This window comes from Diadema antillarum, unplaced genomic scaffold (genome assembly GCF_040938485.1).
Source record: "Diadema antillarum isolate AM-2024a unplaced genomic scaffold, OU_Dant_1.0 seq00000158_RagTag, whole genome shotgun sequence".
In the NCBI taxonomy this organism is placed as follows: Eukaryota; Metazoa; Echinodermata; class Echinoidea; order Diadematoida; family Diadematidae; genus Diadema; species Diadema antillarum.
In genome coordinates this window covers 355459-427547 of record NW_027271230.1, presented here as the reverse complement: position 1 = coordinate 427547, position 72089 = coordinate 355459, and the positions used below count along the sequence as shown (strand labels likewise).

At 38.4% G+C, this 72089-nt stretch overlaps 1 protein-coding gene across 1 annotated transcript; it reads right to left on the bottom strand.

The window, feature by feature from the left end:
* Positions 1-35137: 35137 nt before the first annotated feature.
* On the bottom strand, positions 35138-56452 carry LOC139727888 (homeobox protein EMX1-like). The gene is made up of 3 exons (XM_071638860.1): positions 55673-56452; positions 46670-46851; positions 35138-35278 (listed from the first exon to the last, which is right to left on the bottom strand). Exons 1-3 carry the CDS (start codon positions 56241-56243, stop codon positions 35138-35140), a joined length of 894 nt encoding a protein of 297 aa, XP_071494961.1. The 5' UTR covers positions 56244-56452.
* Positions 56453-72089: the final 15637 nt, after the last annotated feature.

Below are 72089 nucleotides of genomic sequence, written 5' to 3'. Positions count from 1 at the left end.
ACACTGGCTGCCGGATAAAGCTCGGTAGAATAGTGGATATGATGTCTGTCCTGCTATCATGAGATCGTTGGTTCGATCCAACCCGAGTATCTTTTTCATGATTTTTATAATGTTTACGACTAGAACACCGAATAATCGGTGATTATTTACGTCGATGAAGGGCGATTTGTCAATCAGTAGTCTGTTTTGTTACAAATGATATCTCAGAGCAGAGGTAATATATCAAGTCGATCCATCTAAATTATGAACTTCGTGCTTATACATCACTTGTTAAGAAACAAAATTGTCTTGTGTGACCCATTTCCTACTTTTACCATTGATTACTGTTACTAACTCGTGTGAAGCAGCGCTCGTTTGATAATTGATGATGGTAGTTCTCTGAATCAGCAACAATGTCTGTTATTTTCAATTTGAAAGGTTCAGTTCTTTCAATCACCGCTGCAGTTTAGTCTTGTATTGCTTATCAAGAGGCAATTGATACATCTGATGTTGTTTTTTGTTTCTCTTTCATATCTATAAGGATCCATAATTTCAGCGGAAACACTTATGGACACGCTATAATCACCAATTCACAATAACGAAATGCGATATAGAGGGAAGGATGATAAATTCACTTCGAGACGTATCCAGCAAGTTTTAATTCGAAGTTTCTGTCACCTAGGCATTCTAAGGCACTGACAACAACTCCACAAGACTAATGACATCCTCGCTTGGCAATTTTGGCTAAATTGAGGAAAATGCAAGCTGTTGAAGTTAGATTAATGTCACTTTCTAAAACGAAATGAAATAATCAAAATGATGAAGGCGTATCATACGATTAATGTCAATGCCGTAGTTTCTTGTCTGAAGTGTGTGTATGTGGGGGGGGGGGGGAGACTGGGTGCCTACAGCCGCTGACTTGCCTGGGTTTGAATTTATGAGTGGATTCATGGATGCAAGTATGTGGGTTATTGTATAAATATATGAGTTTTGTATATCCCTAAACTTTACGCAATACTTCATGGCATTTTTTTTTCTAAAGAAAGATTTTTACGGCTTCTTTTGTACTGTTTTCACACACACACAAACAAACAAACGAACAAACAAGCAAACACAAACATTAGCTTTTGAAGTTAAGAGTAGCGTAAGGCAAGCGATACGAGCAATACTCAAACATCTTTTATCGTCACTGAATTTCAATGTGGGTTTCAAGTATGTTAGTTACATCAGTTTTTACGACATAGCTTGACGCATAAAAATGTAGGCCTATTAGAAGTAGTGTTAACTTTGATTGAATGAACTTACACTACACTTAGTCAATGTAGCATATCGAGGTGTGAGGAGTCGTTTTGATATTGCGACTTGAGAAAAGGTTGAAGGATGAGGTAAGAATCAATTTATTTGTTTAATCCCTCATCCTTTGGATCACCGTCATTGGTAATAAACATAATTCATCGGGTTAACCAAGTAATAGTGTTAAACCTCGATGAGCTCTGTCACGCATCTCGTGCTTCACATGCATTGGTATTGACCCTTCAACTCCTCCTCTTCCTTCGCCCCCTTTACCCTGTCCTCCTTAATCTCTTCCTCTTTGTTATTCCCGTCATTCTTATCTTTTCCAATAAGAGAGCTACCTCGTGAGTGAGTGAGTGAGTGAGTGTGTGTGTGTGTGTGTGTGTGTGTGTGTGAGTGCGTCTATGCACTATTTTTTTTTCTTCCGTGTGTTGCTTTCTTTTCTTTTTCTTTAAAGCAATCTACCCTAGGTTTATTGGTTCAAGAATGAGTTACTGTCATGAAGGAGACTGCAAAATCAATTACATGCCCTGCTTTTCATCAGCTTCCTCCATTTCCAACAACTTCGTTTTGGTATAGTTATACAATAAAATTATATATATATATATATATATATATATATATATATATACAATTGTACTTCCGTTCATAGTATTTTCCTTTATATTTTGATTTTTGATGTATTGATTTATCTATTTTGTAAATGTTATTCTTTAATTTGCATTTTGTTGGAAATGAAATGAGTACAATAAAATGAAATGAAATGTAGATAGTTATCAAACCAGCGTCATATTATTATGTGATGACGATTAGAATGATGAAACTGAAAATGTTACTGATAATGATAAAATGTCATATTTCTTATCACAATATTTAGTTTATTATCATCTCATCACTATGCCCTAAGTGTTATATAATCCTCGAAAAAGTGAAGGGATAACCTCTAATCCCTACCCCACCCCGATGCGCATTTTCGTCATTTTCATCACACAGTGGCTTGAAGAAGCGTCAGTGCCGCTACCACTTCATGGTTCAAATGCGGAAAATTTCCACTGATATTATCCGTGATATGCAAATAAAAGCCACAAGGTGTATTTTTACGCACGCAACGACACAGATTGGCATGATATTGGCAGCGTGAATTAATTGAAAATATTTTTCCAGTGTAAATACCGTATATGAGACACACATGACCATGTAAAGACAGACAAAATGATGTGAAATCTTCTCTCCTTCGGTCATGTTGGTTGCCATGTGAAATGCACGGAGTTACAATCGAAGGCCTACAAGACGTTGAAAAGAGTCATGCAGACCTAAATATATTTCCCTATTTTTTCTTTTACTTACACACATAACACTTTCTTTTGATTTCCTCCTCCTCTCTCTCGCATAGGCCTATACACACACACATACACACACAAACACTCTTTCTATTAATTCCCCAGCCTCGCACACACACACACACTCACACACGCACACACACACACATATATATGTATATGTATATATACATACATACACATACATGCTCTCTCTCTTACTCAGTAAGTTCTCTTGAAAAATTCAGCTGTTCTACATACCATTTTCTACGTCATGCTGGTCATTCTGTGTGGACTCCAAACCTAACGACACGCTGTAAAACAGGAGAAGAGATGTTAAGTTTATAGAGCCATTTCGTTGCAAGATATATTATTGACCAACGAATGATGAATAGAAAAGATGTCCCCCACACATTAGGTTGAGGTTGAGGGTAACTTAACGTGAAAATGTTGCCATAAAGACTTGCTGGCAAGCTGTACTATATTATGCTTGTCATTTTTGGACACAGAGAACAAAAAAAATCAATGTTCAACTGTCTTTGAAAATGCTTAAAGTGAACTTGCCTTAATCACAATATAAGTCGCTGGTGAGGGATAACAGCATAGGCAGACTTAAAGATTAGTCCCTTCCCAACGCGCACCATTGGAGAATGGGTTCTTGGCATTAATACCATCTGACTAACTGCAAAAATGTCAATCCAATTTTTAGATCACAATTTCAGTTTTACTAAGCTAGACCCCAAATCCGATGTGATTTATGCACACCATGCAATACAAGGATAAGATGGAGGTATACGCAGGTAACAGGAGAAGGTGGAAGTACAGTGCGAGGATTGTCGATGCGTCAATAAAAGTAAGAACACTATTCTTTAACCTCAAGTACTCTTCAGTTAGTCACATCAGTCTTTCTCTAAACTGTGCCTATCTGTGCTCGCATTTACAGTTTGATTTACGGCATGATATCCAAGGGTTGGCGTTGACATGATATTATGAACATTTATGAGTTATGAAGTTGAATCCCAATGACATAAATAACGACGATTGTTTATATGAAGGTACACATACTGCCCTGCTTTGATGGCAGTATATTAAACGGTTTAATGGAGGCAGGTCTTTTTTAATGGACCCTGTCCCCGAGCTTGCTTTATACTTCGTGAATTCATTCACTCTGGTTCAAGATTAAACAGAACATTGATTTCTCCTCCTTTTGTACTGAAAATTTGGGATTTTCACAGCTGGGATAATTTCAAATGTTACTTCCTTGGCAGGGGAAATGGTCCACTTAACGGTGGTGTCGAATTCGGTACCGTTTTAAGAGTTTAGCACAAAAAAAGCAAAACAAAGCAAAACAAAACAAAACAAAATGATCCAAACAAATAAATCAACAAACAACAACAATGCAAAAAAGAACAGTCAAATCCCCAAAACAGCTTAGTACTTATTTACGAAATCATCCTGTTATGAACAAAGAAACCATGATTGACTGAAATACAACTATAGATTTATTTTAGCATAATCATGTAAATGGTTACCGCAAGCATTAATGTGCCACGTACTGCATGTTAGCAGGTTACTTATACCAATGATTAAAATGCATGACGTCAAACCTCTTTTGCCACTGTAATAAACCACATTTTCAAGATAACGATTTGATTTTTTTTTACTATGATCAAAACTTAGTAAAAAAAAAACATTTAAAGTGAATAATAAACTTCCATTCACAACCTCCCCCTTATACAAAACCATGAGCGTTACAATTTATTCATTGTACTTATGTAATTGTACTGTGCTTATTTCATAGTTTCATTTAGACCTGTAGATCAAATCTGATGGGTTGTGGGAGGAGAAAGAGGTAAGCATGAGGAAAAAAGGGTTAAAAGAAATTGCAGTGGTTGTGGTGATCATGTTGGTTAAGATAGCAACACGATTGATTTAAAGTGAGTAAGAAGGAGCCGTAGGAAACGGTTGGTGTAGAAATGAGTAGTAGAAGTTCCATGTATGCGGTATTGCAGATACAGGCAAATTTTACCTGTTTAGAATTGATAGCTTCAGTAGTAGTAATGGTTATAACAGTGGTTATGAATTCTTTCGAAATTTTGTCAGTGACTGCAGTTAAGGGGACACTAGTGGAGTATGTAAACAAATATCAGCAGTAACGAAGATCACGTTATAGTTGTAATATATACAATGGTATCAAAATCGAGCATTCACAAAAGCGCTGTTATCTGTGGTTGTATAAAGACATAAATAGCAGGAACTGTAGAAGCAAATAGGATTATTGGTAGCTTCAATAGTAATAATAACGCTATTAACAGATGAAATTCTACAAAGGGATATAAAATTAGTGTTCTTTGCAGACAGTAAGTCTCCACAGTGGTCGCTAGTAAGGGTTTGAATGAAGTTCGTTTATCAACATTAGTATTGTGAGTGATATCGCAATGGTGAAACAACAATTCTGATTCAATATTTGTAATAAAAGTCACAACGTCTTTCGGATTTCAGTTCACAGCATTTTCCTTGATTAGTATATTGTATTGATTTTGTGTTTTTTTTTTTCAAATGTCTTATTGTAATAGCATTTTTGTTGGAATGGAATAGAAAATGAAAGTTTAAAAAAATATTATTACCAGATTTTCAAGTGGCAGTGACAGTAGAGGTAGGAAAGAAAGTAAGGTCATGTCACGATCACGACAATTTTGACTGAGTCAGTAGTGTACTATCATGAAGCCGAAGTTCCTGTAGAAATAGTGATACATGTACTGGTAAAGTTGTAGAACTAGTAGCAGCAACAGTGGTAGTACCCGTGAAAGCTGTAAAAGTATAGATGCATTATGAATAGCAATAGAGTTTTAGAAAAAAAATGATAATCTCCATTGAGTTAGAGACTCAAATTCGATGAAGTGCTAAGACTTCGCAAATAAAGGATACAATTGAAATCATGTACTTGAGTACAATGAAGTCATAACTAGTTTTCAATTTAAAAAAATAGAGCATTATTTCATTCATAATACAACCGATGTCGCCTCCATCACCCGCGGATAAAACTCACAGAATCTCTCCAGGTCTTTTATTCTCGATTGACACAAAGGAAAGAAGCAAAAAGACAAAGACAAAAAAAATGGCAGAAATTGAGGCAAAAAAATAGAGGGGGGGGGGGGATGAGAGGGGAATGAGTGAGAGAGTAAGAATAGGGGTAAAAGTGAACGGGAGCGCCCTAACCCAGGGCCCCTTGGTCATTGGCGTGCATCGCAGGGTCGTATAAACAGGTCAAATTGATCGTGGCGGCCCAAGCATGCTAATAATGTACGAAGGTGGCACACCTGAGCTTTGCTTGGAAGATGCATGACGGCAAAAGAAAGTATACATCTATCATAATGGACTTGTCCAAAAAAAGTAGGAAGAAATACGGTTGATAGGCCCTCACACGTTGTGCGACGAGGCCCGAGCGAGGTCTGAGAAACCACTAAAAACGCCATCAACAACAGATAATTTACAAATCATTTTGACAAGTGCCGTAAACAGTAGGCTTTATTACAGCAACAAGCCCGCGGTAATGGCGGATCTACAGCTCGAAGAAATGGAGACATGGGGACTGAGGCAGAAGGGGAAGTGAGGAGTAAAGACAAAAAGAAAAGCAGACGATATGACAGAGCAAGAACTTGACATTAAACCCCTCCCCCTCCCCTTTCCCGCACACACACAGTCACACACACACACACACACACACACACACACACACACACACACACACACACACACACACACACATACACATATACAGAAGAAGAGGTAAAAGATAAAGCGTGAAAGAATAGTTTGATGGGATTATACAGCTTTCCAAATGAATTCCGTCATGTTTGTTGGGTGGGGCAGGAGGCGAATGGGATGGGTTTTCGAAGACACCCAGACTCTTTGGCAGCTTTATTGGCCGAGCCCGCGGTCATGCCGGGTCGCGTTTACGGCGTGATTTGGAAATAGATTGCTCCGATAACACCGATTACACCGTATTTCATTGTCCGACATTGAGTGTTTTGCGGTGACGTGTAATATCACGTGACCTCTACCCTCCCCGTGCAAGAGACCCTTTCACGTGAAAGCTTTATTTGTGTGAATTTTGTTTTATATCCCGCCCTCGAAATGTTACTTATTTAGATCTACAAGAGCTTATAAATTGGCCGTTGCTCATACGGGTTTCAAAATGCAATTACCGCCACTAAAGTTGCAATTTACAAGTAATTACTCTATTGTGAAGATATTTTTTGCGAGCAATTCTAGCATCAAGGTAGCAATGAAAAACAATTAAAATATAGCTGTCATCGCATTTTGTCCGATAAAGTATTACCGAGATTAATCCAAATCAGTGGCTAAATCTATCCAGTTGCCTTCGTGTGGTCATTTGTAATCACAGTAATACAATGTTCATAGTTGTTTGCTACCCTGTTCTTGCCTCGACTTCATTTTTGTTTTGTTTTGTTTTTGTTTTTGTTTTTTTGCTTGATCATCCCGAATGGGATATTGACACTGATTGACAATGCAATCAAATAGTAATTAGGTGATTATAACGCTGATCACATAGATGGCATATGCTCTACGCAACCGGAATGAATCCAAAGAAGGGGATGCGGGATGGTGCGGGTTTTTACAGCCTGATAGAACAACGGTCCAAAAGACCAAATAGATCAATGGTCCGAGAGATCGACGGTCCTTTATAGCTTGAGTGTCCGATAGACAAAATGTCCCTCATTGTTTGAGTGTCCGATAGAACAGTGTCCGATAGACCGACAGCCCTTTAGTGTCTGACAGACCAAGGGTCTTGATAGACTGTGGTTACGATAGACCATGGTTCCGATAAACCGAGGGTACGATAGACCAAGGGTCTGATAGACCAAGGGTATGATTGGCTGAGGGACCATTAAACCGAAGGTTCGATAAACAGAGGGTCCGATAGCTCGAGATCCGGTAGACGGAGTGTGCAGTTATTGTGTTTAAACAGAGTGTAGACATGCAATATGCTGTCTTTTCTCTCTAGATCGATGGCGATATGAGATTACGGGTACCGGTAAGACCAATCGTAATGGTCCAGTAAACCAAGGGTACAACAGAGTAAGGGTCTTTCAGACCGAGGGTCCGATAGCTCGAGATCCTATCTGCCAAGAGTACGATAGGCTGAGAGTACGATAGACCTAGGGTACGACAGACCAAGGGTAGGATAATCGAAGGTCCGTTAGACAAAGGGTACGACAGACTGAGGGTCTTTCAGACAGAGGATTCGTTAGACCCAGGGTCCGACAGCTTGAGATCCGGTAGACCGAGTATCCAATAGACGACCGAGGATTATTTTTCAGATTGGAGACCTATAATTATGGTGCCTTTTCTATGATTGCGCAAAGAAGATTATATCCAAGGGAGGAGGAATTTAAATTGCTCCCCCCCCCAAAGAGAGAGAGAGAGAGAGAGAGAGAGAGAGAGAGAGAGAGAAAAAAAAAAAATCTTTATACCCATGCGAAGAGCGGGGGGGATCGGGCACAAGCAGTGTCCCCTAACACAAGTCCCGGAAGATTTGCTCTCAAGCGCAAATCTGTACTCCGCTCTTTAATAGAACTTTGGTCAACTTAAATCCATTAGTCATATAGCCTTATGGTCTTGCTATCAATATGCTAATGTTATGAATTGTTTTGTATCCTGCCAGTTGCATGTGAACCAAAAGACAAAGGTATATTTACATTATTGATTTTTTTCACTTTCAAAATACCCTATAATGTACCGAAATACTAGTAGTTCTTTCAATGATTTTTACACAAAATATACACATTGAACCCTTCTAAAAAGAATGCTGCAAAAACATACATCGTTCCGTTAAAATGTTTAGGCAAAAAAACCCGACTTGAATCGAAGTGCCCATCATGCCAGGAGAATACCTATTACACACCTCCCTATTGCAAAAAATCCTTGGGATGGGAGCCAACATAGAGGTGTGTGTGTGTGTGTGTGTGTGTTACCCGGAGCTGCGAACACAAGTCCGATTTACCCACAGCCAAGTTTGAGCAGCACCTCGCAGGCAAGTCCCACGCAGGTACTTCACAGTCCATGTATGCAGCCAGCGCGACCAAGATAATGACATTATGTCATTTCTGTTGGTCTTCTGCCATTCCTTCAGATGAATTTCTGAGATGTCAGCCCCCACGCGTCTGGCACGGAGGTCACCAGAATACCCGCACGAAGAACATAAGTAGCACACATCCAGCAAGTAAGACACATGCACAACTCGCCCAAGTCCTTGTCCGCCCTCAGAAATTGTTCGGTATATGCTGGAATATCCTCACACGCAACAAGCCCGCGTAGCTTGCCCGGATAGGTGTGACAAGGCCTAAACATGGTTACGGTTAAAAGGGATTGCGTGCGCACCTCCGGGCGACTACGAGTGAGATACGTGCTAGGTACTGTTATGTGCAGGTCATCTGCGGGGACCTCCGGGTAGTAAAAATTGTTCTTCGCAAGTCGCACGCAAGGCTTACCCGGAAAGGTGTGACACGGCCTGTAAGGCCTGTAAGGCCGTGTCACACCTTTCCGAGTAAGCTACGCGGGCTTGTTGCGAGTAGGGATTTTTCAGCACGCAGGAAAATTTTCTGCGGGCGGACAGGAATGTTTGTGAGTTTCGCACTTGTGTCTTATTTGCTAGACGTGAGCTACTTACCTTCTATTTGCGTGTATTCCGTTTGACCTGCGTGAGAACTTTGAAACCGATCCGTTTTCTGTTACGAGCGACTTACGGGTAATGCGAAGTACCAGCGTTGGAGCTGTCTGCAAGGTGCTGGCGGTAAGGGTCTCCTACTGGTGTTCTGCGTGTACCCCCGCGACTCACACGGAACGTATTTTGAACATGCTCAAGGCCTTGTCATACCGTATCTGGGGAAGTTTGACTTGCGGGGAAGCAAGTTTGCTACCCGGAGCTCTCCGCAGTTGGTCAGCACCTGACAGTACCTACCGCGTATCTCGCCCGTATTTGCCCGGAGGTGCGCACGCAAGTCCGATTTACCCGCAGCCAAGTTTAGAGCATGACCAAAACTTTTTCCAGGTGAGTCGCGGGGATTGCCCACAGAGGTACACGCAGAACGCCAGTAGGAGGCCCTTAGCGGCAGCACCTCGCAGGCAACTCCCACGCAGGTACTTCACAGTCCCCGTATGCGGCCAAATTAGTGACATTCTGTGGGTTTTTAGTTCAGTTACCAATATGTGCAGATTGTCCAAAATGTGCAGGCAAATCCACTTTTAACCGCACATTTTGGTAACAGTTGATCCCGTCAGGTATAGGTGCACTATCGGCACATTTTGGTAAATTACCAAAATGTGCAGTTACCAAAATGTGCCGTACCTTAGTTACAGCACATTTTGGTAACTTGCACATTTTGGTAATTTACCAAAATGTGCCGATTTACCAAAATGTGCCGTAACAGACCCTCGGTCATCAGGACCCTCTATTTACTGGACCATATGAATATCGTGTCTTTTTCGAACTATAGCACCCTCCGTCTAAAGGGATTCCCCCATGAAGGCGCTTAAAGAGGTTTTAAAAAAAAATATGCTTGTAGGTGATAGTTTCTCTTTTTCAATAACATCTTGAAACAACATTTAATTGTAACACGCATATTACAATGAAGACGACCCTGCCAGCACAAGGTTGCTGGGTGAAACTTGATTGAAGAATAGCGTAGATTTTGTCCAAAGTTAAAAGCGATAGAGGAAGCCAAGAAAAGCTACCTAAGAAGTTCGAATTAAACTGCTATGATCCTTATGTGTTTGAAGTTGTAAATTCATGCAGCGACGATAATCATTATATTTCTGAGTTATTCCTTCCGGAATACCTCATCTTGCGATGCCTTCGCTCAATCCGTGATATTATTATATCCATATGCATATATATATATATATATATATATATATATATATATATGTGTGTGTGTGTGTGTGTGTGTGTGTGTGTGTGTGTGTAATTATAACATCATAACGATTATGATGGTTATGATGGTTATGATGTTATGTTGTTATGATTCATGTTTGCAAAAACTTATCATTGTCCTAGTATACACTACAGTGACGAAGGCCCGAGGCAGGCTGAAAATTTTGCAAAATAAAAAACCTTCTTGTTGGATCCATGGCGTATTTGAGACTCGTTCTTCTTATAATTACAACATTGAAAGTCCAACACGTGGAAAGTTCCAAGATGAACATTATATATATATATATATATATATATATATATATATATATATATATGCACTGAGTAGCTGATGGATTGCTTTAGGTTTCTAATAGCTTGACACCCAGCTTCAAACCAGATCAAACAGCTTCACTTCACAGAGTGGACAAAATGCAGAAGAGCAATCTTGAATGTAATCCGATATTTTAGTATGCTTGTCTTCCCACAGTCTTGTGAATTGTATCGACGAATTCAGAGCGTTACGTATGTTTGTTGCGAGTATACATATCTTCGCTTGTTAACTCTGCTACTCTTTTGAAGATCAATTACAAAAAGGCTGTTTTTTTGTGTCCATGTATCATAAATATTTTTGGTTCTGCACAGCTAGTCTGAACATAAAATCTGGAATTTCCCGATGTTACTCACATGTTGCTCTCCTTCAAACTACATCTACGCGTACTTGTGCCCTTATACGATATTTTATAAGATAACAAGGCTTAACCATATCATATAATTTCACAAAACATCAGTAAGTATGCGTGTCTGAGTAACTTTTGCCTGCCGGGTACAAAATTAGATTTTGTAGATAGATAATTGGATCAGCAAATAGAACTGACATTTTCGCTTGAATCTCTGAGATCATACTAAGTCTGAATGGAGTCTGATTGAATAGTAGCATATCTTTTTCTTTTTTTAAGGGGAGAGTCAATATGACCAAAGAAGTTTAAAAAATACTACCTATAGATAAAATCTGAAATTATACTTGTTTACAATATCAATATTACAATGCATTATACATAATGTAAGCGTCAAATGATATCAGGATTATATCGTGCATGAATACATATTATTCTACATTATACAATATGTATTCTGCAGACTGCTCGCATGAGTTTGAATGGACGATGTGCTGGTGGAGTAATTTTTATTCGTTTACCTTTCTAGGCAGGCTATTGGCGCCTCTTTTGATTCTGACTCCAAGAATATGCATGATTATGTAGTTTGTTGTTTTGATTGATTATGGATATTTTTCCGAATGAAACGGCATCAAGTTCAAGTTCAAGTTCAATATTTTTCATTTCCATCAAATAAACAAACAGAATTATATACAATATATAAGAAGAACATATTTGTAATAATTGCAAAAAAACGTAAATTAACAAAATGCATGTGATAATGAGTAACAAAATGTTGATTCTAAGTTGATGCTAATGACAATAGGTGTTATAACCAACGCCCCCACTGTACCCCACATGTTCAGAATTCCAGTGGCAGTTGAAAGCCTATTCATCATACCTATGCTACGTTTCTTCTGTATCACTACTGGCACTGTATATACAGCTACGAGAATATACCTAAGAAGAGCGTTGACTATTATGAACGTATACGCTTGTTACATTAGCGAGTGAATCAAGTACAGAAATGATGAACTTTCTGTACTTTTTGTCAACTTTCGATTGTCGACAACATTTTCGAAACTCCTAGACATAAATCAGCAGTGGAAGTGATGTGTCGTGATTGATTTGTATTACGGACAAGTGAGGCGGAATTTGCTTGACCTATTGCCATTTGTTTCCTAAATCTGACCTGGCCAGAAAGAGGTAGTCTGGCCCATGTCTTTATGTAATACTTTTGTCGGATGGTTTGTGATTATCAAGGTCAGCTGCAGTACTATCCGATCAGTTCAACTGGATCGACTAAAATACTATCAGATCAGATGCATTGTTTGTATTTTGATACAAGAGGTTGCTAAAAATCGAGTTCGTCATTTTGTTATCAAGTCAGTGATTAACTCATCATGAATACATGAATGTCTGATTCCGATGTTGATTAATTGTAAGGCAAAAAGAAAAATGATAACAAATACCAGAACAGATATGGATTGGAAACAGTTTCGCTCTAGACTAGGGATATGCCTGCAAAGTGTGTTCGAATGTAAAACCATGAAAAAAGAAGGCAGTGAGACAAAGAGAAATCTGGACTGAGTGTCATGAGGGTAAAAGGCACAAGGACCATTCGCCAAATACACAGATAGATTCTGTGTCCTCAACACAAACACGACATGTGAGTTCCTCCGACCTGTATTTTGAAGCCACTATCCGATATATTGAACTGCGCCGAAAAACCTTGCTCGGCATTACATCCTGCTCCACATATTTACATTTCGATTGAGTTTCCAATAAAAGCCAGTTGATCCTCAAATTACGAGCGTAATTCCCTTCTTGATTTTATCCTTTATTTTGGATAAATTGAGGATGAAATGAACATTTGCCGTTTTTAATCTGACATTTCGTTTCGGGCTCCCGCAATGGGAGTGTGGTCGCCAAGTGCGTGCTGGAGAATATCTGTCATAGGATTCAAACAATTGACCTTTTGCAAGACATTAAGGACCTTCAAGCCCGAAAATATTGGTCACACAGGCGATGGTGGGTAAACTGATCAATTAAGAGTAGGACAAATTCAGTACGCTGTAGTAGTAAATGTGAAACGATGGGTTTAAAATCGACATGAAATAATCCGAATTGATATTTCTTTGGCACCCTTCCAGCTTGTGTGAAAACTTCAGGGCTTTAGAGTCTATAATATCGACAAACCATTCGATTTCCATGAGAACACAAGATAATGAATTTGTTCATGCCAGAGAGAGAGGGGGAGAGAGAGAGAGAGGATGGGGTCAGAGCGGATCACGTATATGGTCTAAGCATATTGCCCTTTCTTCATGATCAGATTTTTAACACTGTTCCACTGTCCAGTTTTAATGAAACTGAAATCTTTGACAATATACACACATATTTGTTTTATATCAACAGATTTGGCATTGGAAAGTTGTGTGACTATTTTCTCTCATGCACAGGGGAAAAAATATGCAAATTACATTTACCGGAAGTCCTTATTGCTGAAGTGAGTTACTGAATAAGCGAGGGGCAGGCGAGAATGTATGAAGGGGGGGGGGGGGGGGCAAGGGAGAGGAAAAGCAGGGAGGCATAGAGAGAATGGACGACTAAAGGCAGGAATCGAGTCCGAACAAGAAGGTGGGGGGGGGGGGGGGGAGAAAGAAGGAAGGGGAGGGGAGGGAGAGGGGGTAGGGAGTTGGGGGATGGAAAGGGCAAAGAGATGGAAGACATGAATCTAACAAAATGCATGTACGTGATCCCTATGTCATATACATTTCCTCGCGGTCACACCGCCCATCTGCACCTTGTAGAGGGGGCTGTGTGAGGGTGCCGTTGGCCCGTTACCACATTCATATCTTAGTCCCGCACTGGAAAGATTGATTGTCAACAATTTTCAGATTAGTGCTTTACGCTTCCTTCATCCCGAACCCCTTCCTTAGAGAAACACATATACATGTATTCACATTGCACATACAGTATACACGAAGGTAATCGATACATGTTTTTCTTTTTTTTCCCGCTGATTTATTCCTATTTTTATTAGAAATACTCCATGGAGTTTGTTAGTTGTCCCATGGAGCTACAATTGACATCTTCTCACATTGTCGTATCTTTTTAACAAATCAATCCCGACACCATTACATTTATGCAACATCGACCCAATGTTTCCCTTTCACCATGCTGCTCTATCAAACCGTACGCTACGCTAAGTCAAAGGAGACCTCCGGATGATTTTCAGACTTTTACATTTGAACAACTATACATTAGTTATACCGAGTACAGAGTTTCAGAATTTATAGTGATTGGGTTGAGGAATAAGAATGTTTTCAAAATTTACAACAAATTGCAATGAACAAGGATGATGACATGGCAGCCTCACCATAAGAATGCATGAGTTGGGGCTCAAGGAAGCAAAACAAAAGAAGACGGTATGCATACATTCTACACAGGTGAACTTGTTAAGCAAGTGGTATTGTGATAGAATTACACTGCTACATTTCTGAAATATGTGAGGCTCCTATGTCATCAACACTGTTCAGTGTAATTTGTTTGAGATTTTTCAAAATATTGTTTCTCTGCTCAAGGACCACAATAAATTCCACAAATCTACACGTGGATTTATGTAGTACATGATGTAAAATCACTTGAAATTGAAATTGAATTGAAATTGAAAATCATGGAAATCGTCTGGAATGCCCCTTTAACCTGCTCAACTGTTGTCTGATCGTCTATATATATTTCCTCTCAGTAAATTTTAAAACCACGTAAGTGGGATAATAATCTGTTTTTTTTTAATCCTTTTTTTTCCTAATAAGACAAATCAAATACAAAAGCACAGATACAAATGTTTACAATTTCTCATTATCCGCAGTGCTGTCATGAAACATTTTATTGATAATAAAAAATTTGCCTCTTGTACTCTGGATGTCATGATAGCAGGCTTCGTAGCCAGACTATCCATTTCCTTGCTGTCTAGGTCCTATCATGGAGGTTCACCTCCCTGGTCCTATCTACGATGTAGCCTCACCCAGTCCGCCACTCCTCCAAGCCGTTACCCCCTTCGACATCGACAACCCAAATGGCCCCATCCTTCATTAAACCACATTGGGAATAAATCACCCCCATTTTAAATCATCCGCATTTCCACATTCTATCTCCTCTCTTTCTCCTTCTCTTTCCGTCTCTCCCCTCTCTCTTTCTCTCTCTCTCTCTCTCTCTCTCCACCCCCTCCCTCTCTCTTGATTTCTAAATGTGTAGTTGGCTTTAGGAAGGTGTGTATTTCTGCGACGAGCTTCCGGTCGTTTCGGGGACGTACTTGTCGGAGCGATGAATTCTGTTTGAATCCGTTCTGTTCAAATCAGTGTTAAAAGTGGTGTATCATGAAACGACTGGTATGGGAGGGTCCATTGCAGAAAACATCATCATGTGGCCATCGTACTCCCCCCCCCCCTCTCTCTCTCTCTCTCTCTCTCTCCCTCTTCTTATTGGAAAATGTAATTGGGATGATTGAGGTGATTCCAAGGTTTTGAGGGTACTGCAAGATGTGTTTTTATAAACATCCTCAACACCTACGTTGATACCATACGAAATTCTCACACAATTATTATGTTATGACAGAATTCTTTTGTTGTGCTACTTTTATCTTTGTTGAAAATTAATGTAATTTTATTGAAAATGGATTGCTAAAGGAAATTCAGCCAACTTACAACCAATCAAAATAATCTTTCCAAAATGTTCTAATTCTTTTGAAGAAAACGAATACTCTCGTCATCACTGAAGATGAACCCGATGGTCACTGCATTTCAATTTCAACTTTGACCGCTTGATCTCAAATTGTAGACTGTAGTATTGATGAACACGGCAAATTTTGGGAACTTTAAATTGTCTTGAACCTATCTTGACATCTGAAGAATTAGGAAATCAACGGGAAAATCCCACTTGGACACATGCACAAGCTTTTAACAAACACATGGAAAGAATATACCTGGATATTTGTCTAGTCGACCTGGGGAGATTCCTGGTGATTTGCCAGTGTCGTTTGAACTATAAAACGGCAATATTGCAATTTTCATTTCACCACATTCGTTTCTGATACAATTTATAGATTAAAAAGAGAAACGAACAATTCATTTCAACAACTACTTTCATGCAGCTCTTTTTAAGTAAATACTTTATTCCTGGGGAGCGGGGGGAAATAGACGTTAGCTATAGAAGAGTGTGTACACGGCATGACATTGGACGAACGTCCCACGACTGTATGATCTGTGAATATATCTGTTATCTGAGACCATTTTCGGAATCTGAAGGATGATGTTTTCCTCACATTAAATACACGCTATCCATCAAATACCTTTCTGGGTTCATCTCTCTTTCTTTAGTTCCGTCTTTCTCTTTCTTTGTTCTTCTCCTGCTTGGATTATTATGTTGTCTGCGCGTTCCATCTGTGACATGTCAAACGCGCAAATTATCGCTACAGTTACCTGCCCTGTACTCTGAAGGGGGAGAGTCAATAAACATTCGAGCGGGAAATGGGCGGGCGCTCTCCCATTGACTTACGGCCTGAGAGAGAAGCGAGCGAGCTCTCTGGCAGCACACCACTACTCTTAAACCAAGTTCTTCGTATTGCACGGCCAGCGCATGATACTTTTTACAAATTGATATTAATGGCTGAACCAGATTGTTTATCTCGGCGTTGATATCTTGATTTCATCTACGATAAACATTCGGCGATTCCGCGTTAATGATGGGTCATATATCTCTCGGAAGGGCACATTATTTTGTAACACCATCTCACTCAATTAAAGCGACGGGCATTTCGCGACGGGCCAGCCACGAGGGCTGGCGGGCTAAGTGGGCAATTTGTTACGATATTGTCTCGCTTAGCTTAGGCGCGCTAAGGACGCTCTGTTTATCTCCGGACGTTCGTTTATATTTCTTTTCTTGGCGATCATCATTAGCCCATGCATAGATAGTGAGTCGCGGCTCATTCCACGCCATTATCGTAAAATTAGCGCGACGACGATTGCCAAGTTTAGGTGCCATCATCGTAAAATTGATATACTTTCTTCAAACTTGTACTTAAAGCGAAAGGGGCGCAATGTGAGGTGTTTTACCCTGTTTCATTTTCTCCTCACGGAAGGTCGATGTAAAGAGGTACAAGAGCATGTTCTGTTCTTCAAAAGACTAGACAATACAGTACATAAAACGAAATGTACTTTCACCTTTTTCTTATATTCCTTTCGTCAGTCTGTTAAAAACGCGTAGTTTATCACGCGCATGGTATTAGAAAATTGAAACAAGCATTCGGTTTCGCGACAACCGAACGTGATCGCGGCTACACCTGTACCGGCACTCGAATGCTTAGCTCACAGTCACCTCCACTTCTGCAGTTACAGAGCGGGCTCCCTCTACGCCCTACGATTAGATAGCAAGAAAAAGAACACGAACAAAAAACTTTGTCATTATTCCTTTGTAGATACGTTCCGCAAATCGATATTTGACTGAAATAACTGAAACTGTTCAAACTGCGAATTGGTGTACTCCGGAATTATTTAATGTTTAATCATCTATATGCGTTCATCTTCCATGGTGAATCGACCAAAGATTATTCATGGCAGAACGTAGGTTTCCTACCTAAGATACGATTCTATTTTAATATATACAGCCGGAGATCGACGACAAGTCAGAATGGGTAAAGTCATTGTCTGGTGAGAAATGAGAACGATGAACTCAGATATGTGCGTCAAACATAGGGACGAATCATTATGATAATCCACTGTCAAATAAAAATTAAGATTTCGGACACGATTGTAAAAGATCGGAATTGAGACTCAGTATAGGCCTACCGCCTTACAATCAATCTTGTTAACAAGACGCACAATATAACATAATTCATCGCTCCATCTGGTTGTCAATTGGAGCATAAATGTGTTGGGAAAATAGAAAATAGGAGAATCAGGTTACTATGCACTTCAAGTATCAGCAAATATTTTCCTGGATTATTTTAACAAGTGATGAGGAAATACAAAGCCCGCATAGCATGATAATCGATGACATAGTTGAAATAAGTGTGGCCTTTTCGACTCAATATTCGATCTGTCTGAGGAGATATCATCGCAAATGGATATGTGATGTAGAAGAAGGTTTTGCACCATTAATTAAAGGATTATTAGAGTCTTTTCATAATTTTCTCAAGAGCTTGGTGCACCTAATTTAAAGCGCCAATGCTTGACCGTATTGGTTTCATGACAATAAAATCATTTGTTGCATCATGCAAATAACAAAATAAATAAACATTCAATTTAAGGTCAGAACGGTTTATCAATTTCACAAAAAATATTCTAAAAAACGAACAGTGGGAGATGTGCACATGTATTCATTTTGTAACCAAATAACCTTGAATAGGATTCAGTTCCATCTATTCACATATTCTGTGGTGGAGAAAAGGCTGTTTTTTTTTTAATCTTCCTATAGGAATGCACAGAACTCATCTAAATTGCCAAAAGCGAGAAGCGTTCCCTCTCAAACAATGCTAAGGAAGCATTCTCCACTGATGAAAGTATTTTCAACGTATTACCAGAAAATCTTTGCTCGTGAATACTATAAGATGTCATAAAACAGGTTTAGAGATTCATTACGAGTGGTCACAAATACTGTGTTCAGCACCTTTGGGTGCACACTTAAATATTAGTGTATAGGCCTATAAGATTTGATTATCATTAACCTCTTTTCTGCCATTGAATTTGGACAGTGTATAGAACGCTATGGGGTTTTGTCTACCAATGACAATGGTGATGTGAAAATCATAACAAAGAAAACATTATTGTATGAAAATTGTATGAAATAACACATTTAATCATATCACAGATCATGTTATATATGCTAGTACATGTAATACATCTCTATTCAAATCATTTTTTTTTCTACTAATTGACAAAATGCTCCCTTTCATCAGACATAAACACCGATTATTCAGTGTTTATCTCCGTTGATATATTTTTGCTTATATCCATAAGCTGAACTGAACTGAATTGAACTGAAGGATAGGATGAATGTATATAAGAACGTGCTTCCGGTTCAAAACCCTGTATCCATATCAGCCTGTGACAATGATATCATGTGCTCATGTTACTTTTAGCACAGCACATTGTACAATATAATGCATGGCAGACAACGCTATTCGCCACATCGTCTCGCGGTCTCAGTTGCTAAGCCTCCAGGAGCACATTGGTCGGGCTCGAGCCGGCAGTAGCTGCGGGGGTACAAGTTTTCTTTGCCGACGCGCCGTGACCCACTCTCTCCTTCCCTATAGGTAGGTTACACCATGTAAACTAACTTGTAGTTGTGGTAGATGTAATATAGCAGACGAGAGGCATTGTCATATACAAGTAACTCGCTAATTTAGTTCTACAAAAACAATAGTATTGCATGCGTATCTATCCCAACATGCACCTTCTTATGCTATATACAGCGTTCAATGGCATCCGGGAAGCGCCCAAAACATACCATGAAACAAATTGATAAACACACAAAACGAATAACTAATATAATGTGCAGACAACGATATCTCGGCTTCACTACAGAGCTGTCAATTCTGAAAGAAGATTAATGAAACTGGTTTCATGAAACTTTGCTTACCTGGACGAGAAAATGAGTTTGCTACGTCCTCCTGCTTGCTGCCACAGCAATAATATCATGAGGAAATGCGGGGAAAGTACTGGTTCAGCATATACAGTAAGTTTGGTTTAACATGAACATTTGATAGTATATAGTACACTTAACAGCAAGTATATTTTGTAGAGCACAGTGCCAAAGTAGATATGGCTTAATATATGATTCATACCGGGTGTTTTAGTCCCAAAGGCAAAATAATCTATCCACGATGTCCCTCTCGATCCACGTATTACCGATTATATCGGTATCAGACAATGCTATGGTAATGATAATGACAAGTTTCAATGGAAATGGCTCAAGATAAAGACTGAAGAGACTGCCCTACAAAGCACACAAATTATCATTAGTAATCCTTAAACGTTACTATTATTCGATATCGTACATGTAGTTATTTTAGGCGCCTTAATCTTGCACTTCAGTAAGCACAGTATTGAAGAGAGTAATGCTTTCTCAATAACGTCATTCCTGACAAGCAGCTATAGAAAGATATTACCAGTTCTAACGACACCAAATTCAAGATTCTGTTTCATAAGAAAATATATGGGATCATTCATCACCATTCTATTGTGGTAAAAGCCTTCATGGCTGTAATCATTTTTATGTCTAGATTCTCGTTCCTAGAAGATAAAGATCATTGTTCAGATAGATGTAAACCCATATGATAACCAATATGTTAAACTCTAAGATTTGCGAAAGAGTAGAAACGCATTAGTTGTTATCAATGAACGCGTCATGGTTAAACAGGAAAACAAAAAAAGAGAAACAGTCAGTCTCTAACATGTCATTATGATTACTGTACGTTACAACAGCACCTTTTCACAAATTATTGTTTAAGTCACCGTGAATTTCCACAGATAGAGAGATAAAGAAAATTAAGAAGCATAAACCCAGGACATAATACTCTTCAGACGACAGGCTAGCCTTGTAATTACTGTTGTGAACATATGCATTAATCACGCCGACCTATTTACAGACTGACAATGGATTATCGCCAGAGCTTAAGAGCGCCAAAAAGTGCGAGTAAACCTTCCGAGTCCTACTCCATCGCTTTGGCAAATGGCAGACTACATTGTTCAAAATCGACACGTTAAGTTACACTCTATACCACGTACAATTCTCTAGGAGCATTGCTCAGCGTCATTTTGTCATCATATTTGTACGTCAGTTCTATATTGCAGAGTCAAACATTTGGACTATTTTGTCACGGAGAATGGCTGGCGCATAAGTGAATTTGTAAAAGCGCGGAAAAAGACTCTGTTTAATCAGGTCGAGCTTTTATTGTGATGATCCAAGGGGTGCGAGATATGTAGCATGGCAACGCCGCTCAATTGAACGTTGGCTGTAGAGCGTCAGTTTGAGCAGCTGAAGGGAACGCTGTACAGACGTCAAACCGGGTCGTCAACTTTATTCTTTTCCAACTGCCGATTAATACGATATTAACTTGGAAACTTTAAACTCATTGTCGATACTCTTTGCTCAAAGGGAGAACGGGCGGAAGGAAAACTTGTCGAAAGAATGGGAACGTGCCTAAACCCGCGAAGGGCCCTGTTTGTTTTTGACTGTTAACCACATTGACTTTTTTATGTATCAGCATAAAGGCGTCGTGGTTTGAAGGTGCGCAAAGCAGGGAGAGAAAGGCGACAAAAGAGGGCGATGGGCAGTTAGAGACGAAAAGAAATGTGGGAGAGAATGTGAGAGAGAGGAAAAAAGTGTTGTGTATTGTGTGAGGGCAGATGCTTATTGAGACATTCTAATGTACTTCGTAAATGCAAGTTCACCTTGACAAGAATACGGAATGGTATCGATAACGTTAAGGTAATTGTACAAATAGCGATGCAAGTTTGCAGAATCTCACTACATCTATCGCAGATATAAACCTGGTGTAATCCTGCGAAGAGTCAATCCAAAGTAGACATTGGAATATACTTCAGAAAGGAAACGTGAAAAAGAAAGGTTCTCTGTCAATGTAGTCATTTACAAGACGGAAGTTTGTTCAGTGATTATTGTTGATTGATGATTACTAATATTATCTTTTCCCCGGGAAAATTTTTCAAAAACTGTGAGTGTAAGCTACGTTTATTTCAGAAGATTCCCAAACAAAATCAAAGAAATGCATGAAAACATGACCCTTTTCTTCACGTCATGCAGACTAGATAAGTAGCAGTAAAGGCAATCAGCGTGGTCTCAAAGTTCTCAAACTCTATAGGCGTAAAAATAAGCTGGTACTTTATGAACCGGTAGTGATGAAGAGAAGAAATTTACGAGAGAAACACAAAGGGAAACGCAGACGGGGAAAAGGATGAGAGAGTACGTACATGTACTGTATGTATGTGTGTATGTGTGCGCGCGCGGGCGTGTGTGTGTGTGCGTGTCTGTCTTTATATTTGTCTGTCTGTCTGTCAGTCTGTCTATTGTGTGTATAAGAGTATACCTTATTGATGGACCCTAATAAGACACAGAAACTTTAACGGATATCACCTAAATATCATACGTTATACAGACTGTAGAGAAGCTGTGGTTGTTTATAGAATTTTACAAACATCCGTTTAGTCTCGCATCTCGGTCAGAATTTTGTTAGTGATATAAATAAGTTAAAGTTTTAAACCATGATCACAAACATTTTTTTAGAATCACTCAACCTTTGATATAGCATTTGCAAATCTTACGTAATGAAGTGGACTTTGTAATACATTTAAAAGCTAGAGGGATATAGATACATTCATATTGATACCCGGTAATTTTAGTTCGATACATACATACATACATACATACATACATACATACATGCACATGCATAATATATTGTATAAATATGTGTGTATATGCATAAAGTGTATATATATATATATATATATATATATATATATATATATACCTACACACGCACATACATAGATACAAAATAGAGAGACAGTTGTATTGAGAACAGCAGGAGAGAACTCTGGAAATGAATGTTAACACAGTTTAGGCCTGAAGCTGCGCTGCGTCATTATTAGCGCTATTTAGAATGGAGTTTGAGCTGAAAGTGGGTTTTATTTTGTGCTGGTCACGAAGTGTCAACAGCAAGCTGCTCCGCCTGTTTAGGACCCCCGATTGTTGTACTTGATGGGTGTGTGTAGAAAGACGCGTGTAATAAACGAAGTGATAGGCTCTGAAATCTAAAGAACGTCTTGTCGTGGCACAATTGGGCCACTGCATGCCTCCGGAACACATTGCGACTTTGCTTTTGCCTTTTCAATTTTCCCTTCGTCTCTCCTCTTGCCCTCTCCCTTAAGATTTTCCTTTTCTGCAAATCATGGCCCAATTTACTTTCAAAGGACTGCTTATTGTTCGCCCCGTCATTTGATATCAAAAAGTTACTTATTGTGACACATAACTGCGTTTGATTCAACACACACGCGTCTACCTCCTACTCCAGCTTGTCAATCACATTTTCGAATTGTCCCGTGATTCTTTTCTTTTTTCCCCTCGATTTCAATAGATCAGACTGCTTTTCATACCAGCCAAACTCGCCTGACTTGCCGATTTTAAGATCAATTTATTCTAAAGTATAACTGTTTGCTGTGCCCTTTCTTCACCGCTGAATAATTACCAGATTAAATACACCAAGCTTGCTTTCAGCTTGTGTTAGACCAACATGAGTCCAGTCGATACTTTGGTTCCATTTTAGACAGAGAGTACGTAGTAGATAGCGAGCAGGTCAAATGAGATAAAGTCCACAAAAACCTCAAGTGTCTCCGGATCGCCCGTAGTGCAGAACTTAATTTCGTGTTTTTATTCTTTGAACTTCTAACCACTTAAGAACTCCCCAATGGTTTGTTCCTCTCAAAGATAAAATAAAAAGCGAACAGTTTCCCATCCCAGTTCTTGTCGAATGCCAGCCAAAATATCGAACAGAAAGGGGGAAGTTTTTAGTCGCCAATGTCATATTTTACCTTCGGTTATTTCAGGGTTATGAGAGAGTATTGCCTTTTTTTTCTTGTTAAAGACTGCAACTCTTGAGAAGAAGAGCTTACAAGCACTTTTTTCTTTCAACTATTCAAATCCCGCCAGGAGCGTAACATTAGCTAATCCCCTTCCCGTTCATTTAAGCTCTGCATGGACTTTTTAGTCCAACATTTTGAACAATCATCAAATCGGGAAACCACTTAGTCTAGCCCATTCTCCTGGTTGAAAGAGTGATTATTTTAATTTTGCCTGCTGTGCAACTCTATTTTTTTTTCCTTGCAACCCCCTTTTGACACCCATCCCCTATGCCTACGCTCCAACTTCCTCTCGCTAGTCTATCATCATGCACCTTTCTCATTTTATTTCTACTTGTTATTGCAGGCTCGCAGGCATTCATTAGAGAAAACTCGAGAAGGCTATTAAAGTCAATTTTAGAAAGTCGATCCGTCATTTCGGATTCGCAAACAAAAGTCGCAGAGGAACCCACTCCAGTTCGAACAATAACCATGGGGCAAGTTATTACTGAATAGTGCTCGAATGCATGTTCCAGCCACGCCTTCAAGACTTACCGCTAAATGACTTACGTTGAAGACGACAAAGCCGGGGGGGGGGGGGGGGGGGGGAGGGAGGTAGGTAGAATGAGCAGGAGGAGGGGATGAGGAGTAGGGGTATCAAAAATGTTTTACTCTATTGCATTTAAATCAGATGTGTGTCGTGATTCAGGTGGTGGTCGAAATATAGTTGTTTCCCATTGGTAAAGTTCAAAACACACCTTGTCTTCTGTGAAGAAATGGGGAATATCTTTATCCACACCTGAATTGTAACACTGCTCTCAGCTCAAAGGAGTGCAAAAAAAAAAAAAAGAAGTGGTTGTAGAGACCCAAACTGAATATGAGTGTGCAAATTCTTATCAAAAGCGACTTTAACCAACGTATAATCGTGATGTGGAAGCAGAAAAGTAAGATGATATCTTTTTACAACGGATTTGACTTTCACTTACATGGATGTCACAAGAGGTAACATCAAAGACGCCAGCCATGCCACAAATTGCTAGTCCAAATCGGTCATTGCCCGTGTCCGAGTACTCCCATGAACTGTTCAAGTTAGACATCGCACACGTGACACCTTTCGACAATGCATTCGGTGAATCCAGATCCCAAGGTGTAAACGCTAAATCCAGATCCTAAGGCGTAAACACTTAATCAAACTTGACACTATAAGCACAAAAGTGATGAGAATACGTTATCAGCTAAAATCCACTGAGTAAAGAGCTGAGTGTCTGACAATTTCACAGCACTAGGATTTAAGGCAGTACTGTAGCTTTCAAAGGGCTCTAAATGCAGCGACCCTGCAAGGTACCTTCTCTGATTTGAACAGCCTTCCACATTATTCATGGATACCACCTGTAGCTAGTATCCGGTATCTGAATAGCATTTGGTATGTCAGGCTTTATATCGACATTTAACTGGCATTTAAAGGTGTGTACAGGTGTGCAAACGCATTCCCGTGGAGACTATGTGCAATGGTACTATTATTAAAATGAAGTTATGTCCTATCAGGGAGATGATATTGCTAATTTATGCGTAGGATTTCATAGCATGACAATTGTATGATTTTCGTTCCAGTGTCTTTGACGTGCTATGCTTCAAGCCGCTCTTCCACAGAATTTGGATATGGTGAATAAAAAAAGTGGTTCTTAGTGTGAACAATTTTCAAGCAGTATTTACGGAGAAAATGTTGTATGGAACTTGGTGGGAATATTTTTCGAAAGAAAATCCTTTTTGGATTAAGTACTTGGCTCAGGTTTGTTTCTGCTTAGTAGCAGCTTACAGTGAAAGAAGTTCATTTTTTTACTGATTTTTCTTTGCGTGTCCTGTTCTTTGCACACTAATACTAGAAGATAATTGCTTCCGAAAATGTTGGAAAGAAGAGCGGACTGACGGGTTTGTTGTGATTTAGGAATGATGCATACTTAGATAAAAGTGCTCTCTTTTGTCAAAGCAATAAATATTGATTAACACCCGCGATGGAGCACATAACATCACCACGGCAGGCTGGCAGGGGGCAAAGATACAATGAAGAGATTCTGATTTCTTCTCCTTCTCTTGTAAGGGGGTATCTCACTGAGCGGCGAACGTTTGCGAACGTAGCGAATTTGGGAATTCGCCAGGGTTCGTAAACGGTTGCAAAACGTTCGTTAACATTCGCAAGAAAGTTCGCAAACGGTTTTTATTGTCGCAAACAGTTTTTCATGTCGCAAAGAAATTTTGAACATGTTCAAAATTTCTTTGCGAACCTTTGCGAATTTGTATTTTCGCTAACAGTTGCAAACATTCGCAAACATTCGCAAAATACTCGTAAGAATTCGCAAACGGTCGTAATACGGTGTCGCTAACATTTTTATATGATTCGCCACTGCTAGCGAACAAGTAACCACATGGTTCCTATATAAAAGCTTCTGAAACAGACAAGGTTTCACTCTAAGAAAGTTCTTGAAGCTCTTGACATCTCCATCATGATTGTAATTGCTTCAAAAGCTTTTCATATTGACTAAAGTCTGTCCTCTGCAACAAGCACTCTCTGACTCTCTTTCTTTTCTTCTTCCTTTCTTGTTTTTCTTTATTTTATTTCTCTTATGCTGCACAATACATAGCTGTAGCAGCAGCCTGACAAAGCAGCTCTTCAAGGATAGCAACACCTTGAGCCTCTTCTTGGCAGAAATTTATTTCCATATCCTGGAAATCCATCTTGAACGGTTGTCACTAGAGATCTGAATTCAGTGGAAGGTTTTATGTCGTTTTATGGGTATTACTATACACAATCGCCTTGTACTTTTCTAGGTCCAAGAACATTCGCAAAATTGTCGCAAAGGATTTGCAAACAGTTGCTAATATTTGCAAAACTGTCGCTAACATTTGCAAAATTAACGCTTCCCTGGCCTAACAGATAGCGTACGTTCGAACAAGCAGGATAGTAGAAGTGTTTGCAATATCTGGACATGTAATAAAATGTGAAATCTTAAAGTTTCCCACGTTTTCACGAAATTGTAATATTATATATAATTATGGAAATATTCCACCCATTTCTTCTGTTGTAGCTAGTCGTAAAACACGATTTACTGATTGATCACTGTTTCCGTGCCAAAGGCTAAATTATAATATCATCTGATAAAGACCTCTGAACTATGCACTGCACGAGATATTGGGCATGACATACAGCTAACGTGCAAATAGTCATGATGGACAGAGATGTTTGGCATGACATTGCGCTCTTAATCTCGGATGCCTTCTCCAAATGATAGTAGTTAAAAGTACTAGTACCTGATTTCCCGTCGATAATCTATCAGCTACAACCACTTCGCCTAAAATGGTAATCCTTGTTTAGTTTTTATGATGGAGTCAAAAGGGGCCTGAGCTTTCGATCTTAGCAGAATCTTCGTCAGAGGCAAAATGACGAATTTTGCACTTTGTCATTTTGCCTCTGACAAAGATTCTGCTAGGATCGAAAGCTCAGGCCCCTTTTGACTCCATTTTACTCCGTTGGCTCGCCACTATTGGATAAGCAGTTTTCAGCAGCTTTTTTTGTTGTTGCTACATTTGGTTTTTATGATGCTACAATGATACGATGGACAGAATACAACTTATCGTTGTTATATCAATTTCATTGTAAAGGAGGAAATTCAATGACAATTTTTGTGCACGTCATCTGATTTCAATAAGATTATATGGTTGCGACAAATGTTATAAAATGTTGTGGGGATTAACTGAAAAAAAAAATGTTTGATTCTAATCATTTCATTGAAGTCAACTTGAGTATGAAGAGATTTATTCATTCAAGTTATTGTCTTTGTATTCCTGTGATATTCCCAGTTTACATGCAAAATAAAACGTTTTAAATTGCCACGACGTCAAAGTCAAATATTACAGAGATTGAGTTTTTCTTATCATCCATCAAAATTGCAAACTAGGACCCAAATCACGGAAATCACTTACTTCAGTGTTTAGTGATTGTATAAAATTATGTGCGTGCTTAGAGGACAAGTCCACCTTCATAGACATGTGGATTGAGTGAATGCAGCAATATTAGTAGAACACATCAGTGAGAGTTTGAGGAAAATCAGACAATCCTGATATGTTCTACTAGTATTGCTGCATTTACTCAATCCACATGTAAATAAAGGTGGACTGTCCTTTAATAATGGCGTTTTTTAGCACGTATGAATAAAAGACAATCCGCCATAATGAAATATCCCGCAATCTGCATTTTACGACATATTCAAGAAATCTCTCTCAACGGGAGAAAAAAAGCACATGGTGAAACGTATTCCTCTACAAAATCAAGATAACAAGACTCAATGCTACGTCATGTTGTCTTCCGAAAGTTTGTTAGATATGACTTACCTGTTGAAATCAGAAAATTAGTGACCATAATGGAGCATGCGCTACCCTTCCACCATGTTTTATCTGATGAAAGTCAGCGCTTTGGTACATTAATTATCGCAGGTATGTTGAGGCAGCATGCCAACTATACTGCACGAAAAAAAAAATCTCAAGAGAAAAAAAAAATATGTGCCTTTTATGATGCATTTGCTACCCTCAACTAACCCCTTTCATTCATTTTTGTGATCACAATTCACTCTCTTTACACCATAATTGTGTCTTGTTCTCCCTTGCTACTCTAAGCACCGCGGGCTGAGTTTTACCATATGTTTTTATTATGCTCTATTAACGCAAAGTGGAAAATTTCTGCTAGCTATTTTTCCTCGAACCTGGCACAAGAAAAGGAAAATAATTGTTACAGAAGCTAATCCATGCTGACGCCGACGAAAGAACCAGTAAAAATTCCAGTTTCTCTCTTCAGGGCCACTTTTAATTCAAAAATTCAAGAGGGATTGCTGGTCTCAGAAAACCACATTATCAAGACAAAAAGCAACGCAGTTACTGGCGTGAATATGAAGCTTCTTGCAAAGGCTTGTGGAGCAAGACGGAAGAAAGAAATTGTAAGACATATGGAGCTTGTATTACAACCTGACATAATTATATCAAAAACAACGGGACTAGAAAGCCGTTAGACTAGTTGGCAAAGCAAAAGAAGGCAAAAACTTAAAATGATCGAAATTTCATTGTGGACTATATTGAAGTGAAATTCCACTCTGCATGTGTTCAAGTTGGTGTTAATAGATAAAACAAAATGAAACAAGCACACACACACACACACACACACACACACACACACACACAAAGGTGTCATCAAACTTCGATACAACAAAATGAAGTTATGGGACTTAAAGTTGTACGTTTTCACAAAATGTTTATATTGGTCTCAGAATGACGTTATCACCTCATGAGTGTTCTCTTAACCTGTATCAAACTATGCAGCGAGGAGAAACCAGTATGGTCTCTGACACTGAGTCTTATCTGACCAACGCCATTAATAGTTATTATATTAATGCTGAGTCTCCAACCCCAAACATTTATTAAACTGGAGAATCTCGTTCAAAGATCCCCGAGCAAACTGGAGACTGGTCGCGCGGACATGCTCATAGGCCTAATATTTGTTACGCGTAGCGCAAGTCACGAACGCAAAGCACGAGGTCCCTTGCGACCGGGGTCCAGGCCCTGGTAGCTGCTCTAGGGTTGTAGATGCTCTCTGGGTAGCTTTAGATTTTAAATATACGGCAAAACTAAACGTGGGCTGGATAAAAGCTATAATCTAAGAAGGAGAAATATATCATAAGCGGGAAAAATTCAAAGTCATGCTGGAAAGCGGGAGATTTTGCGGAAATGGCCTCAAAGCGGGAGAGTTGGAGTCTTCGTTAATGTTTATCGTGTAGCATAGACTTACAACCACGCTCCTCATTTACTTTCCTTTATTGCATGTTTTCAGAGGGGTCAACATAAACTTATCATTATCAGACACAAAAGTCGATGATATATTGTTATCAATAAATTACACTTATTCTTGATTTTCTGGTTTTACATCCTGTTGTTTCTTGGTGTAACATGCATCTGATGCGTACTTTCAGCCGAAGTTGAGCTCTTGTGAGAATTCGTAGGCAACGACGTTATCATATGTGCTGCCACTTACTACTTCAACCAAAATGCATTGCAGGTATAGACGATGGTCATTTCACAAACACTCAAGTCTCAACACCATTAAACAGTGTACATCCTGTTTTGTTCTCTAGAATTATGAAACAAATACTAGCAAGACAGCAGAAAAGAAAATAAACCGGTAATTTCGAGAAAGAATGAACGTTGGGTAGCTTTGTCTTCTACGAGCACGTATCTATCTGAATATCATCTAATTTCTAAGATCTTACCAGTGATTACGTATTGAACAATAATGAAAAGATTTTGATATACAAAAGTATCCAAGACAATTAAAGGCTGTCAAAATATGTATTTGTGATGTTATACAATTTTAGATATTGCTTAGCGCCTTTTTTTTCTCATAAAGTGAGATAGCCCCCGTTTCCTGCCTATACATTTTAAGCTGACTTGATTTTTTGTTGTTGTTGTTGCAATAACTGCATCTCCTGGAAAGGTATTAAAGCTGTTAAAGAGCGTATTATATATATATATATATATATATATATATATATATATATATATATATATATATATATTGAAACAAGAAAGGGAAAACTGACCAGAAACAAATAATAATAAATAGTGAGAACTTTGAGCAAAGAAAATGGGTTTTCATCGGGATTCGAACCCGAGACCTCCGAATTACTAGACCGGTGCTCTACCGACTGAGCTATTGAAAGCTTTAGATCGGGACGAACACCGATCTAGGGCTTTCAATAGCTCAGTCGGTAGAGCACCGGTCTAGTAATTCGGAGGTCTCGGGTTCGAATCCCGATGAAAACCCATTTTCTTTGCTCAAAGTTCTCTCTCTCTCTCTCTCTCTCTCTCTCTCTCTCTCTCTCTCTATATATATATATATATATATATATATATATATATATATATATTATACATGTATAACAGCAAAGGGTTTCTGCTCGGAGTCTAGAAGAGGGCATTCGTTCACAGTAGTGATTAACAAAACTCCATGAAAGACGTTGTTTTAACAAATCTTCGTCCATTGGGCTTTGTCAAGCTAATGGCATAATGCTAATGGCTAATGCCATCTTCAAAATACAATATTATTGTATTTTGAAGATGGCATGAATCAAAATAAATATAATATGAATCAAAATTAATAAATGAATAGATAATTATGGGCGCGATACCACTGACGAAGCATCTTTTCTTTTGATTGATACCATCTTCAAAATAAAATCTGCCAATAACTTTCGTAAATAAAATTCGTATAAATAGCATCTTTAACGGATATCATATATATATATATATATATATATATATATATATATATATATATATAACTATACTCAACTCAACATCACAGCCACGTCTCTCGTGCAAGTTTTGCTAGATATTATATATATAGCAATCCCGTCTACTCTGAAACAAAAAAAATGCCTTGATCGACCACCTTCTGTGAACATTTTAATCATTTAATAGTTTCACAAACTGAAAGGAGAACACGTCTCAAAGTTGAAATCATTTCAAGGTAACAGCAAGAAAGATGTAATGGCCATTTTGCATGTAACATTGTATCTGAAATCACACATAAGCCCCCAATGCTAAATTATAAAGTTGTGAAATTATAAGGTCAAGGTCTAATCTTTCATGCTATTTCAGACACAACATATAATGCAAAATGTCTCCGTTTAGTTCCATTCAATTTCGAACTGGACTAAGAATCACGAAAAAAAAAAACGAGAGAGAAAGAGTGGGAAAACGTAAAGAAAGGAAATACAGGGAATATGTAAATGAAACTATGAAACAGAGAACCATAATCTCTATGGCTACAAACGCATCCCTAAGGGATGATTTATAATTAAACAAAGCACCAAATAATTGTCTTTATATACATATAATATCAATTGATAAAATTTATACACAAGCAACAATAGAAATTGTACAATAATATAGCTTCCCGATATGGTATAGTGTAAAAATACCCAATATTTCAGCTCGAACCTTGTTACGATCGTCATTCTTACGCGTCTCTTTGACGATTTTTTTTTAGATATCGTTGTCTGAGGATTCTACCACAAATCAATGCTATGGTTACTTAAAAATAGATGAAGCAAGCACAGGACATACCCTCATCGCTTGGATCTCACTTGGATCTCACCTATCACATTGTGAAATCAAATAACAATGGAATTACAATTTCTGTATCACATACAACAGAAACTTGACGTTTGTAACAAACAAAGAGACATTAAATAAACCCGTAGCCAATTATCTAGCATGATGAGTACCTGTACCATCCAAACATTAGGATTCGAGGAGCAATGAGCACTGCATATGGCCTTCAGATCAGTCGATGCCTTACTGATGATTTAAATAAAATTGTGTATTATGACACCAAAAATAACTTTCAAAGAGCCTGTAATTTGAGATGGGGGACATATTTAGAGTTTGAATCTATACTTTTCTTACCAGCCTGAATCTATAAAGGGATTGTGTGTGTGTGTGTGTGTGTTTGAGTGTGTGTGTGTGTGTGTGTGTGTGTGTGTGTGTGTGTGTGTGCGTGTGTGTGTGTAATGTGCACCGTTAAACATGAGTAAGTCCCCTAAACTATAAGACTGTAAAGATAATTTACAAAGAGATAGAGAGCCAAAGGAAAGGAAAGAAGAGTGCCGAAAGCGGGTATGATGCAGGCAGGACATGCAGAGAGAAAACGTATGACATGGATGCAGCGGAAAGTGATTGACAGAAAGCGAGAGAAGATGAGCGGAGGAAGGAGAGGCAAGGCAGACGGCGGAGAGACGGTCCATGAGCGAGGGAGCGAGACAACACCGCACCAAGCCGGGAAGGGATGACGTTCACTATGCATGATTCATTATCGATCTCACGTGATGTAAAAACATCTGTACCTAATGTCCGTTCCACGCACCGGTTGGAAATTTGCAAATTACCAGCAGAAAATCAGATCTACCTGACCAAAATTCGCCCAGCAACCAATAGTAATTCAACATTTACCATGAAATCGCCATCATTATAATCGAATCTTGGTTTGGCAGATTGGTCACGACTAACAAAAAGGGTAATATTGTTTCGGGTACGTGTGGAGGTTAAGGGGAAGGTAAACACGACGATGGGACTGAGGGTAGAATTATTGCACCACCCGATGCACAATGTAGCGCCAAATTGATTTGTGAGTGTCCTGGCGTCGTCCAAATAGGAACTGAATCACGAGTTTCTTCCCCATTCACTGACAGAAAAAGGTGGTATAGTGTCATTTCACTCTCGTTAATCGTAATTGCTATTTGCAGTTTATTCGGAAATCTGAAAATCGGCTTTCGTCTTTTTAGTGGTAGAATTCCTCATCCACATTCCACATTCTACAACATGTGCTAAGCAACACTCTTTTGAGGAGTAGTATTTCTTCTTTTTTTTTCCAGGACAGAGTAAGGACGAAAGGTTACAAAATTTAGTGATATCTGAAAGAAGGAGTTGGGCTCACCCTTTCGCATCGAAACTTCGAAAGTGTCCAAAATAATGCACATGCCTGCTCGCACTCCTCAAGGCTGGATACCTTTTAAAAGTCACAAAAGTTCTCAACATATCAAATTATATTTGTTCTGTTGTCCAACTTCACCCTGATACATGCAGTGCTCACACCTGAATGTTCAACTACAAATTCTGATTTTAAAATCATTAAACCTGCAAATTAAAGGGGATGGCTAGTAACTGATCAGTGGGAATCAGTGGGAATGCTAGGGAATGATTGTTCCAATTCTTGTGGGATTCATTTAAGAGTACATTATATATCTATTGTTGCGTGAAAATTATTTGCTTCAGAACGGTCTCATATTCAAGTAATGTGCAGTTTAATGCCCCGTCACTGTACAGGCATGCTAGCCTGTAACCATTAAACTGCACATTACTTGAATATGAGACCATTCTGAAGCAAATAATTTTCACACAAAAATAGATATATAATGTACTCTTAAACGAATCCCACAAGAATTTGAACAAGCATCCCCCAGCATTCCCACTGATGACTCCCACTGATCAGTTACTAGCCACCCCCTTTAAGTCATGTTTGACCTGTCACATGAACCGATGACTACAAACGACACATCTAAAACCTCGTCGTCAAGATGGAATTTCTCGAGTGAAATACGTCTGCATTATTTCTTGTACACAGTAAATACCGAGAGCTCTGCACCACTGTTGGTCATTGCCAAAGACCTACACGCCAAAAACTCATGCGATCAGGGAGGCGTCAAGTGGAGTATAGGGTGTTACCCATATACCCATCATCGTCATTACTCTTTTGAAACAAACATTATCACACTACATCATTTAATGTCTGACCGCCAATTGTTGTTTGTTTGCTTGTTTGTTGTTGTTGTTTTTTTACTGCTTGTGAAACTTCCATTTATATGATGAGGGAACACTGTCTGCTATATTAATATTGTTTTGAAACATTGAATACCTTTGCACACTGTTAGTTGACGGATAGTCTTATTTTAAGTCCCTTTTTGTGACAACTTTTGTTTCGGTCACATGAAGCAGGGATAGAAACGATCCATTCATCTATTGATGCCGACTTATTGATTGTTTCTGATAATCATTACACTAATTCCAGACAACAAAGTAAATCAATAAGTTCCGTACTGTAATATATGAAGGTCCCTGATTTCACAATCGCAGATCATCCTTCGATTACATAGCGCAGAGTGGTGCAGTGTGGGTAATACACTTTGTTTGTTTATTCTAAACTGGATACCAGGATTTAAATGGTCATTTCCCACCACGATTGTTATGAAGACAACAAGGATTAGACTAACAAAGTTGTAAACCATTCGAGTACTTCAAATAAACAGCTATAAATTACTGCATGTTTTATAAGCTACGTATATTACTCAAAAGTAAAGGACAGCGATCCTTTTCATGTATGACTACATTTGAGGAAGTGTTGTGGTAGATCTCCTCTCCTTCCCCTCCACTCCACTGTTCCCATCGTACACGAATCCGAGCCGCCTCCTCTCCTCTGCCTGCGCAGTCTCATTCGCATGATATGCTGTCATGTCGATATTGGGCACGCTCTGTTGCATCGCTACTGAAGTGAAATCACACATTGTAAAGTGTTTCTCATCGTACGCGGTCCACAGTTGCTCCTCCCCTTCTGTATCACATTCCCCTCAAAATGGGAAGCAAATGTTCTGGATCCGTTGTCCTCGGCATAACGTTGTTTCGCTGTTGATTGTCTAATGTTGGTTATGGATTGTTTAAGTAGATTCAATCGTCTAGTCCCTGCTGGGTCTCCATCCGCCACCGATTGACGTGGTGTGAGCCCTTTTTCTTTGGCTCCTGCTCCCCTTCCTCCTCAGACTTGATTCGCTTGTACTTTGTCCTCCTGTTTTGGAACCATACCTTAACCTGCATTAAAAGAATAGAATTCAAATCGTAATGAAGTGATTGAAACTACTATAGCGGTATATTAAGTATAATTACTTCTTAAACAAAACATTGTCTTTTATTGCAGAAAGAAAAGAAATATGCTAAAAATACAGTCAGCACTATCAGAAGGCATCACACCAGGCAACATGAATTTGCCCCTGGATTCAAAAGATAGAATGCACTATGGGGGAAAAAAGCACCACCTACCGCGACAGGACACAATAAAACTTGAATCACAAGATGTTGTAGCATCTAGGTATACATTACTTTTTTTAACCATTGGCATTTAAAGTGACAATTTAAAGTGAAATGAGTTCAACTACTTCTGAAACTACCTTTTAGAATTGATGTTAATATAAATAATCATTAACCATGACGAGCACTAATGTAAGCTGCACAGGACATCCTATAAAGTCGACACAAATACGTGTTTTTTTTCACATAATACTATTCTTAAGGATATTACCCCGAAAAAAAAATGATACACGTGACATGTGTCTAACAGTTAGTCCATAAAGCTTGCTCCGACAGAAAGCAGGCCAGGGCTAAGATATTAATGGAAATATTTCTCGCTTCACTTTCAGAGGTTCTAAATTTTGTCGAAGCAGATGCAACCAGCAGTGATCCTGTAAACAGTTTTAACGAGACATAATCAAATTCTTTGTGTAGATTCACAGATTTAAATAACATCATTGTTATGGGTTATCAAGGGGTATGGGCACTCATTACAGAACTAATTTGGAGTTAGTTATGAGTACTTCTCAATCCCTCAATCCTCCCAATCAGAGATGAGGAAATAAAAGTGCTCGAGGCGTGAACACGTAGGCGACATGTGTGATGAACTTTTTTTTTGATATTTCGTATGTATTTAGATTTGATTCAAGAAAAAGTGCATTTGCCTTGCGTGAAGGATTGTGTCAATACGTTCTGCCCAGAGTATTTAGTTTCAAATGCAAACATTCAAACACAATAAACCTCCTCTCCCAAATTCTATGCAGGTGTATTACAATAAGCTCTCAAATGGCACAAAAAAAAAAAAGCGGGAGAGTAATGTGCATCAACAGAAATTTGAATGATTTATGTGATTTGCTAGTGACATGTCAACGAATAATAGGCCCGAAGTCAAATCCTCAAAATCATATCTAAGAGTTTCTTTCTTGCCGTTCTTTTGTAAAGGTATCAAATTAACTGGTAATCGAACTAGCATTCGTCCCATTACAGAATCGACTTTGTATAAAGTTTTTTTTAACTCTCTTACTTGACATAAAGTCCATAGAAGTATTTCTGAAGAAAAAGAGCAGTTTTATAGTCACTCTGTAACTTGAAGATATATCATCACGATTTCGCATTTTCTCCACGGTGACGTTTAAGCAACAAATGGATTGTATTTCCTGTAAAAAAAACCACCATACTGATTTATGATTTCATTTACACGAGCAAATTAGTTGTCATCTGAATTGTTAGGATACTTTTTCCGATCATAATTGATGGTGAGGCTAAAATAGTTCACAGCCCTCTACGCCCATAATATTAATAAGGGCAATGTCACATGGCTCTATTTGTGTAGACACATTGTAGACAGATTTTATTTCCCTTTTTTTATAATCCGAACTTGGTGTCGGCACTTTAAGGTCAAAAACACTATGTGACATCAATAGTACAGGCGAAAAAACAAAATCAAATAAAAACATTACACAGAAAAACACCCGGGTTATTTGCAAATGGAGAAATAGCACGAGCAAGTTAGACTGGAGCATGTGGCTCGGTGATGCTGATGTGGTTGCCTATTGCTTGGAAATATCCGATTACAATATCTCTAGAGCTCAAAATAAAGAGAGGGAAATTTGTACCGAATATTTTTTCTAATCAATAACATATCTTGTCATTTGTTTCATGAAATAATTTCTTGTTAGGAGACGAGAAACAAGAAACAAGCAAATCATATTTGATTACAGTTTGCGTTGCAAACGGTAGTGTTTGTCGAATTTCGAAATTCAGACTTAATACGTACCATTCACTCCTTTTGTGACAGGCAACTGTGGATTAATTGTGTATTTTGCTTTAAAAATAACCACTTATACACAGTGGATAAGAAAACGTATTAAATTTTATTTGTGTATTTCAAAGTTTGGCATCCAGAATCATTCTAATCAAACTTTTTTTTCTAACTAAGCAAGATGATTGGAAATATCTTCTTCATAATTGATAGTGCCATTCCAAATCGAAGTGCTCCCTTTGTCTCAATACAAATATACTTATTTATCAAACGGACAAGTGACTTGACGAGTTCATCAGGAAGTGAACAGCCGATATTTAGCACCATGAGTCGGTATAGGCATCTAGCCACACCCCAACCAGACATTGGCAGGCCTGCCTCATCGAGTAATGACGACATCTGTGTAGATTGGAAGGGGAGGTAGGAAAATCACACTTCTGAGATCCCTCGTTTCCATCTCACATTATCTCAACCAGTCATGAGTATTTCACTGTCTCCCGCTCTTCCTCATCACCTTATTGGCTCGCTAATAATGTCATCATTTGAGCGTGACATGAGAAATGTACTTTCTTGCGTATTTGTCCACTTGTAAAGCAATTAGGTAATACCTATGTCGATGGAAAGAAAAGACGTGTAAGTACGAGAGTGAAAACAAGGTATGACAGATGAAATGAATGAGATGATTTATAAGAATTATAAGAAAGGAAGGTAAACAGCTCTTGAGATGGGCGTAAACAAAGAGATTGGGAAAGAAATCTAACTTACTGTAGTATAGCTGTGAGTCAGAGAAAGCTACTGACAGATTCTACTCAGTAATTGATCACAGATAGCGACAATGATGACACTAAAAACAAGTAGGTGTTGAAACAAGGTTAAAATATATTTCGTACATGCGAGCGCAAGGAAAGGATAAAAAAGTAGGCATAGATTGGTGTACTTCATCACATAGAGTGGAAGTATAAGAAAATGTAAAAGAGCACATTAGAAGTTGGTAGGGCCTATAAGTGGATATAAAGATAATGATAACGATAATGATTGCGATATTGATAATGATGCTCTGCGGAGAGGGCAATGGAAAAAAGTGACATCAATATACTGAAAAAAGCTGAAGTTACTAGTTTTCTTGATATAAAGATATAAAGGTCTGTAATTACACACGTGTAGGTAGATCACACACAGGTAGGAAGGAAACATTAGTAGCTATGGGGTTGATAAATTAATTGACATAACAACAAGAAGTTTAAAGAACACTACTTCCTACGCAGGAAAAAAAAATGGTACTCATATTTTCTTGAAAATTTAAGTATTCGGGTAATCAAAATCACATTACTTCAAAAAGAGAGATCGTGTGTGTGTGTGTCTGTCTGTCTGTCTGTCTGTGTGTCTGTGTGTGTGGATGCGATGGAGAGATAGAAGGAAATGGAAATAGTGAGGGAGAGACTTAGTGAGAGAAAGAACTTTTCATGATCTCATTATCCGCTTCCACAGTGTCTCTTGTAGTATTAAATCCACACCAGGAAGCGATTTTGATGTTCATAGGATGGGTTTTGAAAGCATCTCCAAACGATATTAACATTATTGCCTCACACATATCATTTCCACAACGATGGTGTGGTAACAAGCTTCAGATGGAGAGATATATAGTAATATTATAATGGGCAGACGAGAGGAAGACAATTAAGAAACACAAGGGCTGGATTATCACCCCCCCCCCCCCATCTATACACACGCACTGTATAAAAGTAGATTGTTTCCCCCCTAACGTGGCGATGAAAATTGTTTACCAAATGATTCGTCACTAATGGACTTTCTTCACTTCACGAGATCACCAAAATAATCATTTCGAGGGTCACTTCTACTCTCTTATGGATACGTGTGTATACAGAAATGGAAATCCATATGAAAGTAGCATAATATGTTTGAAATGGCATTCAAAGTGGTATTGGTACTACACTTCACCACGAGCTTCCTCAATAATTTACTGAACAGGTTTGATAAAATTTCAGTAAATCGTGCAGTTTGTTGTAAAGCATTTATGCATTTTTTTTTCATTTTTTTTTTACTTCGCGTGTGATTGATAGAATACAATGATGAAAATCATGGCAAGCTTTGCAATAATGTACTATGTGTGTTAATATGCCTGCTAGATCCAGTCATTAATTGAATCGTTTCTAGTTTTATGTCAACAATTAAGAGTCTAGTATTATATGGTTTGCAAAACAATGTATTGTATCATAATTTTTATGACAAAATAAATACACCAGTCTTTGATCAGTGCAAGGAGAAAAAATAGAGGTATACAAATAATTTCATTATTTATTGCGTATGTGTGTGTGCTTCTGTGTATGTATTGCGTTTGTATCGGAACAGACAAACTACTGCCTGTTATAATTTTGTTTCAATTCTCTCTCTATCTCTTTCCCTCTCTCTTTTATACCTCCTCCCCCCCCCCCCCCCCCCCCCCTCGTGAGTACAGTTACTTTCAGGTTGTTATCACGGTCCTGACATCTTTTCAGTCAGGGCAGTGAATCAAACTAGCTGGCACTGCCCAACCCTGTTTCGCCACCTTCTGCTAAGGGTCCCATCGGGTCAGTTGATACGATATGATAGCCTGATAACCTCCCCGATTATCATCTTGACTACCGGTACACGCTCACAGAGCGACGTTCAGCCTCTAGCCGTGGGATGGGCACGGGGAAAGATCGGGCGCTACGCTACCGCCGATAGAGATATGATGAAACAACGCTTTCACGATTTTGTAAGGGAAATCGTGCATGCAAACAACGCTTAGAAATACCCTAATAGTTTGTCACCCAACATTCTTTATACTCGTAGAAGGCACATGAGTTGGTGTTGACCAGTATTTAACTGGAGTCAATGTTAAGGAATGTTCGTTCAAAAGTGGGGATATCATAGGGAAGTCCAGTAGGGCCTATTGTAAACAAAGTCAGTGGAAATTCATCGCCTACTGTAAACTTGAAAGTCATAGTAGATTGGCACATATCAATGAAAATCTTTCGTTTTTGTTCACTAAAAGCGATTCCATTTTACTTCAATTCCAGGAAACACTGATATAGTCCCCTCAATTTTAAGTAGCCTAGCTAATCATCCACTATTTAATACAAAGGCAATTGATTCCTAAAATAGCGTTTAGAATTGTCCGACCTTTATCATATTTAATTTCACTTCAGGATTAAGATATTGAAACATTTTGTATTCATGATATACAATCATGTTGTGTTTATGATTGTAAAATATTTTGTTGGAAATAAAGAATGAATGAAATGAAATTAAATGAAATGTAGAAGATGAATGGAATATTGAATAGATAACATGATAACAATTATACAGGGACATAGAGAACCGAGCCTAGTATTAAAAGAACAATTTATCAAATGTATTTGCATGCTTGATCGTAAACTACAGCTTGGGTTTACATTTAGATAGTTTCACTGTATGTTGTTCTGTATGCTTGCAGCCGTTAAATGCTGCATTACTCCCAGGATTGACAAAGTTCAAGCACTACTTGAACTTTTATACTCTAGCGGAATATATACTTACGCGATTACTAACCAAGCAAATTACTACATTAAAAAGTTTTCATTTTATTGAAAACAAATATTGTAAAAGATTGCTCATAAAATTTTAATTGATACTGCTTGACGCCCATAATGATAATGGTTTCTGTTTCTGTCACACAGACACCCAGGAAAGCTGTCAGGAGAGCAAATTCACCTTCATTGGAAAATCTGTTTTAGAGGTCCCCAAATGAAACCATTTTCATTTAGTTTGCTATGACAGTTGGTGAGTTTAAAATCACATTTAGACTTGTGTTGTTTAAAAGTACCGTTTACCATTGGAAGCAGTAAAAATTTCAAGTTATCACATTTGATGCATATGTAGGTCAGTTTTATCACAAAACATCCTACCATATAAAAATTTCGCAATAGAGCCTAAAATATAAGGAGACGTCACTCTTTTTTTTCTCAATAGACCATATTAATTGCAGATGGTTTATTCTATAAACAATCTTATTATAACTATTGTTCAAATTTGGTATACTTAACGAGACTTAACATTGATTATACTGATTAACATTGCGTGTTTATATCCATAACTCACATTTCAGAATTATTTTGAAGCATTAAAGCTGGGTTTTTGTTTCATCTGCAAATGGTAGATCATGCCTTTAAATCATGAATGCCATCTGAAGAGAGAGAAGACTTGCCACAGAAGGTAAACGAAATGGGGATGAGTTTGAAATGAGGAGTGAGGCACAACCAGACGAAATTCGGATGATGTGAGATAATTAAAGGGTTAGGAGAGAGATAGATATGTGCAAGCTTTGTGGTGGGGTGGTACTGGGGTAGGTCAGATAAGAGAGAAACATGGGAGGAAATCGGAAAGGAGCGTGTCGTCGATGGACCAAATAAGATGATAACCTGGTCATGGAGAAAACACCAGAACGATCGCTAGCTAAAACCAGACCAGGCAACGTTCCCCCTTCCTCCCTCCCTCTCTCTCTCTCTCTCTCTCTCTCTCTCTTTCTCATCTCTCTTTATTCATGATATCATGTACATATAAGCATGTACAATCCATGAAAAAGAGAATGACATGTACGAAATTCACTTTTTTGTTGTTGTTTATTTGTGATGTTTTATTCCAAGAATTGTGACATCTTGCACTGGTTGTGATCTTATCAACATAAAGAAACTCCATTTTTCGTTCCTAGTGATGGTACGCAAAAAAATCCATCTTTCTTGAGTCTATTTCACACTTAATTGGATATTCGGTAACACATCCAATATATTCAATATACATTGTAACAGGCTTTACATCAATTCCATGAACACCATAATATTTTATAATATTATGCCTCTGTGGACGAGACTATCGACGCATTCCAATCGAGCACACCTTTTGAAATGAAAGGACGCTGTCTGTTACGTAGTGTCTTTCAATGTGCTTAAACAACTACTGTAGTACTTGAAGGTAAGAAATTCTTATTCCTGCATTTTCAGTTGTTTCCCCCAGACGAGTGCTGTTTCCGGATGTGATATGTGCCGCTATTAAATCGAATCATCAGCTAAACTCTTTCAGTTTCTTGGCCAACATGTCTATGTACAAAGTCAATAACATTTTAGGAAGGTGGTTCTGAGAGGATTAACCTCTATAGAATCACTGTGCATTTGGCAGATTGAACGATATGTGAATAACTAATTTTAACGTGCTAACATGGATGGGCTATAATCATTGTGATATGTCCTGTCATGATAATACTGCAGTAACACTACAAGTAGGCCTACACCAATTCACTGTTTGAAATATTATCACAACTTTTAATCAGTTTTACCTTGTCGACAGGTTCAACGAGGAAATGACTGTGTTTAGGCGTGACTATCAAATCACATGCATGTTCAACATCGTACCAGTCAAAATATTTTGCAAATGGTGCAAAGGAAGATGAAATAATGCTCATGTTCTTTAAGGTAGGAAATGCCCTGTTTTGCAAAGTTGTTCTCAACTTATTTGCACCTTGTCAACAGCCGAGAAATTGTAGCTGTGTCTCCACAGCGCAACTCAGTTAAGAGAGTGTAATAAAATAATTCATGTGTTTGTGCTGGTAGCCCAAGAGACAGCGACCGCGGACAATTTAGCGGGAACGCGCAAGCAACGCACGCTCCGTTCATCAATTACCGTCATTTGCGCCTAGCTTGGATGCCGCAACTTTTGTACCAAAGTGGGTAACTAGAAAGAAAGGGCCCCGAGAATGATTACATTATCATTCTTGTATGGCAGCTATTTAAGCGTTACCCGATACACCGAGACGGGCGCAAGCGTTGGCAAGAGGAAAGTAACAGGCCGTGGACAGACGGTTTCGCTTGTGATGATGTTTGAAAACTTTGCATTAGGTAGCGTCAGACAAACATGTAATAAAAAGAAGGGGTGTGCAGCATTCGCGTAATGGAGCGAAGCATTGCTAATAAACCATCGTTTGGCTTGAAAATTTATTTATTGTTGCAGGTCATATTTCTGTCTGACAAAAATAATTTTATTTTATGAAATTATGGGCACGTTTCCTTTCGCCGCGAAGTCTATCGTCGCTGATAACTCGTTATTACATTAGACATGCGATGCCTGCCTTCTAATGATCATTTAAAATCAGAGAAGCAATGATATTCGAGACTCGTATTCGAGTGAAACATGATTAAATTCTTGTCATCGATTTATACAACTTTTTACTTTTTCTTACATCCCCTTTCCCTTTTAGGTTGTCGCTCCTCTTTGCTTTGTTCTCGAAAGTCTGCACTTTATTGCCTTAACTTGGAGGTTTTTTCTTCTTTTTTTTTTGGGGGGGGGGGGAAGGGAGAGGGGTTCAGGTTCAACTTAATACTTATCAAAATTCATGGCCTTTCATTACGGTCTCGTTTCTATTCAAAGATGAAAAACATTTCACCATATAGAAGTGTTTCTTCCGGTCGATTGCCCTATCTCTAGTTTACACATCTGTGCTTATAAATAGTCTCTGTGCTCACTTTTTAGATATTTTCCTCTTAAAATGACAACTGACTGCAAAGTAAATTGTTGATATTCGATGAAATGGCAATAAGTGAACATAATAGTGTATTAATTCATAGATATAATACTCGGACAATTGCGAGTTGTTTTCAAAATGAAATATGACCTGTGCTTCTTTCAATTCGTGACAGTGTGTCCAATTGAGAGACAGATGTTATTTCAAGTCTATAATGAACCTTATATTGTTCCAATCCTTATTCAATGCTTGACGAAAGAAATTCATAGGCTGATGTCTATCTTTTGATCCTAAAGATGTCTTCATTAAGTTATGCAAATACACATGCTCATATGCCTGGCATAGACAATGTATAAAGTACAATAGAGATGTATAAAGTACGTTTAACACATTAGTCGTCAGATTATGGAACGTTTAATGAGAGAGAAATTGTCCCTATTCATACGTGCCTTCAGATACGACTCTACGACAATATTAGTTTGATTGAATGATCGACGCCTACACAAATTACTTGCTACTTGCAAAGTTTTTTTTTTACTTTCCATGACACGTTGAAAGTTACTCCTACAGCATTGTGTGAGATAGTACAGATGATTTGATTAAACACAGAACACGATGCCTTGAGCCTGGAAATTCCTCCCTCGTGTAGAACGATCTCAAAAACAGTAGAGATGCTGTATCCTGGCTAGCTGGGGAGATACTATCCTCAATCTACACGTGCCTTACAAATAACATGTATCAAGCTGTCACCATGGGGCAGCAAAATCAAACTAAGCTGTATTTTTGTTGATCCACATCAAACCAACTCTTGTAAGTTTAGAACGATTTTTTTTTCTTTTTTAATGTGCATCTCAGTGACTCGATCATATAAGATGACATGTCCGAATTAATTTATGGCCTCTGTCGTGGAATCATGCACGCAATCTATGAAAGTGAAACTTTAACAATTATAGTTATTGTAGAGTGTGAAGAAAGGAATATTAACCGAATAATTCTATTTGCCTGAATCAGATGGAATATTATCGGCTAGTCGTCAACTGTGATTCTCTTCGTTGTGTGAGGGATACGTTTGATTCTTTCTTTTACGAATATGTAGGAACATGCATTTGATCACTCTGAAAACCACAATAAAGCCTCACAAAAAAAGTGATATGTCGGCAATAAATAATTTTAGTGAAACGCAACTCTAGTCTAGTAAACTAAACTCTGACGTTATAATTAAAGGAATGAGAATAGATGATATCTTTCATATTATGATATTGTAGGGTTTTGGCATCTTCGGAAATATTCTATCAAACCTTTCAAATACAAAGTTCCATCAAACCTTCCAAATACCACCCCACATGTTCAGGTTGACTTTAGTAAGAAAGTGAAATTAGACAAACAAATAAAAGTTTCATTACTAGCGAACATAAAGTAAGAAAGCTTTAGTTTAAACTTTCACACGTTTACACAAAGGTGATATTGGTGGCAACAAATACAATGGATGTGATGATGTCATCGACTCACTCCTCTCCTACTGGTTTGTACAGAAATGAAAAATATGATAGAAATCGTGTTTTTGGTCGAGATGGTTTGGCAGCTGCAAATCCATTCCCCCAAAGTACATTGCTAGCTACAAGGTTAGTGACTTAATTTGAAAAAATAACATTTAAACAAATCCATGCCAAAAAATGAAACTTAGTGGAAATGTAAACATTCTTATTTTGTATCCAATTTTTATGATATTTCTGTCTTTGTAAATCCACTTTTAACAATGGCGTTGAATTGCGCCGTAAGCCCTAATAATGAAGACACCATGTGCGCATTGGTATCTGTATATTGACTTGTGGTAAGGAAAGCTTGTAATTTCGTATTATTTATCAAAGGTGGGGAGATGCTGGACCGAAGCAATTTATTTACTGAATCAATGGGACTGCCTTGGTATAGTCTCAGTTGTGTGTATCACATAACATGGAAAGTTGGAGGAGTGTGCAGGCAGAGCAAAGTGAGCATAGATTGGCAGACATCTCATTTTAAAAAGGTTTGCTTCTGCTAATTGCAAAGTTGACGGTGGTCTTTCAGTTTGGCGACACCATGGAATTATCACTTTCAATCAGTCTTCTGTAGACTGAGTTCGGATCTACATAATAGTGTGGAAAGTGTGTTGTCAATTCGAATTCATAAGAGTGCTGTCGAGAAAGTTGTGGTAACAGCATTTCTTATGATAGTCTTGTTCAGAAGTATCATCAGAACACGAGATGGAGAATGTCTCAAATGGCAATGTTCACACAGTCGTGCTCCTGTGTATGAACCTTGATGACACTTTTATGCTATATATCTTTCTGTACACTATCCTATATCAACATCAAGTCTTTCCCATGCATGCATCCCTGTTGCGATAAGTTATTTTACAAGAAACATTCACTGAGTGGTTGGGGCATTACGACCAGGAAGGATTTACTGTAACTGATGGCGAGCTGTTTCACATTACTTTGGTGGAGTATCTTAATTTGTCCCCGTGAACGATGGAGAACGCCGTTGTTTTCACACGAGAAAACAGCAATCCATGCTTTGCTTTTTTGCTTGTTTGTTCGTTTGCAGTGCGAATGAGCAATGCACTTATTTCAATTTTCCTGATTTGTCGTTATTTGCATTACGGAACATTGAAGAGAAAACAAATACAATGCCCATTAACTTTTCCTTTCAGAAGCTCTTTTGCGCCACGAAAGAAACACACACAAACAAAGAAAACAAAACAAGAAGTTAAAACAAAGTGAATCTGAAGCAACATTTGTTATGATGTAGTTTTGACATATATGCAGGTGTGATCGTCCGTGCTATAGAATGCCATGCTCACCTGTGTTTCTGTGAGGTTTAGACTTGCAGCAAGCTGTTTTCTCTCTGCTCCGACGACGTAATGATTCTTCTCGAACGCCTGTTCTAGCCGGAGGAGCTGGGAAGGAGAAAACGCCGTCCTGATACGCTTCGGCTTTCGGAACGGATGTTGCAGGAAAAAGCCACCGTTTGGAAGATCTGCACCTACCATTAAAAAAAAAAGAGAGAAACAAAAGATGACGATAAATGTATCATGTCAATAGTTTGGACTATAAACTCTCCATGCAAATCCGTTCATACAAGACATCTAATGGTGACCATAATATGGATCAAAGATAGCTAAATATGCATGCTAAGTATGTAACCTTTCCTCCCTCTAACAAAACGCATAATTATGCAGAATGTGGCACCTACCTGCTAACTGCGTGTTTACAAAATCACTGGTGTCATTGCAAATCAACATGGGACGTTATCACGTGATCTGGCACCAACTTAGCCAAAAAATACAGGACGTAACTGGTTGTTTGAATACACATTTAGAATTCTTTGTCTTGTCTGAAATTGATAATTAATGTATTTTATCCTTTGAGCCGGACTGAGAAACATTAAGTTCGGTATGAAAATAAACAAAAGGACAACATACAAACCAAAGATGAAAACTAAGAATATTTAGTTCATTTCTGTCGAAAAACAACAATCATCTCGAGAGACCGTCATACTGTATTTACTTCATTGCAATTTATTTGACAATACTCTATGAAGTACCTCCTGAGAACGTGGTTATACATTGTAAGTTGCAAAAACGAATGTTTGCTGCTATTAATAGCAGGATTGCCATTTTAATTCGTTACATTTTGGCATATTATGCGTGTTTGTTTGTTTGTATTTCTTTTCTTTTCTTTTTTTTTTTTTTTTGGGGGGGGGGGGGGGCTTCTTTCTTTTGAATGTGTTCTAAAAACATACTACAAGGAGGTAGGAGACCTTCTTCCACCTCCCTGATGCCAGAATGTCAATTAACATACTGTATCAATTTACGTAATTATACATGCTTAAATCTCTTTTACTCAATAGAGTATGGTTTTAATTTCCTTCTCCCAATTCCCTTTCTTCTCCTGAGTCATCAAAAGGGACGATATTTTGTAAAAGTATACACTCTCTATGGTAAGCCAACTATCACTCAACAACATCGTACGCCATGTTAACAAGTGTGTGGTCATAATTGGGACCTGATGTCGGGCGTAGGGAACAGACCATGGTAGGACGTGTAACATCATCGGATTGTTAATGTAGAAGTATCAAAATACGGCCAAATGCAGTTCGACGTCAGTTTCGTGAAACAATCAGTCTACTGGGGACGGTGACATGAGACTGAGAGGGGATGATTGTCGAAAACGCCTATGAAAGAGGCATGACGAGACGATCAGTTTTCTATGCGGATGTAATAATTGGTAGAGAAAGATATAAGAGAAGAGATATATATAATGCAAATAAACATAAGATCATAGAAAAATGAGAGGAAAAGTGACCATCAGCTGAGCAGGAGAAAATCTATGATTCAACGAAAAGAGCACCATTTCTACTGGTGCAGGACATTCTTCACAACTACTGTTATTATGTTAGTTATTTAGCGTTTTTAGATCTTCCCTGGATTTCTTATGGAGGCTAAATTGAACACGGGATCTGTTTGCCAAAAGACATCATTCTTTGTGTTTATTTGAAGTGTCAAATATCCTTTATCAGAATTGATTTAACTTACTCCCGCAAATTAAATTCAGCACATCTGTAAAGCTTTGTGACAAAACTGCGTATCATCGAAAAGCTGGAGTCATTATTACAGTGACAATGTAGACGAGGCGACAGAAGGCTGGTTGAAGCTGAAGAGTGTAGTGTGCCCTCTACGTTGACATTTCTCACAGGATCGTGTTCTCCATGAGTAGGACAGCGCGGATTGTCATCAACAGAATGTCAGAGTTAAAAATCATGCGCCGGTGCATCAATGCCCTCCCGCAGGGCGGGCGGCTGCATCACGGGAGCTTCCCGCTAGCACCGGTAAAGGCAATGAACACTCTAGCAAGCCGACAACATACTCATCCGTGCCACCCCAATCCCTGCTTGTTTTAATCACCGCAGTAGGCCTATTATTTCTGCGGCAGATTACACACAAGGGTTTCTGAACCTATTAGTAAATCTAGAGTCATTGCTTGTGACAAGAATCAAAGAAACAACCGCCACCTAGTGTCTGATTATTGACCATCGAGCAAAGGACGGCGAGAGGGTCTATCTGTTTTTCTCCGAGTGGTCTGATAGTCCGAAGGACATGAAAATAAATAACACGACTTAAATTGTGTATAATTGTGTGTATCACAATTTTATTCGCGCCATGCCATTAGTGCTGATCATGTAACAACGAAGTCAAGCCTCTTCAAGAAATATACTTCTTCAGATAAGTGATATCAGACGGAAAATTTTCTCGATCACGACAGGCCATGTTTGTTGACCGGCTGTAAGACAGAGCACCCAACGGCTCAATGGGGCCAGTATACCTCCTGCTTGTGCAGACACCCAAGCCGCCAAACAAAAAAGGCAATAACAAAAACCAGGCATGCCTGTGGAGCTCGTACTGGGAGAATGCCGTATTTAGCCCTTCATGGAAATGAGCCTGAATGTTAATTACGAACAAAAAAAGTGAGAAACCTACTCATGAATATGATTATATGAAATCATAAATGTATCTTTATAACGTTTATGTCACGTTTTCTGATTAAAGACATTCGTCTCCATTAACACTGATTAAGTGTCACCACCTAGTGTCCAAGATGTTATAATCAAGGGAGAGATGAGTTCATGTACAGCAGATGCGAACTATATAAATGTCAAAAAAGGACAAATGTTTTAGTTAATTCTATCATTAAACCATAATACAGTGTACCTATATCCGAAAAAAAAATGGTCTCATTTGCGAAACCGGCATTTAAAGCGAGTTTAAAAGAAGAAAACAAAATCATTTAGAACTGAAAATCACATTATATCACTGATGTAATTCATGACAACATTATTTGTAATATCTTATCTCTGACATCTATACAATCCTTTGTTATCCCACGTGATCTGAGCAATCTCATCTAAGCTGTTTTCATCTTAGAAAGGTGAAGTCGTTTTATTTACACGAAGTATATATGCATTGTTTCTCCTAATTATTGTTGTTATTATCTTGTATATAACATGGATCTTCTGCAAATGTTTGAACAATATCATTTCATGACATGTATACTTTGTACTATGTTTTGATTTTCGTTGATTGGAAATAAACTATGATTGAATTGAATTGAATTATTTCCAGTTTCTATATCTTTACATTTCAAGCAGTTTTACATTCGGTCAAAGTGCCCTTCCTGAAATGGGGAAGATAGAGAAAGGAACAAAAGACCTGTCTAGCCTTCCACACAGAGACGCAGATAAACTGGTAAGGACGCCAGCACGACAAGAGAATGGTAAATAGAAAAAGAACATCGGGAAATGGGAACACGACTGATCGTCGTCGATCCACTTCTGTCGCTCCAGAGAGAAAACTTTGTTGCATTTCAATTTACAAATGCCAAATTTGGACTACGGTTGTATGATTAAAGCGAAACGTACATTTCAATCATAATAAGCGTCGGTGTGATAACACATTATTACTCGTGCGGGTACATGACAGCTATATTCAAGGCCCTCTTTACAGCCAAGGTTCATGTCAAGGATTTAGACTATAGATGGTGTAAAAGTTACCAGTCTAAAACATTGAATCATTTGCAGCCTGGTTATGATAACAACTTACATGAATTATTCATCATACGTTAAAAATAATATGTCCAATGTTTTCAAAGTGAATGTACATTATAGGCCTACTAACATTTGTCGGCCCAGATACATATATGATATTATACACTTCATTATGCTATTAACTTACTGCGGTTTTCTCAATATCGAAGATGACCAAAGTAGTATCACTATAATTTATGAAAGTACAACAATAGATTAAAAGAATACCTGAAATGATATCACTTTGAAAAATATAAACTAATACAATTCTACACGAGTAAATCATAATAGCTATTAAAGAGGCAGAAATTTAAGTAGAAGAATTAGTAGCAGTAATGATGGAAGGGGTGGCGGCTATGGCAGCAACAGTACAGTAAGGTAGTGGTAGTTACAAAGTATAGGGCTACTATAAGTACTAACTAGGTGTCAGTCACCTTATCATTGCTCAAAAGAATTGCACTATAAACTGATCAAGGTGAAGATATAAGTGCAGTTTCCATGTCTATTCCTAACATCACCATCACTGTTTCTTGTTATTGTATGCCACTGCAAGTACCACGACTACTACCTGACTAGTACAACTATTGCTACTACAGTGTACCACTAAAACAACAAGAACTACTAATTTTACTATATAGTACTATACTACTACTACTACTTTTTCTACTACTACTACTACTACTACTACTACTATTACTACTACTTCTACTACTTCTTCTTGTACTACTACTACTACTACTACTACTTCCACTTCTACTACTATACCACTACTACTACTATACTAATACTACTACCGCTACTACTATTACTACCACCACTACTGCTACTACTACTTCTACGGCTACTACCACTACGTCAACAATTAGCAATGGAACTACTCATCGGCATTTTGTCAGTGAATGACCAATGAACATGACGTTTTCGTGTGTTTGTGTGTGTGTGTTTGCGAATTCTTTATTATAATTTTGTTTTCGCTATAAGGTATAATTATTTGTAACAGATTGAAAGCTCCAAATGATCAGGACTCGGAAGGCTGCTTTTTGGCACAAAAATATGGCAAACATTGGATCTTCAATAGCTTCATGATACACAGGTAATTCCACATTAAGTCTCTTAGCGGGAGTGCACATATTCGCGTGCAAAAATAATGTGTGGACCTCAATGCTCTTTGTGCATGAAATAGATTGGTAGTTTTGATGTATGAATGTTCTCGCCAGTAGCACAGAAAGTTATTACCATGCAATTCCCTTTGTGCATATAATTGCAAGATAAGAGAATGATCGTTAAGACAATCTGTCAGTGTGAAACTAGTCTTCTGTAGCAGTACCTCAGATACTATCATTACGTTTCCTTCCACTAGACGTTAAACTCTTTTAGTATACTGCCTATTGAGCATTATACAGCCGATTAATCCCGTTTAACAATAGGCTCCACTTTCTGAGTTCGTCTCGTGAACAAGTTCTTTTTTTTCACTCAGCCCGACTCGAGAATTTGCCCTACGGAGATGAGCTTAAATTACCACGAAACCTTTTCCAAAAGGCGTGATTACAACCTCATTAAGGCAGCTATTATCAACCATTAGAAGTGTTTTAATGAAAGAAGGTTTTGATCTCTTGAAAATGTGGTGACGGGACCACTCTGCTGGGGCAAGATTAAAGAAAAACCTGTTTCGCTTCCTGGTGAATGCCCCATTGTTGATTCGTCGGCTAAGATAGGGGACTTTCAATATAACATGGATAGGAGGTCTAATTAATTTTTATTGGGATAAAAACCATGCTACCCCACAAGAGTTTGAAGTCCATTCGTGGCACAAAAGTCACAGCTACACTGATTAACTGGCTTGCCAGGGCGCTTTCTTTGAGCCGCCGAGAGCGTTGCTTCCAAAGCCGACTTGTACTGACTTAAAAATGCCTGGACTGCGTATGCAATTTATGTACTCGCGGTGATGCCGGCGCACTTTCAGGCAGCCTATGCTTAAAACTTCCACGAGATGCATTGCCTGCTATCTTACACATTAGCCTTACTTTCGATTGATACGAACGAAGCCACAACAAAAGTACATAGTAAAGGGGCGTCTCTCCCAAGAGGAAATACAAAAAAGATGAAAATGTTATCAGTGTTTTCTATTCTCTGTCCTGTACAACAAGAAAATTGTATCAATTAGCTCTTAATAGAGACAAGTTTTCGGTTTCGGTTTAACTACCATCTTGTACTTCATGAATCAAACAAACAAATAAAAATATATAGTGGAAAGAATTTTGGTTTTATCTTGGATAATAACTGTTGGCAGAGTAGTGTGTTTATAAACCAGCCTTAGAGTTTGATTATGACAGCAGTATTTATGCGCATGTTGAAGTGTTGGCTAAACGATGTTCACGATACAGGAGTTTTCTCATCGACTATACCATTTGGACACAATATCTTTTCTCATCAATACACTTGATTAAAAGTAGGGTTTCCCTTGAACTGAGTTGTCATCTTCCACACATCTTGCCTAAGGTTAAGAAAACGATATGTAGCCTCACAGAAAGACATATCATGTAATTGGTGTAAATATCATCATGAGTTCATTGTTGAAACTTACTGTCGAAGAGTAAATAATATGCAGCTGATATGTAAGCACATCTACATATTATGCAGTGTGACTATTTGGACAGAAGATTCAACGATACCAAAGCCAACTCAAATTGACCAAATCAGAAATGGTTATCTAGACATTCAGAGGTGGTTATTTAGACATAAGTCTCAAGCAAGACTCTTTTATTTTTGTTCTTACCTTAATATTAACTGCACCAGGCCGAAAGCTGAAATAATGCTGAGCATCACATGTTTACACTGAAGTGGGTAACAAAATACGTTCGCACTTGAGGGGAACACCTGACATTATTTTACAGTCAAGTATAATCACAAAGTATAATAGTGTCATATCATTTGCACTTTGTGATAGGCCGACATGATGGGGGTTGAGTTCGACATGAAGACAGTCACAGGTCGACTTTCAGCGCGTGTAACTAGCCAGAGTATATTGCAGATATCGATTAGTCATTATCGGAAACACGCCTTCTCTCTCCTGCTCGCTCTACCCCTTTTATCTCTCTTTCTTTTACTTTCTCTTTCTTTCTCTCTCTCTCTCTCTCTCTCTCTCTCATTCTGTCTCTCCTATTTTCCTCACTCTAAGTGGTAAATGTCGGGAAACTTCTTTCTTGGGGTCATGCGAGTGCTCAATAAGAAGGTGAGAAAAAAATCACGTCCGGTGTCACTTACATTTCAGTTGCTTAATACATCCCTCAACTTTCTTTCTCTTTCTATTCGGGAGTCAAATGTTGTCATTGATTATCCTCAGTACTCACACATTATGATTGAGCGTTATTGCGTTTTACAGAAACGACTTTGAAAGAAACTAGTGTATAATAGATGAAAAACAGCAACAAATCGAATTACTCTAAATGACTGAGGGCAGACGACAAGAGTGCCACAGTACACTGTACTTCCAAACAAATTCTGATCATTGCTGTATTTAGGGCATGATATGTATGGGGTGTATCAAACAACAAGGTAAGGCAGATCTGTGTGATAGTTGTCGGAGTCACCGTTACCACCACAAAAAAAAAAAATAAGAAAACGAAAAGAAAAGAAAAACATGTTTCCTGTGAACCGATGGGAAAGATTTCTTAATTATCCAACTGCGTAAGAAAAGAAGTATTTCATTTCAACATGTTAATCTGATAATAATATAGTGATCATGTTCCAAAAAAATGCAAGCATACAAGATTCACAGGCAAGTCACAATGGATTAAATTGGTCACGTATGTTCTGGCACAGTATTGTGATAATGATGAAATCCGGTATAACTAGGACAAGAACGGACTTCAGATAGCGTCAGATAATGATACTATAAGCTTACAGCATGATGAATTACGGTATACCCCGTTTGCTATAGTGAAATATATTCCTCTTCGAGTGATAACCTTTTGACGGACAGATAATCATACGAATAAATGGGAATATGACTGTTTACCCATTGTTCCTTCAACTCAGCTGGTTTGGAATCATCCATCGCTATTTCTTTCTTTCGATTTTGTTCGTGGATACATGAAGCACATTTGCATGTGGTTATTCGGGACAGTATTCTCATTATTTCATGCGTGTTCAGGGTTTGTGCAGGATTTTCTTTCTTCAAAGGAGTTGGCAAGTTACCCATTTGTCGAGCGAAGATGCATGTGATGTTCATGAGATATCAAATCAAGGATGGTATAGTTTGAAGGGGAAAAATCCGTTAACATCACCTTGTTTGCATATGTTTTTATTTGAAACTAAGCAAGATACTGATCAATATTACTTCCAAGACCTGTCGAGAATTTTCATGCGAATTCAATTAATCATAAAAAACCCTGTTACAGCTGATCTTGGTGGACTAACTGTGTTTAGAATTATGAGGTTCTGATTACGCTTCTAATCATCTGTTGTTTAATTTTGTGATATATCCACACCAATGAAAAGAAAAGCGTTTTTATCTCTGCAAACAACTGTCTTGTTGTCCAAGAGCAATCAGTTTTCCGTCATGAAATATTTTCCTTTTTGTTTGCAGGACAGTATAATCTTAAATAACAACAATCAACGGCACTCGCTCATAACTCTGCAGCTACACATGAAGGCTGTGATTCGAACAATAGATGGAGTCAATGGCTTTGAGATACCCACCAAATTACAAATCATCAACCGAAGAAGTGAATGCCACTTCGAGGAACACTTTTGAATAGGGATGAATAAAGGCAAATTCCACACTTCGAGAGACAATGTGTACCATCACTATTGGTACAAGCAATAGCAAGTCACTATTATATAACAATCCGTTAGATTTCGATAAGGCGTCAACATTCTTGGGAAACCTTGGTATATGTGTTTGGAGGTGTATACACTTATGTCGGTAGGTCTAAAAATACCACTCTCGTCCTTTAAGTTCCATTTAAAGACGTGAAATTTACGGAGGGAATCAATTGTAAATGACATCTCTTTTGCATTGAAGAAGAAATGCACACAACATAAAACGTTTGCATTGATTCATGACACGGTAATAGCCCTGCTCAGTGACTATTATTATTCCATGCTAGAATATAGAACGTCAAGCCTGTCATACATTACATGCCTTTAAATTCTCTCTTCATGACAGAGGAAAGAAATAATTCAAAGAATTCTTGCTCTCATTTAGGGGAAAAGGTCTCACCTGGAAAGGGTCTATGTCCCGCAGCAAGAAATCTGTTTCTAGCAAGCAGCCACGGGTAGAGGCCAAAGCCGTCTCTCCTCGGTCCCCCAAGACCCGGTGCACCAAACACTCCCGCGAGTGCTGGGTGACTGTGAGAAGCTGCGGCAGCCGCTGCGGCAGCAGCGAGATTGTGGTGATGCGCCAGTCCGAATTGCTGCGGCAGCGGGCCAACGTGGGACGGTGGCCCGGCGGCTGCGGTGTGGTATATAGGTTCGGGGTGGTAAAGTCCCTTCATGCCACTTAGCGAGGTGAAAAACGATGCCTCAGTAGGCATGGGCTTGATGATGCCACCGTGCCTGCTGGTGGCCGGCGGCGTGAAAGGCGAAGACGCGAGCGAGTTAGACTCCATGGTCGAGGCGGTAGCCGCGGGTGGCGGCGAGTTCGGCGGCGTCGGTGATGAGCGATGATGGTGGTGGTCATTGTCCTTCGAAACTAATGATTCTATCGAAAAACAGCTTGATTTTGTCATGGTGCTGCTGGTTGAAGTTGGAATACCACTCACAGGAGGACGAAATATTTCCACTGCCGACATATTTCTGTCCAGAAAACCTCCCTTGACTTTCGATTTTCCCAAAGTTGCTTCAGCACTGATTGTTTTCCTTTGTCCATAAAATCAAGAACCAGCATCGAAAACCTGTTTCACATTTAGCTTTCTAAAGGCAGCGTAAACATTAAAATCGACTGTATGCCACTGTAAACACTGTTGACGAATGCTCTGACATTATCCGCAATAGGAAATGGCTGGAGCTTGTACCTGTCTGTTTCGTTACTCGCCCTTCCAGCGAGCGTGGTCTGCTTTCGAGAAGCGTAGGTCCAAGTACGTGTGCGCTCTCGGTCACTTCTCAAGTGACTTCTGATTTTTTCTCTTCCACGAACTGATCAAAAGTTCTCCCGAGCGTATAAACTGTTCGCAAACAAAGGGTCCCGTATAATCGTCGGACCTGTCACGGCATCCGCTAAGCAGGCGTTGATCTCTAGGATAAAACAAAATAAACTAATGTGAATGGAGTGAGTGGAAAAATTACGACAAAGTTTCAACATTTGAAGACTAAACCAGAACAACAGTCACATGCGCACTGCTAATTACTACAATAAAATGTGGTAATATTGCAGGAAAACTCGCCGTTTTTTCTAAAGACATGGAAAATAAGAAATTCGCCCAATCCGCAGATACGAAATGTTTCTCTTTAGGAATTTTCTTGTGAGGCGAACTGGATTCCTTGCCAAACTTACGGGTCATAAAAGGTGGGTCGTTTGTAGCCAATATCTTTACTATGCCGTTCGCACGAAATGGCTTCTCACGCAGCAAGTTTATCACTTATCTGTACAGATTTAGTGTGGGCTCGATTAACTTATGAGATACACGGAACCATGCTTAATGAAAGCCCTTTATTCCGCCCATCTTACCTCTCCTTCTAACCACCAGTATTTCACGTCAGATTTGATTGGCAGATGAGGCTTGTCAGTAGGATGACGTCACGATAACGAATCTGCTAAACTCGAACTGGACTATACTCTTGGAATTGACTGTTACATTGTAGCAAAAGAAAAAAAAAGTAATAACGAGAGAGGAAAGATGGTAATACGATAACCCCGTACACCACAGCCGAGCTACGCAGACTAGAGAGATACCAATAGTGAGAGATTTTCGCTGAATCGTTGTCGTACTTGTGGTGCCACTTTTACAACGGCAAAGCGAATGCCCTCGTGAAAAGAGTACAAGAAGTAATGCGCTGCAGTAAAGAGCGTATTCACTCAGCTTGTCGAAAAGTGGGCGGAGCGAGCAACTCCACACACTGCCTGTGATTGGCCGCCTGGTATGGATGAGTGATTACTTGCCAGCAAGTAATAACGCAAGGCTTGTTGCAGGAGCGTGCTGGATAGATATAGTAAGTACAGTTTTAGTTTTCTTTATAGCAACTCTTAGAGTTAACGCTAACATTCTGCAGAGAACTATTATCTACATTCAAGTAGAAGTATTATTAATGAGATTTTTTTAACGATTTTGTCTTTTAGTTGTAAAAGGGACATTACCAAAAAGTGTTCTTTTGGCATATAACTTGAACAAAATGAAGCGTGATGTGAGTGAGTCATAAAGTCTCTCTCCAGTTCTCTAATGCCATCTTTTTTTTTCTCTCTCTCCCTCATTCCAATGTCGACTTTTTTTTTTTCAGATCAAAGCTAGCGCTCGGGCTATTTCAAGTCACAGTGATTTTATGAAGATGAAATTATGTAAATTATGTGTGTTTATTATGTGCTTGCAGGTGCAGCTGTATATGTATCATACTTATGTTTACTATTGTTTATATTGTATTTTTGCTTCATGACAGTTCACCTTCTTGTACAAATCTTTAATATTACTTTGCAATAATTTTGTATCATTTGGATATGGAAACAAATGGTAATGAAATGAAATGAATTGACTTGGTTTTTGCAGCATTTGTTTTTAAAGGATGTGAAAATTAGTAGAACGATTGGTAGTTGAGTTTGTGTTACGCTTGTGTCTGTTAAGAATAAGAGGAGAGTAAATGCCATTGGTCAGTTTTATATTTACAGACATTAAAAAAGCAGATAAATATGTTTTATATCAAGTTTGCATCGAAGATTTAATTAGTGTGTTATATACCGTATCTAATTCATGGCGGTATCCATACACAACTGATTTCTGCTATCAAACATGCCAGAAAGACAGACCAAGAGTGTCTCGGGATCACACTAATTCTTAACTTCACTGAGTTCGATCGGTGCTGATGAAATCATTTTTCTTATCAATAATGAAAAGGAAGTAATATTTGCAAACTATGACTGGCGCATATAACATGAAGGGATGTCCACTTCTTGCAGTCTTGCAAAGGCCTGAAGGACAGTAGTCCCCACTTTCCTTTTGTGATTCACTTTTGAGAATTTCATTAACGAACTTCATCAATCATGTGATTCCTGGAAGCTGAACGCAGTTAATCCCGATGCCTCATCTTGAAGATAGGATGTCTTTGCGTTGAATGAATGAAAATTCAATTTTGTTACATTTTATTGTTCTTCAATATCTAGAAGGTATGTCCTCCTGTAATTATACTTCTGCATTTCAAACTCAGGGTATACATGACAGTTTATGATGTAAAATCATAAGTTCGCTGACATGTGCATGCATTTTTATGTTTCAAGTTGCATGGACAAAGAGGTTATCAAATTTGAAGGGAAAACGTTACATAATTCACTCGAAGGAAATTGGTGCAAGACATAAAAGCAACAGCTTTTTATCAAAATGATGAGGAAATTCAGATCATTTAATGTCAATAAATCTTTAACCAAGCACCTCTCTTTGCAACATCTTGGTACTGCAATTATAACGTCAGAAATTTGATGCAGCATTTGGAAATGGGAAAAAAAGAGAATATACTAAGTAATAAATTTATGCGAAATTTTGGAAATACGTAATGTTGTAATTACATCTCAGTCTCCATTCATCTTTAATGTTTTCATACTTAATTTCGTTTCAATAAAACATACTTTTCAAGTAGGTCTACCCTTGCATGATGAATAGGCAAGATCGTCAACAATCCCCTAAAATGTATGAGTTTATGTAATAAAGCAAAATTTACAACAAGCGTACAGATATCTATACTGCGCATAGAGATATTGACCAAACAGAGATATACATGTACACAGATTTTAGTAGGTGGCTCTAGGTGCATGGAAATGGAATGTTCAAATTTGGCATACAGCATACTCATGCAAAAATTCATCAAAATGACATTTAGTTGGTTTTTTTTTTGTTCGAGTGGAGAGACATGGTATCATTTTATCGATGAACATGTTATTCGCACGGTAGATGAAAAATATACTCATCGAAGTTCCTCGTTGAATCCAACCTCTCTATGTTTGAAACCAAAAACTTTATTCAAGCATGTAGAGATTCTTGCTTCAAAATAGATAGACTCCCAGTGCAAAATCAACTTTGTTACTCAACAGTTACCCAGTCATACAAAGCAATGCCGCCTTGCGTTTATCGTTGCCAAAGGGGATAACTGAATCAGTATTTTGAACATGACAGAGAAAAAAAAATGGAAGACAGCAATTTCATTTGGTTTAAAGAAATCTTAAGAACGCAAAACATTGATTGTTCTGGTTGCCAGATGTACTTATGTCTACGTAGGTGGAAATGTATTTTCTGGAGTGGGTTACAAGAAATTCCGTCCCTCTCTAAAATAACAAGTGCATCCCGCTTCACTCTTTCTCGTTCATTTTCCGACTCAGTCTCTCTTCACATCCCCTCCACTTCTTAATCCGACTCAACCACAAAGGACCATCTCAAAGAAAAATCTGGCCTTCTGTTCGCTTCAACTGCAGCGAAGATGCCGGATCTCTGCGGTTCGATCCAACATGCATGTTATATAGAGTTTATAAGAGTATTCTATAGTTAGACGTTTTTTTTTTTTTTGCTTACGAGCTCACCAAATGTTGAATCCATGTAAAAGAATGGTTCTTCTCATGGCACCTTAAAGGGAAAGTCCAGTCCAAATATAAGTTAGTCTGATAAGAAAGAGTAAAATATTACGAGTTCAACGGTAAAATTTTGATCGAAATCGGATGAAAATAAGGAAGTTATGACATTTTGAAGTTTCGCTATTTTGAGGGGAAACCGTTCTTGAACACTCAATATGAATATGCAAATAGCAAAGTGAGCATGTCGTACCCTCATAACTTGCCATATACTAGTAGTTTGTACATAAAACTTTGAAATTTCCAGTATTTAATTCAAACACAATTATGCCCGAGGCTCAAATCCTCGTACATCTAACTGATCACTATTCTGAAATTATTCAACCAGGAATAACATCATGTTTCAGACTTCAATGACAGAAACGTGGAAGTTTCGTCATTTTTTTTTAACGCGATCAATGAAAAATTGTGAGGATATGACACGGTGAGCTCACTCAGTTGCATATTCATATCCACTGTACAAGAACTGTTTTTGCAGAAAATAGTAAAACTTCAAACTTTCATAACTTCCTTATTTTTCATCCGATTTCAGTCAAATTTTTACCGTTGAACTCGAAAGATTTTACTCTTTTTCAGCAGCCTAACTTAAATTTGGTCTGGATTTCCCCTATAAGAATAATTGATACAAAAAATAGCTTTTTTATCTTCACGTGCTGGTAAATCAACATTTACATAAGAATATCTAACTATATCATTTTTTATTATTCGTCTCTCTGTTTATTTCTTTATTCGCTGACTCCTTGAGCATCCTCCCCTTGACTCCCATGTAGGGTTGAAAAAAAAAAAGCAACTGAGAATAATGTTGCCAGCAAACTTGTATTCAAGCCGACCGAGGAGAACATTATAGCAGGACATACGGTGACAATGATCGGGATAGAGGATCAGAAATGTCGACATTCCCGGTCCTCTTGATAAAAAAATAACCGGCGAAGAACCATTCTTAGATATTAACAGAATTGCTAGCTCCCAAGTATTCTTAATTGAACCAATATATTTTATCTAGAAAGCGTAGATATATCGCAAAATAAGTCTGTTTAGGCTCTTATTCAACGTTGATTACTTTGACATTGTCATCACCAACATTGTCATTACGTAGTCAACATCGCTCACCATGCCTATGAGTGTTACAGTCTCCAAATGAATAACTCACTAACACAAGCAAATCGTCACTTCAATCCCTCTGTTGTTTGGAATGCACATTAATGTCGAGTCATTTGCTGCAGCAGGACTGTGTGAAAAAAAAAATATTGAGTTTTTCACATAAGAACAGGTCAGGGAATTGCAATTATAACTAAGCCATTTCAGTTGTATAATTTTTTAGTAGAGTTGTATAATCATAATTATTAATGTTTATGGTTGATCGAATACCTAGTAATGTCATCTCTTTATCACCTGTTTGAATTTCGATGTCTGACTACGTGATGACATCACTGCTCAGGAAACAGAAAGTGGAGTAAATGAAGCGAGACCAGTCTCAGAAAGGACCGGAAAACAATTAGTGGCTGGGGTAAGAAAAGCGTTCAATAACCCGACCATGGGGTGTTTTGTTCTGGGAGCTGAATGCATTCTACCAAAGTTCGATAAATAACCTCCTCTGTCGTCGTTAAACGAACGATTGTGTCATTGTTACAAGGAGTCTGCCCATCATTAAGCCGATTGACTTTTCGGGATCGCCTCACACACGTCAATTCCTCCCTTAAGGCATATCCATGACAACTAAGATGATCTTCTTAAATAGAACAGGAAATAGTTGCCCGTACGAGTTCACTGTCAAACTAATGAAGACATTTTGTTAGAAACAGAAGAAGATAAAGGGGGGTATCTCAGCTATGATTCAGCTTAGGCAATTCTTTTCAAATGACGCTCTTTTCTAAAGAAAGGTGAAGAGATGAGCAACGGTTGAATGTATACGTGGGGGCAATAACGATGAAAATGACACATGATAAAATCCATAGGCGAGTCAGGAAATGTATCAAAATATCTGAACACTGTGCTCTACATTTCTTACATACACGTATGCAGGCCAACATTGCTTTCAGTCTAAAGAGGTCATAACCAATAATATCACGACGTATATTTTTAAAATGAAGCCAACATTTCTTTAAGTGCTATGCGGAAGCATTAACATTGGTATTTGTTATAGAATTTCATAATTTAACACTGATTGGGTCAAAAGAGCACTAGAAAGGTAAAGTGTTCATACTGACAGCACCAAAACGTGTCATTCTTTCCCTTCTTCCTCCTGTAAAATCTTGGTTTACAAGATAAAGAACATGGCGGGAAATTAAATTGTATTAAAAAATAGAACGCAGGGGGCATAAGGAGCACAAAAGTATGAAATTAAAAGCTATCACAATTCGACATATTCGATTAGAATAGTTGTATTCGTTATCGTACATTTGATGACAGAATTCTGGGGAAAGTATTTGAACTGTGAAAAGTAGGGAGGTACAATTAGATCGAGGGAGGGGACAATGTATGAGTGTATCATGAAAAGGAATGAGTTAATAGAGATGGGGAACTCAAGAAAAAAAGAAAACAGAGGAAAGGCCGTTGAAATGAACAGCAAGAACAGCGAGAAATGACGAGAAAACAATTAATGCACACTTGTCCATTTTAAACACCTAGTTACAAGCAGGTGGTTGCGTTTAATGCAAACAACGTCAAGCATACCAGCGCCGTTCAAGAGACAATACCAAATAAGTGACAGTCCCTCGACTCCTAATTGGACAGGGATTTTGTCACCTGACCTTTGAGCTAACAAACGAGTTGCTTCTGATTCAAGTACTATCCTCACCAAAACGATCGGCTCCAGGTGCACAGTTGCAAATTGGGCTAATACAGCTGGAGCAATAATTAAACAGTCATGTGCTGCACTGCTACGATCATGTCCTTGTTCGAGTAGTGAAAAAAAGTCAATAAAAAGGAATGGGCTCATAGAATGGTGCCATGCATGTGAATAGCGGTAATCAAAACTGAAACCGATGTCTGAGCAATATTACATAACTGTCCCTCTGATAGACGTCTTGTCATGTTCTCGAACAATTAATGATGAACATTCATGGAAAAGTTTCCTGATCATTCTTGTGGCGGCGTGGAACTTGGTTCAGCATCAACTTCTTACCTGATACACGATAGTCTCATTATTATTAAGTGTCTTTCAGTATCTCACTTTTGTTTCTACTCACTCTCCGTTCAATCTTCCATAATTAGGTTTTACGATGGCAAAAATATACAATTTTGATACACTAGTAAATTGCAGCTACATTGTATTTCATTGAAGGTCTTTGAGCCATTGTTAGTCGTTCTTTTTTTCTTTTTCTTGTGGAATATCTAAGTGCCCGAGAAAGACCAGTAGACAGAAACGTTTTCAAAGCACGAAACATCAATCATGATTCATTCCACTGCAAAACACGTCATTGGTAGAGCAGGAACGAGATTCTGGCCCACTCGAAGTCATTCCTCTCTGACACACACGAGGTTTCCTTGCTTACGACAGAGCCGGTACGGTTCATGTCTTTTGAAATGCGAGCGGGACAGCTAAATACACGATTTTTAACGCTAATTGATTTTAATCTGTTACACAGAGTTGGCCAAGCCCCTTACTCCCTTGCTTCACCCTCACAATGCGGATTAGGCGCTACCTCGAGGAAGGCACAAAAGAACGAGCGGTCAACGAACCTCTGACTCAGGAACCCCTTTTTCACAATCTGCTTGCTAGCCATTGTATCGAGATGATAAATTCTGATAATAGTAGTGGCATCATTAGTCTTCAGGTTGCTTTCACCTCTTGCAGAAAAGTCAGTTGACCGCTTTTATGGTTCCATGACTCCAAGGCTGTCACGGAGAAGACAGACCTTCGTTGGCGTGGTGTTAAGCTTTCGTATTTTGTACTAGACATGGCGTCCGAGGAGACACTATGCTTGCTGGATGTTGATTGTGATGTGGTATTAAACAGACCATGTAGATGTCATTCCTTTGATCATCTTAACGGAAAAAAAAAAACAGACATAGAAGTTAAATGAAGATTATGTATACATAACGCACGAGCAGTATATATTGCTTCAGTCTGTCTCTGCGCGTGTCTTGTCCGTTCACTTTTCATCAAACTATGTGGTTGTAAAGTCTTGTGACACATGTTACGGTTAAACACCTCCGAGTGAATTTCCATTGGGAGATAAATTTGCTTCATTTGATCATGATCTTGATTACTGCTTTGTGGTATTCATTGTAAGTCGTTTGGCTTCTTAACATAAAGAAGTCAACATCCTTTACATCCGTCTAGGTTAGCACAATTGTATCAGCTGACAGTAGATGATTAAGCCATAGCAGTGGATTAGTAATGGATGTTGCATTTTAACAGAAAAGTAATTACTTTAATGCCAAACCACTGCTTGATACGGTACAGTCTCAATTACGATCGCTTTTTATCTTAGCTAAGATGATGTTCTGCAGATACAAGATGTTAGTCCACTACTCTGCAGCTCAACTTCTTCGTTGCGAGATGTCCTTTCTCCTAAATCGATTTGGATCGATTCTGTCATGCCATGACTAACTAGCGACAGAGTCTGGGGAAGATTCGCTCATAGACAGACAACAAACATACACCAAACCGACATGATATCAGACACTGCTCACTCTAGAGTGAGGGGCTCGTGTCAGATTCGCTGAGTTCCTGGGTTAAAGTGGGCATTGATTGCCTCCAAGAGGGTCATTGAACTTGTATATCATAATTATAATATCATAATCATACTATTTAAAAAGTAGAAAGGCACACTTTAATATCCCAAATACTCTCATTACCACTGCATGATACCAAGCTTTATGTTTTACATCAACATAAATAAGTTTGTCTTAAATGAATTACTTGATTTTACTTGTCCATTTTTTGGTTTTATTTTAATATTGTTGTTGTTGTTGTTGTTGTTTTGACTTCTTCGTTTTACTTTAGTTGGCGTTGAGTTAACTGTGTAGGTATACACCCTCATTGCTCCCGTATGCTATCATGTGTGAGTCACGGAAAGCATGTATGGACATCGTCATAACTCTTAATAATGATCCCTCCGTCTATGACGAAGGGACACAGACAAAAATGAAAAACGAACACGCAAACAGACAGACAAACGAACAGAGAAACAAATCCCATAAAAACAATAACACCACCACCAACAACAACAACATGACGAGAGATATTTTGAAAATCTTTTGCCATCCCGCTTGTCTCTCCTTACACATGGTGCTTTCTTTGCTTCTGTTAATGATACATTAATTCACAAAATGCATATTTACAGCATTTACTAGAACAGCTCGCTTCTGCATCTAGTGATTCTAGCATAACCTGTGGTCTAGATTAGATATCGAGCTGCTACTACCGCGGCCGCGGTCTTGGCGTAAAGGTCATTCACCTATAGACCTCGAGTTCGGCCGACGCCCTAGCTCATGGCACCAAGACTGGTTTTAAGGTCCATCAATTTTAAGGGTTGTTTTGTTACTGGGTTGATAGCCATTTCTCTTTTCTTGTATTTTTTGTCATCGGAGTTTCATTTTGGGCTCTGTAATCATACTTCACACTTTTCACATAATGAATTGCTAAATTTCCACACGCGCGCTAATTTTGTGTTTTCTTTATACCAAAATTGTATTCTTTTCACGTCGTACTTTTAACTCAAAGCAAAATTTATGGTTTAAAAGTTTAAATCATCTTGGCTTTTTGTGTCTTCCAATAGTCCGTCCAAAAGTGTTTAACTTTGCGTACATTAAATTTTGTTAAGTAAAAACAAAGATGCAATGCTGAAACAAAGCAAACACACACACACACACACACACACACACACACACACACACACACACAAAACGAACGCACAAGCACGAGAATGTACTTTCTTTTCGCCTTAAGCCCACTTTTCAATATACCGAATGGCGCATGAAGGTAAAATATATATATATATTTTTTTTTAATCAGGTACATGTATCACATTTCGGTATGATGCTGTATTTTAAGGTAATTACATGAAGTTACACTGGAAAGTTTACTTTACTCTCCTTCAAATGTAACACTGTGAGGCAAATACTTATATGGCATGACTTTCATTGTGTATCAAAGAAGAAAAATCACTGAAATTGTAAGTCTTAAAATCTCCACATTCATTCATCTTGTTCGTCTGCGGTCATCCTTGTTAAACAAATTCACTCACTGCATCTTCCAGTTTGAAAAGAAATATTTAAGAATGTTATATCTCGCACTGTGTACAATATTTTTCATGACGTCATGCACACAGGTCCTAAGTGAAACAAAATGTATGTGATACGTAACGAAGTCGGTTACTAGTGATTGGCTGTCACCTCGTCTGAGATTCATATGCTGTATGGTCTGACAAGCAAAGCACTAGTTTATCCAATTATTTATGTTAAGATAGTTATATCATTTATTTCCACATAATGACGACGAGAAATGTATATAACGTTAATCTACTCGAGTCTTCTCATTCTTGTGTTCTGACTTTATCCTTTTGCTACCCTCCGAATGGTCATCCTATTTCGTTTTCTTTCTTCAACACCTTGGCAAAATTATGCTCCGTAGGTAAATCGTGAATCTCTAGATGTTTGTATTGAAAGGGACAGGGAAAGACTCCAAAGCAAGAATGAGAGATGGGGCAATTACACTACGTTTACTTGAGTTTTTTCCTCTCTCGTACGGTGTCATTCAAAATCAAATAACATCTCTGTAAACACTGCGTAACTTCTTGGTTATATTCCTCCCTTTCCTCCCTAGATTCTATATGTATGAATGTATGTATGTGTGTATGTATGTATGTATGTATGTGTGTATGTATGTGTGTATGTATGTATGTATGCATGTATGTATGTATGTATGTATGTATGTATGTATGTATGCGTGTGTGTGTGTGTGTGTGTGTGTGTGTGTAAGTGTGTATGTATGAGTGTGTTGTGTGTATGAATGTGTTTGTCATCTCGTACGTTCATGCTAATCAATCATCGGTGCCGCTAATTTTGAAACCATTAGTGTTTCTCGATAAATTTTCTTCGCACGCCCCAGACATTGATCGTCTCGTTACATCTGAGACGTCATAACAACATTAAGAGGAAATCTCCGACCATCGCACTGTGATGTACATCACAATCGGGTCATTAAATGTTTCCCGGTCATTTTTCTTCCAATTTAGCGCCTTCTTCACAACGGTCGTCATCAGGGCGTAATTTACCATTCTTTATTTCCCGCGACTGAGTCAATTAATGAGGATCTTGCCTTCATCCAAACAGCTCCCATCTCTACATTTATGAGTAAACCTACGCGTCAAGTGAATTGAGGCAGCTTTGGAGATGGAAGATTATACGTCACACTGTGCAATAATTCTTGAAGACCATCCAGTCGTGTATCACTATCAGCACATGAGAGAACGGGATTTTAGTTTCTTCCCTACACTCTTAGTGTCACCGCAGTCAGCTATGCAGTGCAAGTATGAGCTCTGAAGGAGACCAAAATAGGAGACAGTCGATTTGTAATAGCATATTTTCACTTCTACACACAACAAGAAATGCTTCTCACAGAGTTGAAAGTTTGAGAATCATTTGTGGAACATTGGTGAATGTCGCTTAATCACGCGCCATCTTGTTGGTGTGTTTTTTAACAGATTAGGTTAGTCACAACACTGATAATACAATTGTTAAGAAACAAATGGAATGACTGCCATGACAATAGATCACGGGGGGGGGGGGGGGGGGGGAGGTGGGGCGATGACAAACCTTATTACATATAATTCACCATAGGAATGTGGTAATCCTTATACAACAGACACATGGATACATTTTTATAGCACATACACACGGCTGCAGACATTTGTATGTTTTCAATTGTGCATTACAAAAGCAAAACAATGGACAACAGGCTTAAATACAAAAATTCGTGAGATATTTCATGTTAAAATTCTAATATTTTGAAGATATCTATATTTACATGCATCTTGACATAATTTCACCATTGTCATGTAGACATCTTTCATCGTTCAAAAATGCGTTTTTGTAACTGTGGAAACCAGGACACGTATGATTGTGTCAATGGTTTCTACAGAATCTGGATGAAAGTAGCAAGCGGGAGGTGCAGGGGACTGAGAAATGCAAATAACTCCCAAAATTTTGCTGTGCGTGATGCGTGTGTCAAAGTAGCTGTACGCGACTTGTATTTTTACTTTCATCAATGTCAGACCAGGCTTGTGGACTCATTATGACACACATCAGTATTAGCAAATACCATTATCGTCAAGAACAAAACATATTTTTGTCCGCAATATTCTCTCTTCTCCCATTTGCACAAGTGATTGCGAAAACGGTCAAATACGCCATAAGACCGTGAATTTGATGGCGTTTATCTTGGCAATCCACGGTGATGATGAAATATAACAACAGTGGTAATTGTCCTGCCATGCATCACGATAATGATAATAGCATTAACTAAGAAACCATAAGGGATCGAACACCGGATCCTGACACCTGGAAATTGTGGGCCAAAACATGTCGCCGGGCATGTCGCTCCCAACGGAATAACTGTCAATATTTTAAGATGACTGATTCGGGAATTTGACGTACCTAGAATAGATTTTAATTTGCATTGGATGCGCTTCCATTGGTGTTGTGGTAGTTTTATATTGATTACGATTGTCTGCTGATCAGCTATTTAGTCCCTACGAGGCAAAGGAGAGGTGTTTGTGGGTTTCGGTCCTTTCACATGCTCAGACTGTCGGGACACGGGAATAAAAACGTTGACAAAAGAGAGATCAGGCAGGGTGCTGGGAAATAACCCCAAATTACATCTGAATACAACTTATTAAGACCACGACGTTCTATGAATTACATTGAACGATTCTAAAGATACGACCCCTACTCTGGTATTACTGTCATTGAAGAAGTTACTCTATGCTTCTTGATAGGCACTGAATAAACTCTCATTCTAAATGATTAAATTAGGCCAAATGAATTAAAAAAAAAAACCAGGACAAGAGGGGAATTTCAAAGTTACGTTCCCTACAGTGGGCTGTGATGGACCATGACGCTATCGCGAAGAATTGGTCTAATGTACTACGCTCGTGAGCGGGTAACATATTACATGTTCACGCAAGTATTGCCAAAGCTACGAATTGACGATGACAGGCCTGCTTTTCTCGATTTCAACCACCACAAAGGGACTCTTATTCGCTTTATTAAGTCCAGAATAGCCTAATTCTGCTGGTTTGTACCTCCCTGTCTACACCCATTGACAGTTTGATCGATCGAAATCCACGGGTAACAATTAGACAACGGTTTAGCGCTGAGCCAATTGTGTTCCTCCAAATGTAACCTTAAAGGCTCTCCTCCCCCTTGCTCCCCCTCCGTCTCTCTCTCCCACTCTCCCTCTCTCTTTTCTTACTCTGTAGGATCCATTTTAATCGCATTTGTAAGTGGGCATATATTTTCCATAACGTTGCAAACGAAGCTATGCAGAAAACTGTCAAGCTACCCTCTTGACCTGCTTTGGTAGCTCTTTGGAAAAAAAAATCTTCGTAGAAGATTGATTGCATCGTGTGTGTGGCCGTCACACGTCGGCTAAAGTGACTTTGAAAGAATATGTATAGGCTATCCCTTTTCTTTTGAATCAAGTATGCAGGAATAAAAAAAGATTCTGATAGTAAATGACATGATGAATTCTTTTTCTCTATCTTCGAAAACTTATATCCTACCTAAGGTTGTGTTTGTGGCATTTTAGCTCCGTATTCTTAGACTGTGACTCAAAGCTAGTTTCGCACCTCCTTTTGTCTATGACTTGTCCTTTCACACACAGACACGGATACGAATATACATGTCCATGTATATATATATATATATATATATATATATATATATTTGCCCATGATCAGACGTGTTTTCATGTCTGTTTCAGAAACGGGTTTGATTAAGATCTTTTGTCACACCATGGGCACTGATGAAGAGTGTGACCTTGCCTTTCAGTATTTGAGAGCTATGCTCCGTTCTTAAGATCTTCAAGATCTAGGATTTATTATTTTTTTTTTACGGCGTTCTTCTTCTACTGATTCGTTAACTTATTATCATCAAGATGCCGAGCAGATCAATTTTCTTATTACGTTTCTGTACTGTGTACATTTTCTGCTACTCTTCCGACTGTTGGCGATGAGGCCCTTTTCAGATTCACTGTTTAGTCCAGGCTAGGCTCCATAGAAAGTGCACCTAACCTTGTTTTTTGATATATACAATGTTTTTTGATGGTTTCTTGTCAATTCGAGGGTGCTGATTCCAAATCCGATTGATGCCACTCGCGTAACCTTGAGCATTTTCGGCAAAACGCAAAAATCCAAAATGGCCGCCAGATATGCTAATTTGGCCAAGATAATCCCAGTTATGTCAATTTTATGACAAATTATTCCATCAAAGTTTTTTAAATTTTTGTTCCTTGAGTAATTCTACTTGCACATGCAAGAAATTTTTCATTTGAAGAGATATATTTAGTATTTTAAGCTTATTTTCAATTCAAAATGGCCGCCACTCCTGTACTCATGTACTATATGAATGGCCACAAATATGCATAGAAATAGAAGACGAATTTTCAGTCACATACCTACGCTTTTATCAAGTTTTGCATGTGCAATGCAAATCTGATGAGTGCCACTAGCAAAGCAAGCAAACAAAGAAGCAAACAAACAGAAAGTTTATTGTTTTTAGGCTTATTATATTCTTCTTAATACAAAACTTCAAAATGGATGCCACTCATATACCCCTGCACAATATGAACGGCAGAGCGTGTGAAATAAACACATTTTCTTTTTTTTCTGTCATTCAGGTACACTGTTTACCAATTTGTGTGCTGATTAAAAATCAGAAGGTTGTTACTAACAAAGGCTGTTTTATTTTTTGATGCAAACATCCAAATTTGCTACCTCAATCTGAATTTTTCCGTAGGTATTTGGAAAAATCCACCAAAACTTGAATTGACGCCAACATCAAGATCGTTTATAAGGAATTATTAGATATGAACATTTGATACTTACTTGCCTTGAGATGTTCAACATCAAAATATTCATTCTGATTTACTGAATTAAAAGGCTGAATCCTAGATGACACAAATGAAATTTCCAATGAATAGCTGTCCTGTTCTACATTATCTAAAAGCGATATACAAACTTTTCAGTCCCCTCATCCGAGAAAGAACATGAGGCAGGGGAAAGTGCAAAAAGGGACCACCTCACTTCCTGTTGTCAAATCTCTGAAATGAAAACAATGCCCCAAAGTTTTTAATGTTAACCCAGATGAATTATATATGGTAGATGAATTTTACCACCGTTTTTTTTCGGAGTGAATGTGTTTGAGTATAGGCCTATGATTTCGAGGGAGACTCTGAGATCTGTACAGTGCTGCCTCATTCTGAAAGCAGTGTTATAACAACTTCACACTGCTTGTCTTTAATCTTCAGCATTTGCAGATTCAGGATTGCTCTCGGTAACCAGACCAGCTGTGTTAGGACTCTGAATGATGGCCTCCTTAATGGTGGCTATAAACTAACTCCACTAGAGGTCTTTTTAACATAATATTTGGTGACATTACATTCACTTCACGTAGGAAGTTTGCAGATGATCTTGCCTTTACGTCTCATAGAAAGTCCTTGGATGACATGAGCCGAGTACTGACCCATCTCAAGACAATAGTGGAGTACTTCATCTTCTGGATACTTTGCCCCAACCTTTATTAGATTATCATCAGACCCATGCCTTCCATCTTAGTAACCATCTTGCCAACGCTATGTTTAAGGTAGCCCTCTGTGGCAAGCCTTCCAAGCATTGGCTAAGGAAGTCCACCATCCTTCACTGGCACTCGA

Bases quoted from the DNA above. Each gene is read 5' to 3' on its own strand.
- LOC139727888 (XM_071638860.1), bottom strand. From the start codon at position 56,243: ATGTCGGCAGTGGAAATATTTCGTCCTCCTGTGAGTGGTATTCCAACT. The intron at 46,852-55,672 runs GTGAGACCTTTT...TTTTAATGGTAG, and splicing joins GGGACATAGACCCTTTCCAG to GTGCAGATCTTCCAAACGGT. The intron at 35,279-46,669 runs GTGAGCATGGCA...CTTTTAATGCAG, and splicing joins TAAACCTCACAGAAACACAG to GTTAAGGTATGGTTCCAAAA.